Source organism: Lytechinus variegatus, chromosome 16 (assembly GCF_018143015.1).
Source record: "Lytechinus variegatus isolate NC3 chromosome 16, Lvar_3.0, whole genome shotgun sequence".
NCBI lineage: Eukaryota > Metazoa > Echinodermata > Echinoidea > Temnopleuroida > Toxopneustidae > Lytechinus > Lytechinus variegatus.
Window position 1 is genome coordinate 30,905,283 of NC_054755.1, and position 72,089 is coordinate 30,977,371.

Genomic DNA, 72,089 nt, shown 5'->3' on the forward strand with positions numbered 1-72,089 from the left:
AACAAACGATATTTTTTGCCATTTTTCATCCGGTCTAATTCTTAAGACAATGTGTTTTACCGGTCCACCAACTTTCGACAATGACCTCTAATCTTTCCATTTGGATTTTCATTTTCAATACACTCTCAACGTTCTAGAAAGTGTCTGCGAAGTGACTGCTAAAATGTGCTATTATGGTAAGTCGGGAGGACGGGGAGGATGCTTAGAAACCAAAGTATTAAACCAAGAACACGGAACTATTAAGACAAAGCTCTTACAATGAGCATGAATACTCCCCTCTCCAATGAAAAAGAAGAGGAGCAAACAATTAAACAACAAAAAAGAAACCCACATGACATTAAGAAAAATGAAGTTTTTCTGAAGGCAGAATAATCTTCATAAATATTTATGTCTTCAAAGATCCTTTTTTTATTCTCTATGCCTTGCCCTTTTAAATTCAGCCTCTCTCCTATAGGTACATCATGCCCATCATCTTCAAGTTCCTATCTTCAACGTTGTCATCGCATTTTTTAAGCCAGCGTCGGGGTTTAACTTGGACCTCTGTTTAACCTCTTAATCCCACTCATCTATTCCCCTGTCCTCGTTGCTCCGTACCGAGTATCAAGTTTCAGCAGTGTGTACTTGCCTCGATGCTCAGTTTGAGCAGCGTTTTCCCTGGCTCATCTAGAGTAACACACGTAAATCTTCCACAAAGTAGCCTTTAGCCCAGTTAAAAAGGAGACGGGAAATGGGGAAGAGTGCGAGCCCTCGCATATTGAATGGCAATTAAACACCTTTTAAAAGTAAGTACTTTATCCCGTCAGGTGTATGAAAAAAGGTATATAGGAAAACGTGCTAGCATCTGAATGCATCTCTTGGGTAACCATCGTTCTTTGTACAACGTAAAGCCATCGGCTTTTGTAGCTTTCCGGACCGTGATCATGGTTTGTTTTTGACTGAATGTGATGAATGACACAGTCTTAGCCAAGCATGTCATCAGTGTCGAATAGTTCACCCAACCGCACCCAAATATGAGCATATCATAGTTTTCAAAATAATAACCTAACATCATGAACAGAGTATGTAGATCAACATAAGAAAACCGTCTTCCGAAAACGGGCGGAGGAGCGAATTATCCGAAATCGGGTCCGAAAGTGGGAATATTCATTTATAAACGGTTGGTTTATTCTCCATAGTGTGTTTCTTGAACACGTTATACTTAATAGTTTTGTTGATTCTTTTTTTTTGTTCCCGGAGACCGTTCGTAAGTTTGCAGCTTGGTCGATGATCTTGTTCATTGTATTTTTTAGCGTCCTCCGAAAACGAACATCGAAAGAACATCATAGAAAGCCAACCTAGATTTTGTAAGGTCAAGAGACGATTCTACAGGCCTTAATTATTACGACGATCGTAACAAGGCCCTAAGTTAGTCTTTCGGTGTACGTACATGTATAGCCTTACGAACGGAAATTCGTACGCCGCTTTTACAAACGTCTCTTAGTTTTTGAAAGGCGTTCGTAATGAACTCATTAGATGTGGGTACTATAAGTAAGCATTCTTACGAATGACTTGAGGGTGTCGTGGGTTGCCCGTACGACCATATTACAACAATGAAAATCGTAAGATGGCCGTTAGTCTGACGAAAGAATAACGCAAGGCATTCTTACGAAAAAAACGTACAAATTCTCGGGCCATTTTATAACCTATAATGATTTCGTTTCTCGAGAGGGTATTAAGTATACAAATGATGCACAGATGTAAGTGCATTGGTTGGTTTTATGAGCATAATAAGGTAACTATGGAAGTGTTAGAGCCACGAAGCGCAGCCGAGTGGGTTAAGAATTGGTTCCATAGTCATCACATGCTCACTAGTTCTACCAATGCACGAACAAACCTGTGTATCTTTAATTTATAGAACGGTGGATTTTTGGGGGCTAAAAATCAATTTCTTCAAAACCATCCATAAGTATTTACCAATGCATGACAAATTTACCGGATGCATAGTTGGCCATGTGTCGGTAATTACTTATGCATGATACCCATTCCATAATTGTTTTAACAAGTCCGTAAGAATCATATGCCCCATCAACAAATCTCTACGACCTCTAGCGTTCGTAAGAATAGTGATATTTGTAGGAACGCATGCTTCGTAAGAACCTTTGTGATCGAAGGGCGGGACACTTTGCTTCCGTCAATTTCCTTCACTGTCACCTAGTTGCCCGTGGTTTGTTTAACTGACGTTATTCATAATGATGACAATCGGGCAATTCGATAATTATCAGGTGCTTCGAGAGGATGTTTACTTCAAAACCCTTAGGTATAGAATAAAACCGATTTTTTTTTTCGATATTTGCAAGATGTTTATCTGACAACCAATCGATGAAATATCAAACCCCTTGCTAGGCATGCTAGGGAACGGTTTCGACGCTTAAGCTGACGCATTCATTTTATTGGCGTAAATATATATGGAATAGAGCCAAGCTTATGCACAGTTGGATATTTTCACTCAAGTTAGCCTTTCGTCTTCATTAACTTTGGTGCTGAGTCAAATTAAGCTAAAAATTTTATTAGTTTTTTTTTTGCCAACTTCATGTTCGTAAAAGGTGACTCGCTTTTAGTTATTTTGGTCATGCCCACTCAAATCGTGTCCATTGTCAGTTTATGTCGCATTCTGAATAATAGTACATGATTCTCTGTTCTTCTGACTTTATTCCGAGTGGAGAAATTGAACTTCACGAATGGGTATTTTCATTCCTTTGTATATTAACATGATGAAGTAGCCTTGTGTTTCAATTTCTAGTTTCATTTGGATAGATTTTTTATTGCTTTTTGCAGAAGTATTATGAATGAAACTAGACTGAACGCATCCACATTGTATTGAGTAAATTTTGAATATGAAATTTTAAAAAGCTAAATTCCACCGTTCATTACTTAATTTTCTTTACCGAGTATTAAAGTCTCCATTATCTTTTTTTTAATCTGACATTAACGTCTTCAATTGTAAAAAATAGTGTTTTAGGGGAGAGAGAAAAAGAGAAGTATTTCCCCGTTCCTTATAATTCTGGACATTGTCTGGTTTACAAATGGATTCGAAATAGAATAAATGATGGTGTTAGTTTTTTTCAGTTGGAAAATGTCAAATCATAAGACGTTGGTGAGCAATTTTTCAGTTGGGAAATGTCAAATCATAATTATTTTCACTAGTTTATTTTCAAAATGTATAATCTCAGGTAAATTGCATTACCATTATTACAACGATTTTGAAAGCAGGGATTTCCCCCAGTTTCCAAACACATTTTGAAGTGTGTCATAGTTCTGAGGAGAAACCAACACTAAATGTTAAGTGACGTTACTGATTTTCCCCTAGGGATAACGACATGAATGTTTCAGAACACGTTTGGTGGTGTCAACCCTTAAACTAAAAGCCAACATCACCATTTAACATGTTTAAAGGGACGTTACATGTGCGCCTCCGGCGGTTCCTGTGATAGGCATGATAGTCCCTTATACTCAAGCATTAGTCTTAAAGTGATTGGTTAACATTGGTTTGACTTTTAAAAAATCTGAGCTAGAAGGTCACACTTGCCACCTGTGTCTGTGATATGTTCCAAAAATGAAGCCTAGAAAAAATTGCGTTCGAAAATGATTATTGAGTGCTTTAAAAATTGAAATATAAAGTGACCGGAAACACCATCTTAATTTCATCCCATACACTTATGTGTACTATTTAGGTGTCTATAAGACGCCTATTTACAAAATCGGGGTTTGCCTTGTAGTTTCAGCTTTTTATTCTCAATAATGGTTGTTTTCAGGGTTTATTAGTTCTAATACATGCACTTGTACACATGTTTCATCTTGGTTGGAGAATTTCTCATATCGGCTGCTCACAAAGTTAAACAATACCTTTAATGTATGAACAAGTTTAGAAAACTGTCTTTTGGGGATTTGGAAAAACAACACTGGCAGCCTGAGCTATTGTGAAACATGAATGCTTGATATGATGGTGTAATCCTTTTGTTCCTCGACAACATATTCATGTTTTTTTTTCTGGTATAAGTATTGTAAAGAGTATCGTTTGAGATTTAATTCTTCGAATGTGCATATATGACAAGATTACATGGTCGAAATATTGAATTAAGGATAAGGAAAATGGAAGAGTAATCTCAGTAGTGCGAAGAGGAGCTAATGCTGTGTAGTTTGAGTGTGTGCAAGTTTTGATGGGCATAGCTTTTAAAAGGCAAAAGAGGAGCGGCACATGTTGACATTTTAGATCATTAAAGCATATTTCTTTTCTGCCCTTTTAATGCCTATTGACATTTGACTTCAATCCTCCGTACATAGGGGCATGCTTAGTCACATTTACCAGCGTGGTGAAGTAAGCCATATTCTGGTGTATCACTCATGCAGCCTCTTGTACATCAATAAACAGTACAGCTGCATGATCATTACATGAAAAATCACATTAAATCAGTTGAAAATAAGAACAGAAATATCATGGATATAGTAATGAATGCAACTTTATTAATAGAATGAACAGTTTGGTAGTTGATGATAGTCAATGTTGGAAAATACCTTGCTTGTATTATAGGTAAAATCCTACCTAATTTTCAATAGTAATCATATTTAGGGTTTGGTTGAAATCATTACTAGGGATTTTGGCTTCACGATACACGTCAGATTCAAGAACATAGAAAATGTATTGTCAAATGCGCTTCAAGACAAAGCACAACCAAGAAGGCTTTGTCGAAAATTGGTGCATCAAAACAATAGCTTTGTCCTGGACTCTGGACAAAATAATGACATATTGGCAATTTTTTGTCAGCTCTGAAAGGACCAAACTGCTGTTCCGGCTCATCATTTTGTCGAGCGTTGTGGCCAAGTGGATTAGTCTCCGGACTTTGAAACAGGGGGTCATGGGTTCGAATCCCAGCTATGGCGTAATTTCCTTCAGCAAGAAACTGATCCAAAATGTGCTGCACCCAACCCAGGTGAGGTAAACGGGTACTGGTAGGAGGAAGTAATTCCTGAAGAATCTGTGTGCGCTGTGAACGCATAGCTTAGCCGGGTAATATAGAGCGCCTTGAGCACCTAACAAGATGGATATGTGCGCAATATAAATACCTTATATTATTATTATATTATCATTTTTGCCAAAGACCTCCCAATTGTTCTTTGTCATTTAATGAGCATTTTGCAGTACATTTATTGTGTCCTTGAATCCGCCCGGGTTGCAGTTGCTAAAACTCCCTATTGCTTCCATCATGTCCATATAGAAGGAAAGCCCTGATCAAAGTCCAATTCAGCTCTCATTTGGTGTAGAGTGACGTAGAATAACTAATATTCATGATTTTTCTCAGTCTATTGTCCTTTTCTCTTTCCCATATCGATTTCGGTGGGAAACACCTGCCTGAGGTGTGGGTGATCGATTAGAAATGAATCACAATTGACCGCGTTCACACACACCAACACTACCTATATAGGGGTTTATGCTTCACCCTCTTACACACACACACGTACATCGTCATTCGCGTACACACAGACAGACATAAATAATCCTTCACACACCAACACACCCAAACAAATCTCACACACTACCATCTTCACACAAAGTTTACATACACACACACACACTAGTTCACCCTCCCACCCACCCCCACGCATATACCATCAAGCACCCACATACACACAAAATCACCCACACTCACTCAAATACAAACACACACTCACATTGTTTCATTAAAATGATGATATGCTGACCTGAATGATATCAGAGGCGAAACGTGTTTTAGTTCGAAATACTAGTTGGAAATAATAAATTTACTTTTTATATGAAATTAGATCTGCGGTCTCTTGATGTGATTTTATTCGATGTCTTGATAAACAGATTAGTCATTATATGATACGGTCTGTACAGTTCATTATTTTTATTGTACCATGTTGCTATGTACTTAAATATCACATTATTTAATTTGTTCAAGCACTGAACTGAAATTGAATCCCATAAATCTCAATTTGATAAGTGATTTCAAAATTAGAAGGGACTGGTATTAATCAAACCTACTTTTTTAGCATTTCAAATCTCCCACAGAGCTCATTTTCCCTATATACATTAGTATCTCCACCGCACATATATCTATGTTAGATGTTAAGTTAGCGGTTTGCGGAAAATATGCAGAATGCGAGAACACGCACCCACAACCTTCCCGAGGTCACCCGTCAGAACACTGATGAGAAGTGATGTCGATTAATGGAAATGATGATGAGTATTTTTGTGAGTTCTGCGCTTTCCACTTTAAGTTCTAAAAGCCTACATTATTCTGAGCAGTGCTTTCAAATAAATTCATGCCAAAGGGATCTCGGAACGTTGCAACAAATGAGCTGTGTTGATATACGTGTTACAAAACATGTAACATCGCGCAAAGATTAACTCCCGGGAATTGTTGGTGAAAACCATATTCATTTCATTTCAATTTAAAGATGTGAAAATTCTCTGTTACCGGAATTTCCAGATTTTTAGTTTTCGTCAATGCAAATCCTACCCTGTAGACAGGTAGATGGATTTCTTTATAAATCACAGCATTGGAGTTTATATTTATCTTGAAAACACAACTGAGCAAGTGATTTGATTAAATTCATTCAAGAAGAAAATCTAGTACATGCTGGAACGAAGTTCGCAGAAGATATTGAAGGAACTGTATTGGATTAATGGGAAATAGGCCTATACAACAAAGCTCTTGGTGAACATGGTGAATGATTTAGGAAATGGCTCGTCTTATATATGGAAAGGTTAGAACAAAGCTACTTGAAAGGATTCGAAGTTGCGCGCACACCAAACCCTTTCAAGGTGACAGCTCCATAGATGGGGATTTCGATTTTAATATTAATTCAGTTAAAACTTCCCTAATTGTTTATCGTTTAATATGGATCTTATCAACCACAAATTGGTTTGAGATAGACGGAGGGATGGGGGGGGGGGGCTTTTAGAGCGAGGGAGCGAAAAGAGGAGGGGGAAATTAAAGAGATGATTGCAATGTGATTCCAGTTCACTTGGAAATTATTTCTATATAGATCTTAGGATAAGATTCTTTATTTGTATATGTTTTTGTTTGATTAAGACTGATAAAATAGTCTTGTAGGAGGCCATAGGGAATATGTAAGCAATTTCGATTATTCGCAGGTACCCCTATATCTTGTTTACATTCAATTAATATTTGAACTGGATTGCTCTGACAAATCATATTTATAATGAAATATCTTGCAATCACGAAGCTTTAATTCCAGTAGTCCATTGCATTGACAGTCTAATCAAAAGTCATCTACACGTATTAACTAATAAAGACACCCCCATCCTTCTATCTTTATTCCGATACACTTGGAAAGTGTGTTCGAAGGAGAATGACGTTTCTCTCGTTGGAGTATTGTGACGTATATCACCTGAACCATATGAAGTTAATCTGAAATAAAATCAATGGCATTGAGTGCTTGCATATCCCAACTAGAAGTATCTCCTTCTCAACTGCGCCACCTGCTCCTCAGCCATCGAGCTTTTCATTCGGTTAAAGGACAAATTCGGGTTTGGTGAGGATAATTCAAGTCTTAATGCCAATCTTTCATTGATTTGTTTCGTCTATTTTTATTGAGAGCTATGTATGAGGCTTCTTTATTATATTGATCGGAGAGTATTTTCTTAAATGAAAAATGACAAAGGAGGCTACAGTCATGACAGTCGGCCTATGCAAAAATCCTGCCACTTCTTCGTCTATGATATATTTTGAAAGAAGTGGCTTGTAATGCTTTGTAGAGGATAAGATTTTATCTATTCTTTTAATGAAAAGGACCTATTATAAAAAAAAGTTTTGAAATTATTTGTTGAAAAATAGGAATTAGTGAAAGAACCGAATTAATGACTTTGAATAATCAAAGTAAAAAAGTTCGAGGCTCTTGTATGAAAACTGATAGCACTTACGTACTACTCTCATCGCTTAGAGCTGCTGAAGTCGTGTCGTTTGGTCTTCCAGGATCAAATTTCGAGTTTTCATCCGGCGTTGAAAGAGAAGAGCGGCCTCATGAATGCTTATTTTAATCTTTTCCCTTTCGAATATGTTCATAATCTTCTCTTGAATGATTTGATCGCAATTTGATATTTATTTCCTTAAAAACCTATCGGCTTGTGAATGAATATCATTCCACTTTTTTCATCTTTAAAGCTCCAGGCAGACTCTTTATCCGATTCCAAATCGACAGTATCCGTATAGTTTTATAGACTTGGCTCTAAGTGTGTCTCTAATGAGTTTCGGTGACTGGGTAGTTGTCAGGTCGACAAACGTGGAGTGTTGAGACTTTGACAGGGACAGAGTTAGACCCTGGGCCAGTGTACGACCTTAAAAGGATTCTCTGTAATGATCCATCTCTCGTTAAATAATAATTCAAGAGTTCTCTGGAGACCAGGGACCATTTGATGACGAATTTACTATAATGGTGAAAATGGTGAATAATTATGTCGTCATGGTTACTACTATGGCAACGTTTCCAACATGGCATATAGTTGCAATAATGGCTACCACAATACTAATACGAAGCAATCTGCCTCTCATTCAAGGAATGATTTTTAATCTTTTTAAAATTTATTTGTTTAGTTATTTATTTCTACTTATTTTTTATTTATTTTTATTTATTTATTATTATTATTTTTTTTGGGGAGGTGTTATCGTTAGCTACCACAATAAATTCTTTTATGTGTTAGCATTTCAATCGAACAATGATGTAGATTTTGCAACCAGGCTTAGGCCTATATTAGGCCTACATCGGGATGTTATCTTTATAGGAACGTGTTTTCCTTCATGCATTTTGCTTAGAATGCTTGTACAATTTCAAAACCGCCAAATCATTGATTCTGCATAAATTGATTGTTCGCAGATGAATAGAAGATAATTATTTTTAGCGCACTGAGTTTATATAACCGTGATTTCTTCTTTTCTTTTTTTTTACAAAACAATACTCGTAAGATAAATTACAAAAATCAAATCGTCCCATAACTTAGCAGCAACATATTTTTGAAATGAATGAATAAAGAAAACCGTGCCGACAAGGAAATCTAAAAACCAAGCACAAATCATTTATTTATTTTAGATGTCTCGGCCAATTATATTTCATCGGATCAGTGCGTTATGAGTTTTATTTTGTAGATTTGTTTCATGAACAACACACTTGATTATTTTCCGTGATATCGTGGGAGATTCATATACCATCATTGCCTGAAGCAGCAATATTCGGTAACTGTTCGTGCTGAAGTAGATATCAACGATGTATCTGCATGGTTACTGAACTTGGGGAAAAAGAGAGGTACACATTGCAAAGCATTGGATAATGAGTAGGAGACAACATAGATGACGAAATTAGAAGGACAAGAAAGAGACATTTCATGTGAAATAAAAGGGAAGAGAAAGAAAGGAGGAAAAGAGAGAGAGAGAGCGAGCGAAATAAAAATATAAAGACATAAAGAGGGGAGAGAGGTGGAGAGACTGGATAGTGTGCGGGGGATGAGGATTAAAGTACGGATGTGGCTTTAAGGCATGCGAGAGAGCATTAGACATGTTAGAGATATAAGAAGGAGTGAAAAGATTTTCGGTACGTGTGAGATAGCGGGTGGATGCGCGCGTGTAAGTGGGTGTGTGTGTGTGTGTATGAATATGGTAATTGTATTAGTACTTAAATCTATCAAGATTTAAATTAAGCCTGTAATTGACATGATAAGAATAAATGTATTTCTGCGCGTGCTAACAGGAATCGATAAGAAAGAAAGAGGGGAATTAGGGCACGGTATAAGATAGGACAATGGAGATGCGACAAGAAGAAGGGGGAGGGGGTGTGGCTGACGGCAAAACTGAACCAAAGATTTTCAAACAGAATGAAAAGGTTAGCTTGTATGAAAAAAAACGAAGAATAAAATCAACGAAAGTTTCAAAATAATCGTACACTCCATTAGATACATGTAGTTATGAGCATTTGAATGTTTAGATTACTGTTGATGTGGACACCCTTCCATTAGCAGTGGGAACGACATGTGTGATGTAACATCTCCCCTGAATACTTGAATATATATATTTTACTTAAATTGTGATTTTTAGCTAGTTCAACACTTATAGATCAGCTACTGCTTTCATGGGAGAGTTGGTCAAGTCTATCTCAGAAAAATGTTGATTTTAATCAATTAAAAAGCAGACCAGCATAATGCTGAAAATTTAATCAAATTTTGATGCAAAGTAAGAAAGTCATGACATTTTAAAATTTTGCTTAATTTCACAAAACAGTTATATTCACATCGTGGTCGATTTGCAATGAGGGGACTGATGACATCACTCACTCACTATTTATTTTGTATTTTATTATATGAAATATAAAATAGTCCAATTTCCCCCCTGTTGTCCTAGATAACAAAGTTTTATCCCTCCCTGAACATGCGGTATTATCATTATTTATGGTTCAGCCAAGCTGGTCCTTATTGTCAAAGCTGTCAAAATTGAAATATTGCATAATTCAAACAATAACAAAATAATATATTGAGTGAGAGACATCATTGACACTCATTTCCATGTCACTGAGTTGTGCAATAAATGTTTTGTGAAAGCAGCAACATTTTTATTTTTGTCGTAAATTTCTTTAATATTTTACATCCGATTTTCATTAAATTTTCAGCTTGTTATGCTTGTTTGATTTTCTTTGTTGATTGAATCACATTTTTCTGTGGGCTTGACCTTTAATAGAGGTTTCATAAAACAGGAAAAAAACATATCATGATGGACAAAGACATAGTATCCATTGACACGCTATGACAGGGTTATTAATTATGTGATGATAAATATGTTCACTTAAATGAGATAGATTAGATGGTGTTTGTACTTTCTTCAAGTTTTGCTTTGATAGCTTAACTAGACTCGCGGCTGGCTTGCATGCAAGCGTGACATTACAAACTTCACATGATATTAAGCAAACGTCTGGGCATGTACCACCAGTAACTGTAGCAGCCGTGATAGATAAGTGACATACTCGGGCTAAAGATGATCGGCCTGGGATGTCACAGGGTGTTCAATTCCATTCGATATATAGGTCATCACATATTCAATATTATGTCTGAGCTGTATTTCATGCTGTGCCCAGCTCCTATTTCGCACACTTTATTGGTGGCACGCGTTTTGTGCATGCGGAAGTATAGCGGACATCTTTCATATGGTGATAATGAGTGGTGACAGCTAGTAGTCTTGGGGTAAACCCCGACCGCTGTCAGACTGCACAATGAAGTGGTAATCTACAGTAATATGAGAAACGGTATTGAAAGAAAGGTAAGCTAGTTTTGTTTAAAAATTACAAAAAAAAGAGTGTGACGTCTTCAAGTGACCAACTACCCAGACCAACAATAAGTCGCTTTAGGGAAAGGTATCTGCAAATAGCCAAAACAGTAATTTAGACTTTATAAAGTAACAATTCAAAAAAGAATTGTGAAAAAGTAATTATCCTTCTTCAAACTGCTAAATAAAAGACAAGATTGAATACTTCTTTGACACCTTTTTGTGTGGACAGCTTGGAAGTTTCACCGAGATTGCAAAGTGTACACATCTCATGTGAACCCCGAATTTCATAACTTGTGTATTCCTTTTTTTTTCTTATTTTCAGTTCTCACTAAATTTATTCTGCATTCAATCGAGTACGTGTAAGGGTTATTGTTGGTCAAGTTTGAAAATTTATACATCATTTAAAAGCTAAGGATGTGGTGTTCTCTAGTTCAATGGCAATCTCAAATTTCATTTTTAGTGACTATGTGTTTGTTTTGGTTTGGCAGGCACCTTTGATAGCGCAAGCCGACGCTCATCTCACCCACCCCTCTATTCTCCTTTCTTTTAATGATTACATTATCATATTATAAAAATTACCACCCTTCTGAATGTGAACTAGAGTCTATTGCCCATGAACTGTACATACCACATATGCGAAAAGTATCATGTTCGGGCGTATGATTGGATCCAAGCGGCTCTGGTTGTGACACCTCTTCGAATCAATATATCTTGTCTGACAGGAGACGAATTAGTTTGTAATAATGGTTTGATATCTGTGGTAAGTGAAGTCGTTACGAGTAATCTCACGAATCTGTCATTGGTGTGTGGGTGCTTGTGTGTGGTTTGGGGGTGACACGACAATTTCTCCTGCGACAATTGCTCCGGTCTTAATATAGGGCAGAAGACATAGGATTAGAGTTAGGATTGTAAAATATAGAGCTTTTGGTTCAGAATAATGTTAAGATAAGGATGAGGGTTTATTTAGTTATGCAGATTAGATTTACGCTTGGCTTCCATCGGAGTAGTTGTCGCCGGAGCAAATATCTTGGAACCGGTGTTGAGTCTTGAAAGACATTTACGTGTTGTCTAAGATTGCCCTTTCATGCCGCCAGCGTTGTGCTCCAGTGGAATAGTCTTTTGACTTTGAAACAGAAGGTCGTGGGATCGAATCCCAGCCATGGCGTAATTTCCTTCAGAAATAAATTTATCCACATTGAGCTGCACTCAATCCAGGTGGGGTAAATGGGTACCCGGCAGGATTAATTCCTTGAAGGCACTGAGCGCTGAAAGGCAGCTCGAGCTAAAGCCGGGGTAATAATGATGATAATAAATAATGCGTCTCCGAATAGACTATTTCTATATAGATGACGTTATATAAATGCCTATCATGATTATTATCCTAAAAGCATGACCCTGGGTTGGAACCGTTTTGTGACTTCCACATACATCATTGCATGGCATAATGCATGCAGTCACACCACTCAAACCGACTCCAAACCGACCGACGATTTGTCATCGGAAATAATGTTATAGCTTTGGTTGGTCAGGTATCAGTAAAGCCAGTGTGACTGTGGCCTATAATACAGAAGCTCGTTAAAATACCTTCGTGTTTTGATTCAATGTGAGGATAGTTCATGTTAAAATGTTTTGATAAATGCAATATGTGCATTGCACCGAGTTCATAGTAATTTACATTTCGGTAGGATGAATGCAATCTAGGTAATGTAGCACGACAGCTGCTTAACCATGTTAACAGTAGACCGTAGATTGTTCCAATATGTTTTTTTTTCGATCCTGTAGCATTTTGCCGCTCTTACAGTGGACATGATGGAGGCATGATGAATATCATAGGACATTCTGATAAAGTACATTTATCGGAAAAAAATGCAAAACTTAAAGTGTAACTCTTGCATGGATCGTTGTCAATCAGATGAAACTATTGTACTCAATAAGAGGCAAGTCGTATCAACTCTGCTACATTTTTATCTTAATAAATGATTCTACTTTGATTTAAAATCATATGCTATATTCAGAATGCATTATATTGCAACTTTGGTGTATGATATTACTCTGATTGAATTACGAACTTGTTTGGGGAAAGGTGAATTTCCTAATCAAACATGACTGGGCGATTTCAATTATGCATGCTTATTTGAACTAGATGGTGTTGATCGAGTTAGTATATTCGCTTGTTAAGGGATAACAAACATTATTGAACCTCCCAGCAGTCTTAACGATACTGCGAAAGGGAATGTCGTTATTATGTATTTGTAGCTGCAGCAGTTGTGACGTCATGAGATGTACAAATTATATTCGACGGTAGACCCGTCGGTCGGAGGATCAGAGAAGGAAAATGATTAATTTTGTCCGAGTTTTTTTTTCCAACAAAGTCTTATCAAAATCGCTCGAAATTAAATAAAAAAGAAGTCTTTTATTTCGACGTTATTATTAAAAGCAGTGATATGCATTGCATGATCGAAGAATCGTGAGACGATGATATCGCTTTTACTCAGCGGTTTATTTTCTTTATATTTTTTCTGTGTTTGTTTTACTCAAATGCATCATTACAGTGAGGTGGGTAGACTAGTCCTTAAAACATAAGTTGTTTCTTCCATGCAAATGAACCTGATGAAGAGAATGTGTCATTCTGGAGTAATTGGAAATTATTAGTCTGTAAAACGCCATCATGGTATTTATTCGGGCTCAGTCATCTCAGTCATTCAGTGACAGAGCTCGTGTTATTCATCAGATCACTTATCCGAAAATAAAACAAGGGTCATAATTTTTTCGTCATGGGCACAAGGCTGGAGGGGGAGAATTATTTTCAATGCAAACAAAATCCATTTCCAGCAACAACAAGAGAGAAATCCATAGTCCTCCCCCGGAGAACGCTCTGAACCCATCCAGTGCACTCCATCTACGAGTGGATGGTCGAGAGCAGACACGAGTAGGAGAAGTAGGGTGAGTGGTGAATTGGTCTAGGGGTCGAGCAGGGGTAATAGATGTGAAGAAGAAGAACAAGAAGAAGACGAAGAACAAGAACGAGAAGAAGAAGGAGGAGGAGGAGAAGAAGGAGTTGGAGGAGAAAACGAAGAAGAATATGGTGAAGAAGAAGAAGGAGTATAGGAGGATGGGTGAGGGGGTGAATGGTCTGAGAGTCGAACAGGGGTTATAGATGTGAAGAAGAAGAAGTAGGGGGAGGAGGAGGAGGAGACGGAGGAGGAGAAGAAGAAGAAGGAGGAGGAGGAAGAGGAGGAAAAGAAGAAGGAGGAGGAGAAGAAGGAGAAGAATGAGAAGGAGGAGGAGATTGAGGAAACAAACTTAAGAAGAAGAAGGGGAACGGTAAGGAGTAAGTCAATCTAAAACGTGTGGGGATATACATGAAGATTAAGATTAAAAGGGGTATGAAATAAGTGGACCAAGAAAGCAGTGGGTAAACAGAGATGAAGATGAGGAGGTAAGGGTTAGTTGGATCTAGGAATCAAGCAGGGGTAATAGAGGAAGGTAATCCAGTGAGGAGGCGAAGAGGAGGAGGGATAAGAAGTAAGTAGATCTAGTGAGCAAGGGGTAGTCGCGAAAAAGGGGGAAGAGGAGGAGGGGTAAGTGGTAAGGGGTAATTAGTGGATATAATGAGCATGGGTTATAGAGATGAGGGTGTGGCTATAGAGAGAGAAGAGGGGAGGTGAGGGAAGCAGAGTGGAGTTTTGGCAATGGCAAGACAGGGAGGAAATGCGAGGGAGAGAAGAGAGAGAGAGATAACGTGGCATAAATGGTAAATCAATTAGATGCAACTGGTTAAACGAGGATCAACAGATATTATTGAATGATATATGAACACTAGAATTATTCGAAAACATTGCGTTAACCACATTCAGTTTTGCGAAAGGGGCATGACGATGTTTAAAAAAATGTGCAATATAAAAATCAGGCAAAATGGAAAGGGCAACTTTTAAAATATAACATATTTATTGTTCATTACATCGGTTAGGGAGATTTTAATGTGTTATCATTATTATTAGAGTACAAATAGTGTGGGCGATCTCCCGGTGCGATACAGGGATCCTCCCCCGAAGCAGCAGAGAAGTACAAAGCCTCCTCGTAACTTTGCAGTGACATTTCAATCGGGTTAAAAAAAAAGAGCCTCTAAAAATACGTCATGATTTGCTATGCGCGGAGCACAAGTGAGGATGCTCGAGATGAGGTATCGCCGCGTTCAACTCTCCTCGGGCTAGTCTCGATGTGCAAGTTCGTTCGTTTGGTCAGAAGTTCTTGGGGGTTTTGAGGGCAACATATTTTTTCTTAACCTTGTATATGATTGTGTTTGGTGCTTGTTACGACCAGAGAAGCATGGCTTTGAGAGGTACGCCGAGTCCCTCATGGGAGACTGCCACTTCATGAATTAAACACAAGGGGAACATAAGACAGTGATGGGGTATTCATAGGGCGAGAAACCACGTGTGATATTATGCATTCGCATATCCAGAGAAATGGATCAGGCAAAAGGAAATCTAGGTCCTGAGTCCGAGTAATTCAAGGAGCTGAGTTAAAACCCTGAAAAAAGGGAGAAAAGGGACTTCTTGTCGATTCGATTAAACATAAAATCTTGATGATTTGAGTTGTGACTCGTCAGGGGACGTATCCCTGCCCCCCCCCCCCCGACGAGTCACAGCTGATCCAGGGGACGCCCCCCCCCTTGAGAAGCCAAAACAGACGTATTATGCCCCCTCTTTTGAACCTGATGACATTTTTCTTGCTTGTCAAATTTTTTCTGGCAAGAAATCCTTTTTTGGGGGGGGGGTTGGAGACCTCTTTTTTTTGGCTTGTCACATTTCTTCGCGGACGAAATATCCTCCAAAACATGTTCCCCCCCCTTTTGAAAAATCCTAGGTACGCCAGTGATTGGGATTAAATTATAATTGGTCTGTTATTGTGTATTTTCCGCAGTTGGTTTTGTCAGAGTAATACTTATTTAAACCGGAACTGCAGATGCAGATCCTGGTTGGAAATCATTTCATTTTTTCGTTAACAATAAACGCAACCCTATATCACCCTTTTAGACAGAGGTGTGGCCCCAGTGGTATGGACGACCAGTCCTGCGATGAATTTCCATTTACCATGTTTACCATGTTTACCAGCATCCACTGCTGTGAAACAGCCGATGTTTGCCATGTAATATCGCGAAGCTGACATGACGAGTCAAGTTTTGCTTATAATAATAATAATAACGTTTTATTTACCCAGGGTAGCCACTTCAGTTAGGAAACTGCTCTACCAGCGGACCCTGCATAATAATGTTATTATTCCCCTTCTCCATCTAAATGCTGAGCGTCTAGCAAGAAGGCAGAAGGTCACTTTTTTATATAAGTCTTTGGTATGACTCGGCCGAGGATCGAACCCACGACCTCCCGTTCACGAGACGGACGCTCTACCACTGAGCCACCATGATATAGCACAACAAGAGCGCGAAACTATGAGTTCAAAACTTATTATGAACAGATTGTGTCTTTAAAGGGTGTAAATAGAGCATTCCTCCAAAATATTGTTTATTCCTTCATTTTGTGTTTCTTGTTAAACATTTTAAGATGATATTTCAATCCAACACGGACATGGGCGGATGGGGGGGGAGGTCCGCCTTGGGGGCATATAAGTCCCCTCCCCTATTCTTGTTTATATAGAAGGGCCTATAATATACACGAAATAAAATTTCGCAAACTAATTTATAACGGAAATTTGACATTGATCACTTCCATGACTGATTGCACGGATTAGGAAGCATAATCCGAGAATTTTCAACTTTGCAAAGAATTTCTATTGGCAATACTCCTTGACATGTATAATTTTATGGAAATAAAATAAGACGTCGTGCCCTCCGTGGAATTCTGGGTCGTATTGCAGTTAGCTATCTCTAGGATTACCTCGAATCTAAGAATAACAAAACCTCAAAATGCTCAATTCAAGAAATGGAGGGACGATACAGAAGGGGATTTGCATTTACTTCAAACATTTGGCATAAATAAATATAAAAGAAATCTTTTATACCGAAAGTGAAAATGAGAGTGGTATGTTTTCCATTTTTTATTCTTGCTCCACATCCTCCTTATTTTTTCTCCTTGTTTGAATTTATTTTCATTTCCATGTACTAATACCTCTCCTACTTTTTCCTTCTTATGTCGCTTAAAAAGGTCATTCATCATGTTGATTTATATGCCTTGCTGATAATCTATTACTTACATATTGATTTATTTACATATTTGTTGTAATTATCATGATTACAGGCCTATATGTTTTACATATCCAACCATGTTATAATTTTTCATTTAATTTTCTTGCGCAAACCTTCGTCATCTTATTTTCTGGAACGTTTTTATTAGGTTCACTGTTCGCTGTTGGCATATTATCTTGTCTTTTTTTCTGATGATGTGATGATGGTGGAAAATAAATGAAGTGAAAATGAGAGACAAATACAGCCGGTTGCTTACATAGGTTCAGGGGCTTTCCCAGGATTTTCCAAAGGGGAGGATGGCACATTTTCTTGATGAAAATGTGACAACCCCCCCAAAAAAAAAATGGTCCTTGAGTTCAAAGGGGGGGGGGGCACACATGGGTAAAAATGGCACATTTACAAAATTTTGATTATGACTCTCAAAAGGGAGGGGGGCATGAGCCGTATGTGCCCCCTCCCCTTGATCCGCCAGTGCTTAGGTTACACTTTCTACTTCTCTTCTTCGCTTACATCTCTTATCCTTATGACATTTCCATCAATTACCTCTTGCTTTCATTTTCGTCATCGAACAGGAAGGTATGAACGGTCGATTTATGTACTACATTCCCTCCATTTTCCTCTTCCCTGTTTTTCCATTCCCTTCTATTCATCCTCAACTTCTCCTTCCTCCTCTTGTTTTTTCTTTGGCTTGTCATTTTGAAGACGGGAAGGTATGAACGATATAGGCTACGGCTCTACGTTTCCATATTTTCCTTTTTCTGTTTTCCCATCTCCTCCTCTTTCATCGTCACCTTCTCCTCCTTCCTCCTCGCGATTTTGTTTTGCTGGTCATTTTGAAGAACGGGGAAGAATAATGAGAGGAATGTTTGAGTGGCAATGAGAGGAACGAATTACAGTTCAAGAGCTAGATCTTGGGCATCGGCAGACAAAATATTCATGAAGTATAGATGATGCTTGGGGGCATGAGAGCAAGAAGGAGGAATAGATTGATCTAGCATTCACCCAAGACGGACGGCCACGGGTTCTACGAAAAGCGATATGTCAAAACTCGGACGATCACCACATTCATTTATGAATTTATAATCAAATGAACCTTTTGAATTAGTTAACAAATGGATTGCAATGGTCAAGATAGAGTCGAGATGTGATTTGTTTCCATTCGAGCGTAAGATGCATCGCTCATAAATGTTCATGTCCGATAATGTCTGTATTTAGAAAGTGCACTGTTCGATTGAATTTTCTTCACATTTTAACAACATTCTGTTTTGAATAAAACATTACATGTACAGCGTTTACACAATTATAACATTGGAGTGCATTTGTTATATGACTTTTTGCTTGTTACTAAGCGCTGCCCGAGGCAATGATGACAAGGCAGCTTATCATGTGACACATCAGTTTTATACTGAAACATTCTTGAGAATTCGTTAAAAGAATAATCTTTTGAATTAATCTCAATCTCATCTTATTAGGTAATGCATTTAGGCCCTCAACAAGATTCTCTTTCAATCATTGGCAGGTTGAAATAATCTTAATTCATCATTAGAAATGAATATTAATAGCTGTTTGTAGTGTTTGTGGAGACTTCCAAAAGCAGAAATGGAGAAACAGAATATCGGAGTAGTATGTGGTTGTGGAGGGGGGGGGGGACAACCGTATTCTCCCAGTTTCCTTTCCCTATTAAAGACGCCGGTGCACTCCGAAAGACCTATCCCAATCCATTTCCCGATATAGCGATTTCCCGATATAGCATCATTTCGGAATGATCCACAATGTTCATAATGAATAGTGTTTCTCTTACACATGATAGAACATATCAGGGGCCGGTTTCATAAAGGCCTTGCAACTGTTGTAACTTTGACATTATGGAAACTACCATGGTAACCTCGATTTTTGATTGGCTGCTGAGCGCTGTTTCCATGGTAGTTGCCAAAATGGCAAAGTTGTACAACAGTTGCAGGACCTTTATGAAACGGGGCCCCAGGTCTGTGTGTGTCATTTCTGTTCCTCCATGAGTGTGGGTACATAATCCAATCCATCTTTAAAATCTCATTTGAATCCCGGATATTCTCTCGTGCTATGAATAACCTTTCAAGTTTGAAGAATATATACGCCTTCGGCAATCAATTTTCTGGATACAGGGGTTCGTGTCTGCTCGTTCACTGTGCGGAAGGTATTAACTCCTAACATGTTGGATAGATTGCTTTGTATGTGTTGACGGCTTCGGCATGTTGTAATTTAAATAAAGAGAAAGGACATGGGGCGCCAACCCAATGGAATATCGTGCGAGATAGAGAAAAAGAGGGGGGGGGGGGGGGTAAGAGAGGGTATATAGGGGGAGAGGGTGTGGGGTCCCTATACCAACTTCATATTTACTCTCGTCCTTTAAACAACCTGAAGAATTCTTCTAGTCCATTTCCATGTTTACCCCAAGATAATAAATACCTTAAGAACTGAATGAACATTAGATAAATACAAACATACATAAACGAATAAATAAATATACATGCATCTATAAATAAATGTATACCAAAATAAATTTTAAAAAATGGATAAATAAATAAATATATACAAATAGTGAATAGATAAATAACTAGATGAATAAATATATAAATGAATAAGTAATCAATCAATAAATAAAGAAGTAAAGAAGTAACTAAATAAATAAATATACACAAATAGTAACCAAATAAATAAACAAATGCTCAAGAAATAAAAATACAAATGAAAATAAGTATGCGCACCAAACATTATAAGAACACATTCAGGGGATATGCCGAATATTGATAAAACGTCGCTCAAAAAGGAATTTCGTGCATAAATCAAAGAAGATTCAAGATCTCACCCACTTGTTACCAATTAGCTGGCACCGAGTGTATTATCAAACGTGCCAAAATACAAGTCTAACATTTTGACTAAAGTTGATTTGCTTCTTTTATTTTGCCAGTTAGTGATGTTAAACAGTGATGTTGCACAGGTTGACGTTTTCATTGCCTCATCCAAGAGAACCGAGTCATTATTGTACAAATTAAAGTCATCAATTGGTTTTGGAGAACCCCCCCCCCCTATCTCCCCAGAGTATTAGATGTAAGCAGTCCTATCTCTGCTCGTGGTGGAACAATCACGTAATACATTCTTATTGTCGATGCCTGTAAAGTTGGATGGCGCCCTCCTAAAATTATAGTTTTGCGAGCTTTTTGAATTTGAGATTTACGTTATTCATTCCATAAGTATTTAGGGGTTATGGGGTTACGAAACTATATCATAATACCTACGAGCGAGGGAGCGAAGCAGCCGAGCTGGTTAAAACAGAAATATTTATTTGAATTGAAATTGAAGGATATGATGCACATATTGTTTATGAGTTAATCCAAAGATTTCCATAGGCTTTAAATCGTGTGTTTTTTTTAAGGGGGGGGGGTGACCCTTGTCACGAACGCTTATAGTTTAAACATATATTTGCTAATCTTTTTTTATTTTAAAAGCAATCTTACCATTCCTAATGGGCGATGTTTTTCCCAAAACAATCACGAGTTCTGCTCGTTACTGCAGTCAAAATATCCAATAATAGCATCACACATATCATAGGTCAATCCTAAATAGCTGAAGAGTTCTCAAACAATCTAAAACATATTTAAGGTAGGAAGGAAAATTACCCCAGAACATCTTGATTGTTCTGTGATGCAAAATCATTTGTAGATCATGTAGATATAATGCTTTATACAATCATGTACAAAATTTAACCAGTTAATCATATAAACGACTCATAATATAATACAAGTGGTTGATTACAAGAGCAGGTGCCGTCCTTCCCGACTTGTTCCCTCAGATCGAATTATCAAAAATTAACCTAATTCCATTTTATTTTACCTTCAGGCATCCCCGACTATTCAGTTTAATTGAGTTAGATACGGAATATTGACGGAGCGGATGATATGTTGTCTACAACATGTAGATCCCCTTCACCTGCATTGAATAAAGGCGTGCGGTTGACTGAGCAACTGAAGATTTGACGAGAAAAAAGAATTAGGTGAAAATATGAAAGTGAGAACTTGAAGAAAAATTATTGAGCAACATATAATACCCCCCCCCACAAAAAAATCTCTGATTGTGATTAACAACCCGACTTGTTTAATTTTGTTCTTCTCACAAATCTAATCGATATTAAATACTCTATATATTAGATAACCCTGTTCTATTTATGCCCCAACTGGATTTATTTTCTCTTAATGGCATAAATAGGGGATTTCTCCAACATCCCCCCCCCAACAAAAAAAGGGCCGGTCAAACACGGGAAAAAAAAGAAAAAAACCTATATGAAGTATGACAAAATGGAATAGTATGTCAAACTCAATAGTTTTAAAAAATGCTTCTTACGTTTGGTTCGCTCGTTCGGTCAACAGCAACTTTTAAGGTAGCTTGTCACATATAGGCCATATTGTGGCACCAGTAATTTGGAGGCCATTGGATGTAATGATATTCAGTCATGTTTTTATTTTTATTGTCAGGATTTACGGAAGTTTTAGGTATTGTTGAATGTGTCGAAACTCAGAAGCAAGAGTTAAATCATCTCTTTAAGATTCGGAAAGACAAATGAATGTGATTCTCATAATTCGTTTCATGGATGGAAGCGTTCGTTCGACATCTAATATCCCAGAGGTATCGGAGGAACACGACATGGAAATTAGTTGACGGGACTGAAGGCGAGATGGGCAGACACTTGAAAGCGCTTGTCGTTCCTTTTGAGTGATGATAGATCTGTACGGAGAGATCGATCGAAATGATTAATGGGGAAACATTCGGGGGAACGATCGGGAGAGGAGAATGCATTTCGGAGGGCTCAAGCCCAAGTTTTTATTTCATCGCAATGCGCTTTCTCCCGTGATAGCAATTTGATTAATAATTGGCGGGAGCTGGGATTATCAAAAGTCGTCTGACAGACGGATGCTCCGGTGAAGGCTGGCCTTGATGTTGGAAGAAAAGAAGTAAATGCACGAGACAATTTAAGAGAGGATAAAGTAATTTGGTGCAGTCACACCAATGGATCCGATTCTACCGATCAAAGCTATTCGTATTGTTTCGAATATTAACAGTGTCGCCGGTCTGTTAGTTCCTTCCATGTGACAGAACATTACTGGGCGTGATGTGCGAAAAGTGGGGACAAAAAAGGGTGGAGTTAAGGAGGAGAAACGAGGAGAACGAAGGATGTAGGTTTCACGGGCCTAATTACAACTGGCAGGCAAAAGATATTCATTCGAGCCAACCCATTCTCAATTTTTAAATTTGATATTGCTGCGTTGACAAAAATGAATGAATATGACTGACGATCTAACACTGATTCTAGGGAGGGTACCTACTGAACTTTCTTTTCCCACATTGGAAAGATATATCACCACTATGGAACTTTTTTTTACTGGCGGAAGAATTAGGGCCATTTTACTCTCTGAAGTGACAAATTTGATCCCGTCAGGTGTAGTCCTCATTAATGCCGATTAATTTCTTATAATTAGCCGGTCGAGGTACCCTTTTCTGGTCATATATGGAATGTCAGACCTGTATCCTATCCACTAGTAGTTAACATTCAACCCTCGATCTCCTTATTTTTTATGAATTTGTTTAAAGTGCCACTTTAACACACAATATAGGAAATGAATCAGGCCTGTGAAACCTGTGGGAAAGAAAGTGGGAAGTAGACATGGTAGAGAAAGAGAGTAATATATCCAGGAAGGGTACGTCAATGGAAAGATCATATGCTGTAAAAACTGTGGTGTTAAAACTGACACCAATCGGTGTTAATAGAGGACCACACCCTGAGGTGGTAAAATCACACCCTAAAGATTGAACATAACACCAAAGAGTGTAAATGTAACAACCGAATGTGTTGTAATAACACCTATAGGTCTAAAACTAACACCACCAATTTAACACCGGTGTAAAATATCTGGTGTGGTCCTCTATGTACACCGATTAACACCACAGTTTTTGCTGTGTAATAAAAACAGAATATTTTTAGAATGCAGAACGAATTGCAGCATTGGCATCAAGAGCTAAAAATGATACTCTATTTTTGGGAAGTAAATCCCTTTAACATGCATTTTGAACATTGAAGGGCTCGGGTGTGGTTTCGGTTCTAGACTTTTCCCAATACTTGAATGCAACAGTCTTAATTTGCCTATATATCCTAAAGTACTTGTAACACTGATCCATCGATAACACAACGTATACGGCAATATCAGTCTTTGCCACAATGAGTCGAATTAGCCGATATACATTCACAAGAGGTCAAGTGCAAAAAAAAACTGCACAATTTTATAATAACAGGAACTCTTATAAGTGATACTTAGCCATTTTTTAGATATATGGAATAAAAGAAAATGAGTAAAAGGCGGCTTTCAATAAAAAGTAAATCTGCGTTATTGCAAGACACCGTAATATGTGACGTCAGAGTGTGGAAGCAACCTTGACCTGGGACGTCGTAAGGTTCGGTCTTTATCTGGAGCAAACATACTTGTTACAAAGGTCAAAAATACAGTCGGTGATCGCGTACACAGTCCAGACATATAACAGGTAGCTAGACACCATCGCTTTCGATCTACACAAACAATAATCATTCAGCAATAACGACCACTGGCGAACATTATGAGGGGGGGAGGGGGGGGGGGCGGTGCTTGGAACCCAGAGTCACCGGAACCCCCCCCCTCCCCCGCCCATGGGCGGCGGGGCAGAGGGTTATCTTTTGTATTTGGGGGAGGGTACAACAATAGATGACCCCACATGGATAAAGAATAATCCTCGGCTCTGCCACCAATGCCCCCCCCCCCCGAAGAAAAAAATATCCGTGACCCGATACATGGGGGGGGGGTAATTTTCGGATAGATGAAAAGACATGCTCACTGATGGTACTGGCTTTGAGGCCGACGATATCCACATTGCATTAACAGTTATTGTACGCATTTTACTTACGGTGGGGGGGGGTAGACTTGTACTTTGAGGAATAGGGAGGGGGGAGTTATCCTTTGACCTCCCCCCCTGTAGATCTGATACTTTTCTGCTTGCGAAACCCTATTCAGCGGCAGGAAAAGGGGTCTTGATACCCACTTCCTTTATAGGGAGATCGACCAGTGTGGTAGAAATCAAATCATTTCTCAAAGCGGAGAAAACATTCGATCAATGGAAAAGTAGGGCATGTTGTGAAATCCAGAACTAAAGAAAGGACTTTCATTGACAAATTCGGACTGCAAGTAGGGCATGTTGTGAAATCCAGAACTAAAGAAAGGACTTTCATTGACAAATTCGGACTGCAAGTAGGGCATGTTGCATGTTGTGAAATCTAGAACTAAAGAAAGGACTTTCATTGACAAATTCGGACTGCACATAATACAATTACGTAATACTCACGTGTAGGGGCTATTATGTTTCATTGATAAACACACCTTTCCGCACGCACATACCGTGCGCAAAATTCCCGCACATATTTCTCCGAGCAACAAAAAGGGGTTGCAAACAACTTCTGTGGAGAATTCCACTGCACTCCGCACGGATCGCAGACGGCAAAGGAAAGCATTTGCATGCATTTTAAATACGTCGGTGCTACTGCAGTTAACAAAAACTGATAGGCCAGGGGAATCGAAAATGCTAAATGTTATATGGACCCTAATTTGTGCTGGAAATCACTAAAGATTATGGTATAGTTTTACCTCGCGACAACTACCAAATGTATTTCAGCATAGGTAAGTTTGCAAAGCAAAGTAATGTTTTTTTAATTGATCACGATTTGACCTCGGATGTATTATTGATATGGGGGAGTTCAGCTGCTCTCCTTTTTTCACAATAGATTTATACAAACATCGGGTGATGTACATGTATTAACGTACAATTCAGGAAATGTGTGTACAATGAATGGTTAATGCTAACGACTTATTGCTTATAATGTTAGCGTAAATGCACCGGTGGGGGAAGGGATTTAAACTCCTTTGCATTTTGAAGCCAACCCCAAAATTGTATTCAATGTATAGTGCACTTTTTTGCTTGTCAAATTTCTCGGTACCAAATGACCTTATTTTTATTTTGTCGTTTGTAGTGAAGCCCTTTTTGGGGGAGCTTAATTGTCAAATCGACTGGAATAAACTCCCCGCAGACATAGTTAACTCTGAAAACTTAGTTTCACGGACGATATATATATATATATATATATACACAAAGATTTACTGTAGAGGAAATTAGTACGTATCATCAATTACTTTACGAAATATTATATATATTTGTCGTTAAGTTTTGGATTTGTCTCGTAAAGTAATTGATGATACTTATTTTATCTACAGTAAATCTTTGTATTTCTATTTTATATTCTATGATTCTTCGCGGATATTGTTTTTTTAAGCGAAAGCCATGTCGCAATCGCTTGTTTAATTTTTTCCCCCTGAAGCCGACCTGATTCATTGTCTTTATCGTTGTTCTTTCTCTTCTCTAAGTTTGACAACGAAATTGAAGAGCCATATTCATTGCTCATAAATATTTAATGGCCTATTTCATTTGATCTCGCGGCGAGTGACTTTATTTCCTTCGGTCAAGTCCATTCGGGATGTATGACTTGACGAGGTTAAATGTAGGATTCCCGATAAGTTTTGTCCAGTCATTTGAACAAGAAAAAGAAAGTAGGGCGGAAAGTCATCTCGCAAGTTCAGCCGACCATTTACAAACAAACGCATGCTGGTACAACATCTAATTCCCAAACACAATGCCATAGCCAATTATTTTTGACTTTCAAAGCTATAATTACGAGAATAACCTCCCACAACGGTCAATTAAATCTACTTCGATTTGAATTCTCTTGATTGAACATAAATAGGTGTGCAACCTACATTCTCTCGCCGAGGTTAAGTGATGTGTGGAAACACCTGGTGTTCTATGACATTTCGACTGAACATTAAACTATTTTAGAAAATTGAGTCCTTGAGAGCATTCATGGAAGGACTTGTCAGACGTTTTATCCAACAAGTCCTGTTTTATCGGACAGTCACCTTCGTAAAACTGCTTCTAACCCAATCTGAATCAAGGAAAGTTGTCAGATCTGAAAACTTGTCGGATGAAAATTTTGATGTAACACTTTCCTGGTATAAATATAAGACCATGCCATATTCGAGGTCGTGTGGACGGTTTATTTCCAATGGTCTAATGCCAATTCGTCCAATTATCAACTCGTCTGTTATTATTTGGTCTAACATCAAATCGTCTACTATTCACTTGATCTAAATGCCATATTGCCCAGTTGCCATTTCGTCTAATAACCAGTTGGTCCACTGAAAGCCATGTAGTTGGTAAATCATTATTGGACAAAGTGTTAATTAGGCGAAATGAATGAAAAGAAAATGGGTATTAGACCAACTGGTTATGAGACGAAATGGTCATAGACGAACTGGTGATTCGACGAATTGATTATTGGACCAAATGGTCGTTAGACGAACTGTTTATGGACGGAATGGCATTAGGATAAATGAAGGTAGGCCATGTGATGAGTGAACCGTACGAGTAGGCAATACTTATGATACATCGACAGTTTATCGTATGGACTCTTCACCTAACATGCCTAATTTGCGTCTGAAGTTTTAACGATAATTTATTAAAAACGTCGCAAACGGGCATAAAGTTCGTTACGTTTATAAGGTTCCCTACGTTCACATCACTCATTTCAACATTTCAAAAACATACAATAATTCTGTTAATATACAGGCACACTGTAGTGTATAACCTTTCACACACAAAACGCCCACGTACACACCCATACGCAACGTGCGTCTACTCCCACACACACACCCACACACACGGGCATTTTCTCATACCTAGCATTGCACAAACGACTCGAAACGGTTATGGCAGTGCAAAGTGCCCCTATATATTTTTTCAAGTCAATGAAAATAATGATCCTTTTTCTTTTCATGAGAATGCCCGAGTATTCGTCCGCTAATAATTCGTTCTTTTTTTCAACAGTCATGACAGTGCTCTTTCTCTTCTACCAATTCATTTCCCTCTTTGAAATATTTTCCCTTCAAAAAACACCCTGGCTTGAAGTTTTGCCGTACGATTTTGTCCATGATTGTAGTACTTATCCTCATGCCGTTCAATGATGCCCAGTTAACCTATATGCGTACTACCTCACTGTTACATCTTTTTATTGATGGTCCAAATCTATGATATAGAATATTTTCTCTTCTTTTTTTAGGAGGGGGTGCGTTTCAGTGTCAAAAACCTCAATTATAACGTATCAAAAGTATTTTAGGTGATAGAAAGGCATTCATGCACATATTTTATCTCTCCTTTGGTGTTTTTAATTGCATGTTTAAAATGTCAGCATATACCTTTAAGACATTTCAAAGTATATACAGAGGTCTTTTTTGTTTCTAAAGATTGTTTCAATGGAGCATGATTTCACCAATTTACCAAATTGTACCGTGGGCCTATAACATGTATAACGTTTTGTGAAACATGCTCTCTCCCATCTCTAAAATAGAATACAATTATGCCCGTGATGACCCTACTTAATTTTTTAGTTAGTGCTTAATAATATTTGCATTATTTCAAACACAATATGCCTTTATCACCGTATCATTTACCTGGGACATTAATCTGTTAGCTTTGCTTTCCAGGTGCCTACGTGTTCAAAGGTTAGGGTCGTTTTCCTTGTCATTCGATTCGAATGTCCAGAACTCATTTCAATCTAAATAACACAACGTAGACAATGAACTCATTATACTAACGCAGACCAAAGAAAGATAACTCTAAAGTTTAAACTTATCTGAGGGATGTTTAAATTTTAAAATTGGCAATAAATCTAATGAAAAAATCACAATTATTCATTAATCAATCACCTCAGCACACATGATCCAAAAACAAAGTTGCGAGCGAGCGAACACTTACTTTTAAGCATGAAAATCTTATTTTGTAATAGATTCTGACATTGTTTAAAAATGATATCATTGTCACCTTTTTTCCGTTTTGCTTTCTTTGTTCTATTTTTCTTAGTCGTAGAAGGGGGGGGGGGTCCAGTGCCCCAACCCCATTTGTATACGCCACTGAATTACATATCTGAACCATGGTCCGTTGTAGAACGATGCAGACCTTTGGACAATTGTCGTTTGACCATAATGCATTCGAACTTTTGGTTCGAAATTGTTTAGTTTTAAGGTAGCAGCCCTTCATGAGCTTAAATATGTTTTTTTCTTTAAATCAGGCCTATCAATTCCCCATACATTCAGATGCAGGAGGGGGGGGGGGCGAAAACTGATATTTTTAAATCAATTTTCATGTTGATACTCTCATGCCACTTGAGTACACATTTTGTTTTCTCTCCACATGAATTAGCGAAGTAATAATGTTCACGACTATAACATGACGATGGTTACGTCATATTTCTCCTTGATATGATTTTCCATTTCAACTTATGATATACAGTGCGCCTGCACAATTGTTTCCAGCTGCTTTTTATCGGATTTACAACTTGTATAATTTGGCATAAAAAGGGATAGGAAGGGCCACACGTACCCCGAACTTCCATTGTACGTTAGTGCCCCCCCCCCCCTTGGGCTCAAACCTTCTGATTTCACAACGCATAGAAAGTGTTAAGCTTATAGATGAAAATGGGTCAATACCATAGTAGCTTTGAAACGTAATGGACTAAATGGTTTAAATAAAGAAGACAATTAATCCTGTCTTGACTTTGGATATAAAGAACTTAACGAAAGTGACATATAAATCATGAAAAGAGTGCATTGACTTTCAATGACAGACTATGGGGCATTGATTGATCCGACGGTATGATCTTTAATATCGATCGATTGGTCACACAATCGCGCGCGGGATCGTATTGATTTTAGGCGCGAATGGCGATGCCACTATCTCGCCTGAAGATTGCGTGGAAATCGTATATGTGTTTTATTGATTGGCCTGATTTTAGCCTTGGCGGCGCAAATTCCTTGTGCACACGCTGATATACTGTAATTATTTACCGGTAACGTTTACGTGATACATATAATTAAGCATTATGGTCACGTCCTTGCTTGGAATTATGGAGAGAGATTTGGCGACACAGCCTGCGTAATGACACTTCATTACCATAATTGCGTCGTAAACTATCGCTTTTCTTGTGGAATAATGCCACTAAATGCTAAGCAATTTAAATATATATAACAGGGATGTTACAAATACTGTAATTTACCATCAATTGCAAATTACAGTTTTAATTTCACAAATGATTAACTAAAAAGGAAATTTATTTAGATTTGTTGATACCAGAAACGGACCAGCTGTCAATAGACTTATTGCAAATATGAATTGAGTTTCAAGAGTTGATTTGGGGACCTGAAATTTGCAGGCAATTGATTGCAACAAGATAAGTTGATTGAGTGATCATGAACGACAGTGCCCTGTGAAAGGAATGGCGAGACAGAGCACCAAAAAATTGAATCCTTTCAGAAACCTATTTTGATAATACATTGTTTCGAACCGACCTGATCACCACTCGTTCAGGCCTCAAGACACCAAAGTTGCATAATTATGAAACTACAAATCTAGTAACGATGCCAGAAAACTATTTTGGCCCATTCGACGATTATTTCGATTTCTAGTCGCAGCTCTTTAATTGAATTAATCATTAATATAATAATCATAACGGTAATCAAAATATTTTAACACGAACCTACCAAGTACATGATTTATCTTATGTCGCATATAGACAAATCTTTATATAACTACTTCAATGAATTGCTCACGTCCGGGAATGAATATTCTTTTATTTCGATACATTCTCTTGAAAATGTCATAAAATATTACAATGACATATATTCTTTGATTTCATAGCAATTACCATGATTACTTTTACTAATACAATGTAAAAAGAATCAACTATTATCTGGGATAGGCTTTAAGACAATACATGCTGCATTGGACAAATTGTTTTATTAGTTTGTTCTTGTGATTGACCTTATCATCAGGTCGGTGGATCGATAATATCGACGAGTGGTATCGGAAATATAGTTTGTCATCCGTGCAATGCACCTGGCGCCTTTTTACAAAGTAGCAGGAAACACACTGGCTTTTCCGTGACTTGTTAGTGACGATGTGAATACTTTGTTCGATGATCGATCGAACTATTATCAACGCAAACTAGATCATGATGAATATGATTTTTGATATATCAAATGAGCATGCATAAGGGTGGCCAAAGGTTTGTCTGAGAACGGCAAAACGTAACGTATGTAGGCCCAGACCACTAGATTCTAAGTGTTGTAGTTTGAGGTGTCAATGAAAGAAATGCCCGTAAATTTGAATTTCCTATTTATTAAGAAGGCAAATTAGTTTTTGCCATCCTACTGGTATATAAATAGTGTCTCCAATATTTTTTTATGTTGTTTTGCCTTTAAACACATTAATAATTAGAATTATGCAAAATATAGTTCGTTAATATTTAGACAACCTGCGATAGCTCAGTCGGTAGAGCTTGGACTTCGGATTCCGGTGACCCGGGTTCGATTTCCATTTGGTGTGCTAGTGCCCTTTGGTATGGCATCTATCCTCATTAGGTCCCTCGGATAAGAATTTAAACCGTCGGTCATGTGGTTGCTTGCTTACAAGGATTCATGCTTTCTTAGCAATCAGGTAAAAATAAACACAATTTCACAGAATTCCACAAAGTTCCTCATGGAAGAAACTAGTGTTTTACACAATTAAAATGTTAGGCAACATACTATCCACCATGTCCACTATGTTAGGTGAGGTATAATAATGTTCTTGGGAATTGTTTTTCCAATTGAGCAAATTCATTACCCAATTATTAGATTTTATTACCCAATTTTGACAGATGTTAAGCATTAGTTGTGTGGACAGTATGTTGCCCAGGGTTGGTTAAAAGTTTGGCATTTTTTGCCCGACTATTTCAAGAGTGCACCACGTTCTTACAAAAGAGGAATAAGGATGGGGGGAGGGGGAGGAGAGACAGGTAGACGAGCGGAAGAGGAAATGAAATGGAAAAGGTGGCCTCTGCACACGTGCAGTTTGTCCTTCTATTTTCTTCAGTTTTACAATAAAAGCTTTATATTATTTCCCCAAAGAGAGTATGCCAGACACAATTGGGACAGTGCAGTAAATATATTGCTTGATGATCCAATGCTGACTTATATGACTTACCACGTTCACGCAGGTGTTATGACCAGGTGTGTTTCATTTTTTAACCTTATGTTGTTTAAACGAATGATTATTTGCACCCAGATAACGACACAAGTGTGAAATTGTTCTACGTGCTTTTATTTCTCGTCTTCAAGTGGCGAACTCCGAGGCAATTATTGAGATAAGACATTTTGATTTTGGACCAGCAAACAATAAATGGGGTCGTTTGTAATTGATAATTGTGATAACCGTCGAGTTTTGTATGCGCTTCCCCTTATAGGTCTTGTTTGTGTAGTAATAATTCGAATTTATTCACGTACGGCAAATGATACAATGAATAAAATAATACAAATAAAACAGATGACATCTTATATATTTTGTATTATAGATGTTGTTCTTTGCATGTATAAACTTTTTTTCATTGTTTATCAAATTAATGCATGCGGCTTTTTATCACGAAATGTTTTATTGAAAAGCTAATTATTCGATTTGTTCTATTTAGTTCATCTGATCAAATAATAAAATCCAATTAAAATGAACATGATAACATTTGCATGCACCTGTTAAGAGAGTTATTCAATTTTAATATTCAAACTCTTTTGTTACAGTATAAGAACGCATATTTACATATATTTTTGAAATATGATATCAAATTACTATAAATCGGTACATCATTTGAATGAAGCACAAGCCCAGTGGATGCTGCTATTACTGAACCCTAACAAAACGTTATTATTCACAATCATTCTGTGAATGCATTCTTCGTTGCAATCATTTTATTGAGGGGAACTAACCAAAATAAAAGAAAATCTGATTAAATGTCTAGTGACGGGTAGTTATCAGCCTAAAGGCCGAACAAATATTAACAAGAATTTGTAAAGGTTTCTCTATGCGGCGTATGAACTGGGTGAAAAAGGTAAATTGACCAATTCGTCTGGAGGTATTCAAAACTTTGTTTGATTTGTTCTTTGTGATAAGAACGGCTCTGAGCAAAAGCTGTAGCCAGGAATCTAGCATTTAAAGGTTCACTGATGAGAACAACGTCAAATTTACCAAGATGATATTCTGCATGAAAATGGACTTTGGTATATCAAACAACAAGAATTAAAATAAAAACATTTAGCCCAATTCCATCCAGACCAAGTCGATTTTACAACAAATATTATTTTCGAGAATTTGTATCGGCCGAGTTCATGTTTCTAGCAAACGCCATTGACAGATGTTGTCTTGACATGGACAGCAATTATTACGCAAATAATATGGTTCGTTAATAACAAACATCAATATAAGACAACATAGGGAATAACACGTGATCCCATGAAAGACATCCTAGTCCAATTATGACCAAAGTCCTCCAGATAAGGATCATTGTCAGCTCAAACATGTCTGGATGACTGGACTTCATATTGGTATCGTTCATGTGATGAATCTACATTTATTGTGTTCTGAATTCTGTCATTCATATAGGTTTATGCATATCGGGACCATCAGGTTATAGAAGAGAATGGGTTAAGTTTACCATGTTATGTGAATGCTTCATGTAGTCCCCAGTGACAGATAAAACCAATTTCCAGGATACAACTGACTTTATTGTGACATCAGAAAGGACCAACACAATGTCATCAGCCATTGCTCAGCGAAATACTCCGCAATTAAATACTCAACCATGAGGATAGATCATCCCTTTAGGAATTAATGTTTGTGATGAGGGCGTCACTTTTTTTACACTTGCAAAGGTAATCTTTTCTCTCATTTGAAAGATAATCACTTTCCTACAACCTTAAATGAATTGATCCACTTGTATATTTGTGATTTAAGGCTTCCTTCAATGTTAATTCAGAAATATTTGTTCCACTTTACATCACGTCAACTTTGTTTACCCCTTGTTGAAAGGCAGTATTCTTGGACGCAAATAGGCATGGCTTCTGAAACATTGGACCTTCATATCTTAACCTTGTTTTTTAAACGGCCTTTTTTTTATTATGTGCATGTAAATTATGGCTTCTCATTTGAACAATAAACGGATTCCAGAAAGAAGCATCAATCCATTCATAAATATAATTATAGGTGGCCAAAATAATACCCTTCAATTGCATGCAAGCATGGTTTAAAAAGGAGCATTTGGCATTCCAAATTCTTTAATCATTTGGTAATTTTCCCTCTAAATTGGCGTGGATTTAGTATAAATCAAGATCGACTGTGGTTAAGGACCGATCGAATTCTGGATTTGATTGGAATCCTAAAGATTTACTTTTGAAATACATGTATCAAAAGGCTTGCATTGAAATCATTCGAGTATGAAAATAAGACATTTGAAAATGTATGTCGGTTTGGGAGCTGGTGATGTTTTTTTTGCAGACGCGTACCAATCATATATGATTATTACGTCTGGATCAACAGTAAACGTCATCATCCATTTCTGACAGGGGCAAAATAGAAATGAGGGAAAAGAAACTTTCCAAAAAGTTTCGAGAGGACGAAGAAAGCCCAAATGCAAAACAAAAGACACGACCGTTTCAACAACAGCAACAACAGAAATCTGATATGGTGATAGATTTTGACATACTGTATATTTCACGCTTCCCCCTTTTCTCCTTGTTTTCCTTGGTCGTGATTTTTTTTTTTTTTTGGGGGGGGGTGGCCCCAAGCCCCTCTCCTCCATCAGTGACACCCTCTGAAAGACGTGAATGAGCAACTACTTGTCGTGCCATATAGTCGGGTTCCGAACCCAGGACTTTCATGTGTAATGTCAGGTGCTGTAGTCCACTCGGCCAAGACCCTTTGAATCATTGAAGCTAATGCACCTCGTTCGTTTACCATGTAGATCAATTGTTCAGAATTCTCATTGTTATAGCGCCTTAAAGTGATTGTTTAACATTGGTGTGACTTTTAAAAAATCTGAGCAAGAAGGTCACACTTGTCACTTGTGTCTGTGATATGTTCCGAAAAATCAAGCCTAGAAAAAATTGCGTTCGAAAATGATTATTTAGTGCTTGAAAAATTGAAATTTAAAGTGACCGGAAATACCATCTTAATTTCATCCCATACACTTATGTGTACTATTTAGGCGTCTATAAGACGCCTATTACCAAAATAGGGGTTTGCCTTGTAGTTTTAGCTTTTCATTCTCAATAATGGTTGTTTTCAGGGTTTATTAGTTCTAATACATGCACTTGTACACATGTTTCATCTTGGTTTGAGAATTTTTTAAATCGGCTGCTCACAAAGTTAAACAATACCTTTAAATTCGTTGAATTCTTGGTTCCATGACGTATGCTCCGGTGACAATTGCTCCACTGCAAATTCCACACATGACCAACTTCAACTCTGGATTTATCACTATACCCTAGCCTAAACCTAACATAAACCCTTTTGCAACCATAACCTATATGAATAAGGTCAGGAGCAATGATCGCCGGAGCAAATGTCGTGTCGCCGAATCCTTAGATGTTCGTGAGGGTGTGCGCTAATATAGACATGATAATAATAATATAGGATATTTATATTGCGCACATATCCACCTTGTTAGGTGCTCAAGGCGCTCCTATATTACCCGGCTAAGCTCGGCGTTCATAGCGCACACAGCTTCTTAAGGAATCACTTCCTACCGGTACCCATTTACCTCACCTGGGTCGAGTGCAGCACATCGTGGATCAGTTTCTTGCTGAAGGAAATTACGCCATGGCTGGGATTCGAACCCACGACCCTCTGTTTCAAAGTCCGAAGACTATTCACTGGGCCACAACGCTCCACTTAGCACTTTGATAGGGGATTCACTACTCTATTGTAATGAAAGTCATCATTCGCATGAGCTCAGAAAAAAAAATCAGCCCATTGTCGTGATTGCTACCTGTATAATCTTATCTCATCACATGTTTGGCCTCATCCCGTCTTTGTGGATTTTTGACGCGTTCACACCTTTCCAATCGGATGCAATAAGATATAATTGTTACCTGTAGGAACATTTTACGTCTAGGTTAATCAGTCATAATGGCTGACCTTATAGACGACAGATATTACTCTGGGACCTTTTTTAATCAAAGTGGAGACAATGGCAGAGTGGGGATTCGAACTCACAACCTTACGATTATGAGTCCAATGCTCTAACCACAGGACCACACGACCCATGTTTTTCTATTAAAAGAACGACATGATACTTAACAAAAATATTGACTAGAACCACACATCCTCAGCCTGAAATTTAAAAACAGGATCATTGGTAGTTTAGCACTTTGATACAGTCGAGTGAATTTGTAATTATTATTTTCTATCCGAACACGTAAAGCGATATTTTTTTAAAAATTCAATTGTGAAATGTTTGGGTATGTTTAAATGGAAGAAATTAAGGTGATTCTTAAAATACGAGCAAAAAATAAGAAATGTCTGTTTTTTATAGCATGGACTGGGTAGAAGAGAAAGGCAACCAATAAAATAATTCAGATTATTTACAATTATAATTATTTCAGATATGTTATAATGTACTAATTAATAATGTTAGTATTAATCTTGAGTGGTTTGAGATATCTCCTTTCTATTCTTAGTCTATCCTAAGGAATATAATCCCGTTTTGTTGTCTCTTCACCTTGTAGCAGGATTGTAATGACGGTGTTTACCGATTGAATAATCAGTCGGATAAACGGAAGGTCGCTTCGCTCACTCATGGGAAACGTTAGCTTAAATTGATCGAAACTCAATTCGTTATTGATTGGTTTGAAATCCCCAGTGCATTATTCACGGCTTTGATAAAATGTTTTCAAGGATCCAGAGAGACTTCATACATTGTAGGTGCTTCAGCAAGTGAAATTAGTTCATTTGATTGCCAGTTAAAATATTGTTATTGAAGGCCTTTGATGAGACCATAATGATCCGGTGTTCAATCATAACAAGATTCCACGATGTTTGTAACATCAAGGAGCTTCCAACACTTTGTAACACCCACTATTCTAATATTCTCGGGGTTAAAGCGGAACTGCATCCTGACAATAAAGTTAATTGTAAAAAGAGCAGAAACATAACTATGGGTGAAAGTTTGAACAAATCCTTCACATTTGTTTAAGTTATAAAAATCGTATTTTCTTATTTATGACGTCGCATGGGAGCAGCTTTCCATATATCACGAGTTAAAATAATCAAGGAAATGTCACTATCTAACCCCCCCCCCAAAAAAAAAAGAAAATTGGTGATATTGTACCTTTAGCATATCAATAGAATAATTATTTCACACCCGTTCCTGGAGGAAGAATATTTGTGGAAATCATGAACCATTGAAACATTGAAATTAATGCAATCATGGGGTAGGTGATCGTACATAACGACACAAATGAAAAAAAAACTTCACATTTTTATTTGATAACTTCTTTAATTATTTATCGGATTTTCCTCAAAACTTTCATAATTAATTTTCTTTTCATTTTATTTTTTCACAACAAACTACTACCCGCCTTGGTTATTTTTCCCTTTAAGAGAGCACATTCGAATTTAATTTTCTTGCAGGGTATTAACTGAAAGTTTGGTTCAACAATGTGACAGTGAAATTTAATTAATTCTGATTCTCAGGACAACCTTAAAACCGCCAGACCAGATGATTTCCCATGGGACATTGCGAACCGGAAATAATGCGTGACATACCCAGATTCATCTTATAAAATAGAGTTTGGCCAATCTAGTTCGAGTATATGAGTATTGGATCCTGCCAAGGGATGTTTGTTGATACCGAACTAAATTGTGACACATGAGGAAAGATACGAATGTTTTTTTTATGACCACCCCCCCCCCCAAAAAAAAAAATAATGATTCCTGTTCTATGCATTTCGATTACGACATTGTGATTAAACAACACACGATACTTAAACGGAATACTGTTATTTTTGGCCTTTTCCTTCTTGACCTAGAAACGGGAAATGTATGTAAATTTGATCACACCTATTGGAACCCCGGGGGGGGGGCACTCGAACCAAAAAGTGGTAGGGGCGTCCCACGGGCGAGACGAAAAACTGGGGCCTTGAAGCGGGTTTATTGTAAAAAGGAGGGTCCTCGGAACGACCTCCGGAACTACAAATATTTGTGAAAACGGGGGTCCTTGGAACGGATCGCCAGCGTATACGTGTGAGTGCGTATGCATCCCTATGGAACGGGTATGCGTGCATGATGCAGCTAGCGCGGCCTCCGCCGGGTGCGCTCGCGCAGAGGCGATGGTCGGACAGCGCTCTGCGGCCGCTTTTCACCAAAATTGCAGCTCATTGTAGCAGATCAATGCGACCGGAACGGCGTAACGAAAAATATACGAAGCTTCGGAGCGGATTTCTTCTTTTTTTCTCGATAAGAAGAAAATGCTATGCTTTGGAGCGGCTTTCTTTGTTCCTTTCTCAATAAGACAAAAATGCTATGCCTTGGAACGAAAATTTGAGTGTGAAAATGGGGGTCCCTTCCGCGGCACATACCCAGTATGCATTATATTCTGAGTGCCCCCCCCCTCCCTCTAGAACTCCCTCCCTTCTTCACTCCGTGAAATTGAAAACATTTAACATGTTTAACTCTTCGAGTTGTCTCTCAAAACTCACTCTTATATCAGTAGATGGGTAGTAATTAGCTTAATAGGATGGGCTGCGCCTAAATGTTTTTTAACAGAAATATGGCGCAATATGAATGCTGTGGATCATCATCATAAACATTTCTTTATTACCACAAAAATTAACAAAATTGTCGGTTCACGTTGCCATCATTAATTCAAGAAAAAAGACTTGCATGGGTGGTCATCAGCTGACGGGGAAAATGAATCAAACTTGAAAACGTTTAATCGAGACGGCATGTGCATTACCAACAAAAATACATTTTTTTTCTTGTCTGTGGGTTTAAACTTGATATCAGTGAGCTGACAGCCTTTGGTGTGGCCGTCATCGTGGTTGGTCGTTGCTCGGTCTTGGTTCACTGATGTTGGCCCGAAAGATGCCAATGACCGCTATTCATCTATTTAGACAACACGCTACTAATTATTATTCCTTCATAGGCTTATTATATTCAATAGAAATTAAATTTGATGAATTATTCTTCATTTCAAGATGTTTTTCTTTTTTTCTCGGTAGGGGGTCTACGACCCGGAATATTTTGAACTTGGCTACCCCAACACTGACAAAGTCCCCATAAAACACCGAAAGGACCAATTAGTGTTAGTCCCACAAAGTTATCATTGATTTTATATGAATTTATTTCTATTTATTACGTCGATTAACGGGTCGGGGCCCGGCCTCTGGGATATCTCCCTGATATGACCGGAACTTAAAAGTAATGTTGATAATGCGCGGCCTGTGCCCTAGTTTCAAGTTTAGTGTAAAGATACTATAGTTGTACACACCATGTGCCTACTGTAGAAGGTCCATGGGCACACCAAGTTTTAAGGCATAATAACTGATAAAACGGACTAATAACCCCATCTACGAGCATTCACATCTATCAAAGGGATTATTATACTGTTCGGGGGAGGGGTGGATGGTAGCACGTGATCTGAAGTGCTTAATGCGCGTGACGTTATGATCTCATAGCGCCCTCCCTCAGAGGTTATACGAATACGCGTACACGGAGTTGTCAGAGATGCGCCAGCAACGCATGCAAGGCAGCATGTTCAGCCTCTGAGATGGCGGCGCGATGGCGTCAATGTACAAGTTCTATTCATTTTATGAGGAATGTTCCTGTATATTTTGTTCTTAAAATCACTTTACTACTTATGATTTGTGAAGAAAAAAAATATTTGGAGGAGTAAGCTGTCGATCGAGTGATTTCAAGAACATTTTTGTTTGTTTCTTATTTTTTCTCTTTAGAATTGAATTTTTTTAAGGTCAAAGAAGTGCCTATCAACATGCAACAGTTACTTTTGCTTTCAAGTTTTTTAGATAAAGGCTTTCCTCGTCAGGACATGTTTTATCATACATTCCATTATTTTTGTTTATCAGACATCTTTGTTTCTATTCATAAACATGTTTACCTTGTTGAAATGATTTTTTTTCTTAATTATTAAAATAACTGGACGGAAATTGAGAGAACAAACATCTCTCCTACAGTACTCCTTCAATTTCTAATATCGAGGAAGTGCATGTATGAAACCACTAGTTTTTGTTTTCATGCATATTATCGTTCCTTTTTCCTTTGTTAGTTTATGCATATCAGCGTGTGTTCTAGTGAGCGATGTTGAAACATGAAACTATTTACCTGTTGTATTCCTTGAGATAACTGGATTATTAACTATTTTTAACACGCTTAAGTGAAAACAATGGATCGCTTTTCTTGACCACTATTTGATAAATACATGTATAGACTATATATCTGAAATCTAATCTGCATGAGGCTATTTCAAGCTTTAGGTTCATTATCGAAATACCGAAATATCAGAGTTACCGTATGAAAAAAAAACATTTAAAATACTTTCCTTCTTCTATTTGTAAAGTAAAGATGTGATAGAGGTCACCCTCTAACATTGGCCAGTTCGTATTTCAGTCATTGGGTCTCCTTCACGCTATCCAACCACCTTCCCGATACAACTTGCATCACGAAACATGCTCAAAATCATGAACGAAGTATAGCCTCGAGAATGGGTATTTGTATTGATTCCTTCCGACAACACTTTCGATTTTAGTTGATTTCTCGCCCCACAGTCATGACCTCTGATATTTTCTGTATATATTTTCCGGGGGCCGCCCTAAAACGAAGAAGCCCCCGAATTACCTGAATAACGAGGGTCAGTGGTTCCCCCTCATTGACGATTTCAATAGAGAAAGGTAAACATGGTTACTGACTGGCCGATATACTGCCTTGGAAGATGTGTCACTTTGCCATGGCAGAAATGGCCTCATGTCACGTACGATGATGTCTACACCTAATAAGTTGAGGTCTTTTATATTTTCCTCAATGACATCACTTTCCGGAGGGGTAATACATACCAGGGGGGTGTTTCACAAAGATTTAAGTATGAATTTGATTAGAGTCGCACTTAAATGTCTAGTTGCGCGTAGTATAAAAGGCATGACAGCATTGGTCAGATCATGCCAAGAGGACGCGCACTACTGCGTATTGATCAATAAGATTGCGCGTTGCATATCATGTACGCGTCGAAATTTAAGTCATACTTAAATCTTTGTGAAACACCCCCCAGATTTCATTGAATGATCGAGAGGAAAAGGATATCGTGGGTTAAAAGTATTGTAATATGCTAATAAATCGCCCCCGACCTGTCAGATATTGCATCATTAAAAGGGAAGTTCACCCTGACAAAAAGTTTTTTGTAAAAATAACGGGGAAAAAAATAATAAAATATGTAAAAGGTTTGAGGAAAATTCATCAAATAATTAAAAAGTTACTAGAATTTCGATTTGTGACGTCATATGCGAGCAGCATTCATACATAGTGAATGGTAAGAAATCAAAGAAATGTCATTTTCACAGAAAACTTGAAAATGGTTTTCACTGTACCTTTTGTATATAAACAGACAAATCATTTCACACCCGATCACGGATAGAAAATAAAATTAAGTCATCAGGAACCATACACAATTTGAAATTTATATTACATAACACATGGGGCAGGGTCACAAATCCAAACTTTGAGCTCTAATAACTTTCTTACTTTTTAACGGATTTTCCTCTAACCTTCACCAATATTTTTTACTAACTTTTCTGCTATTTTTATAACAAAGTTTTCTTCAGGGTGAACGTCCCCTTTAATCATCACGACTAGACTCTATCGTAATAATCAGTTTCATCACCTTTACACCCACGACCGAAGCGCCAAAACCAACACCACGATACTGTCTTAATCGTCATCATAATCATCATCAGCATCATCATCATCATCATCATGATCATCACCATCATCTGCATCATCGTCAACACCATCATCATCACCATCATCATCATCGTTATCATCACCATGAACATCCTCATCGTCGTAATCATCCTCCTCCTTATCATAAATATCCTCATCATCCCCATCGTCGTCATCGTCATCATCATGATCATCACCACCATCATCATTATCCTCATCATCACCATAACCACCACCACCATCATCATTGTCACGACTGCCCTTATTATATTTCCTAAGCTGACCGAAACCTAATATACCCCTTAAACGAAAATAATCTGCTGTATATGATTCTATGTGCAATGTCAGATACACTTGTATGGTGAAGACTAAAGAGTATATTTCCTCTTCGGAATTTCCTGATGAATTCGGGTTCATTTACACGTGTACTCAACACGGTCGCATTGTATTTTCAAACCGTCTCAAAGACTGTATTTCCAGTTGGTCTAATGCCAATTCGTCTAATTGCCAACTCCTCTATTATTTGGTCTACCATAAGTTCGTCCACTATACACATAGCCTAATTGCCATTTGGTCCACTAATCATTTCGTCTAATAAATAGTTGGTCCAATAGCCGTTAAGTTCAACATTTGTTCTAATTGGACTTGGTGTTAATTGGGCAAAATCAATGAAAAGAAAATAGGTATTAGACCAAATGATTATTTAAAGAAAATCAAGCGCAAGTCCCAAATGCATGCTGTTGATTGGTTTAAAATCAAGTTGCGCATGATTTTTCGTGTTGCGATTGATTGCAACTCTTTCTGCAACGGGACCCTGGTGATTGGACGAAGTAATTTTAGATGAAATGTTGATGGACGGCCGACGGAATGGCATTGGAATAAATGAAAGAAAACTATGTGATGAGTGGACGAGTTGGCAGTAGAATAATTGACAGTTTGCCTCTCAATCCAAGCTGATACCGATGTGTTTTTTTTATATTCCCTTATCTAAAGTCACCAGTGTTTGGTCGCCGGAAGTACACGATCTCCGTTTTCACAAAAGCATTTGAAAAGTGCACTAAAAATAGCCAATAACATGCACGAACGCAGAATGCCAACATAAAATTATGTGAAAAGGTGTTTTTAAAATTCCCCAAATAGATAAATAAATGAATGAATAGATGAATCAATCAATCCATTCATCCGTACGTACATATATACACATACGTGTATACCCTAACATTATTGAATAGATAATAACATGACAAATAGAAATGAAATTAAATAAATTTATGATTTAATGAAATGGTGAAAATATAAAGGTGAATAAACCAAATGAAATGAGGTAGTAATAATATCAATAATAATCGTAATGATGATAATCAAATGAAATGAATTTGAACAAATTTTACAGAATGGCTGAAGAAGGCGTCTATATCGAAAAAATGTCATCATTTTTCTCTAATAATCCAAGTAATTATAGAAATGTGCCAATATTTCCTCACTACTAGAGAAAGCATGACTGATGTTGGGAAAACAGAGTACATGTAAGTGAGTGAGTGAGGCCTCAGTTTTACATTTATCTTGTCTTGTTGATCTAAACGTCAACGATAATACCAGAAACTTATGTCTTTTCGAAGTAAACAAATTGTTACCTTCACCCTTTTATAGCTTTGATTGTCGCTTTTTTGGCTTTTAATCTATTTTTATCTTTCACATGGATCCGCTGCTTATTGTTTTACCAAATGTCTCGTGACTTTGGTCATGCACTCTTTGAAAGAAAAAAGAAAATGACATTGAGCAATGATGAATGTATTGTTGAAATTGAGAGTTTTTCAATACGATGACGGATGGTCTTTATATATATATATATATATATATATATATATGTATATATTTCACAACACGATCGCGTTATCATTTTTGGTTTTGTGATTGTCTTTTATCCATTTCGTCCACCCCCCCCCCCCCCACTTCGTAGTATGATTCCAAGTAGTACGTGCATGCATGGGCCGTAAGCATGGTAACCGAAAGTTACATCGAAGTATGGACATTGAATGACAAGAAATTATCTATAATTGATTAATTATTTATAAATGCTGTTGCAACTTCAGCTGTTTTTTAAGAATAAAAATCCACGGTGACGAGAATCGCGCCTTCGTGGACGTTCACCCTTTCATATATTCAAAATAACAGTACATGTAATACAATCTTCCTGTATGTTAACATTGTAAACCAAAGTTGGCCTATTTTTTAAGCAAATACTCATGCATCACGAATGAGGACTCTAATACTTCACGTTCAATAATATATATAAACTTTTTCATATATTTTATGTATATGTATTTATAGCAAACTCACCCAGGCCTGCGTTAAAACCTGAATAATTTATGATGTTCCGTTCAAATACTATTGCTTTAATGTATTTTCCGCACTATTTGAAATATATAATCATGATGATTATCCTCTTAAAATATAGTAATAATCATAACTATTAACAACAATCTGTTCTTAGATAAACACCAAAGCAGTATTCAATAGAGTCTCCATGAGTTTGAAAGGAGCATAATTATCTAAAATGGACAGACAGAACACCAGGTTCATATTTGTTTACTGCTCATGGGCAGCAATAGTCAAAAATCGATTTTACTTGAAAAAAACACCTGTAGAAAACCCGAGTAGAAGATCATATTTCATCGATGGACTATAACTTATAATTACTCTCTGGGATTTCAGCATTCGATCAATAATAATTCATTTGTAAGAAGTACAAAGAAAAATGATGATACTGTATTTTTTCAGGCAATGTATATGATCCGCTTGGGTTCATAGAGATATCATTTTGTAAACCAACCGCCTGAGGGGGAAAAGAAAATTTTCGAAATTCCCTCACGTGGGGTATTGTTGAGAGCAACAAACCATTGATTTGTCTAGCTAACAAAACGTTAAGCGAAGGGTCTTTTTGGTATTCAATGCGGGCTCATGATATAAATGGTGGGGTTGAAAAAATATAAGGTTATTAAACTGGGATGATTATTCCCCTATACGCATTTAGCCTTGTGACGAAGTAGATCGATCGTCATTCAAATTTAACATTAAAAAAATATACGTAATAATGAACTCTACTTGGAGGTACCTAGCTTTCCCTCTTTGGTGCACCTGATCTAAACCAGGTGGGCAAATTGAGATTCGAGCCCTGTATGGTCACATCTTTCTAATGTTAAAGGTCTGTCCCATACCGAAATAATCAATGAAAGATGTCTGAAGAATCACAATTACACACGCACCCCGCCCCCACACACACCCGTCCACACACTCTTGATTTCTTTCGATGCAATGATTTTTAAGTTGTCACTTTCTACTTTTTTAAACAAATCAATATCTTTTTTATTGACAGTTATTAATCTACCCAATAAATTTTCATCTTTTATTCTTATAATACATGGAAGGTTATCTTCAGAGGAAGAGTTTTAAAGTCAATATACCGTGTTTATAAGACGAGACATAAATGAAAGAAAATGCAACAGTTGACCTTCGTTTCATTTTTTTAAATCTTTAACCTTTTCTACACCGTTGCACCAGTCATGACTGTGTATATTAATCTTCGGGGAATCAAATACAGGTGTACAGACTCAAATTTGAGCAATAATCATATTGCTTAGAAAACATAATGCACACCTTTTCTGTACTTAGGACAAGATTGTTTGTCTTCTATTTATCGGGACATTTTTGTTTGGAGGTCGTTGGTTATCTTCGAATAAGAAAAATACCCATTCGACTTTGTACTTCAGCCCGTCGATGAGAAGTGTATTGCTTTTTTTTCATGTAGCTGTGGTATTGTCTAAGAATTCACGACAGTCTAGGTCAGTCGCTAAATTTTGACACGGAATAGAGCCAGGTTTTTTTAATGAAAACATAAATTAATGATTTGTTTTGTTCAATTTTTAGTTAAATGTTAAGGTGTATTCACGATCTTGACTTTCTTTTGTTTTAATGAAGTCTCATCCAGGTCTGATTTAAATGTTAGGAGAACTTAGTGCCATTTAATGCAACCCAAACCATTTGTCAAATTGATGACGATGTATCGATTTATCATCTACACCATATTAAGTAAGTTTACATTACTTCAGATCTAAAATAATAGCAATAAAAATTGCAATTTTTTTTAAACAGTCAATATTATTTTGATAATTTTGTTACAAGTTGAATAGTTTGCGTTGCGTTTTATCTCTCAACTCAAACTAATTTCATCTGTGGAGTCCCTCAAGGAGCTATACTGTGACCAAAACTCTTTAGACACTTTGTCAGCTAAAATAAAGTATTGGTGGCTAAAAATCAAATTGGGAATTCGTGAGACGAGAAAGAATAGGAAGTTCAAACCAGAATCTACAAATAAGAGTCACATTGACCGGAGTGGTGTCCTGTTTGTTATTGTTGTATAATAGCAGATTTCATGATTCATAGTGAAATTTCAGATCTGAATACGTCAACCGTCATCATGGTCATAAAGCAGTTTGAAAACGGAAATACAGGCTTTTACAATAAGAAAGAAAACAATTTCTGTACATGGAAATCGATTGTAAAAAAAAAATGAATAACCAATATAAAAATAAATCAAACATTCAAATCTTTGTTGCTGCTCTAAGAATGGACCTATATGGTTTGATACACTAGATTATTGTGTCATAAAATACATTTTCTCTTATCAACAGGAATTATATAAGCCATATTGATACAGATACAACGTTATTTCCCTCTTTGATTCCTGTATAGAGATCATGTTTTGATTGTTATTGAGCCAGTTCAAATATCAAAACAGAACCAAATTCCTGTCTTTTGGTTGTGAACGCTCACACAAAATACTGCCAAGTTGCATATTTCTTTATGTTTGTTCACGGTTTTGTTCAGGAGTTCAGGGAACCGGAAAGACAGAAACATGGGGAAAGAAAGTATAATTTTGTTTTGAGCTACAGACTGTTAAGTTCTGGAATTAGCCTCGTATCAGGAAAAGCATGTTTTTTTAGGGAGTATATATATATGTATAGTACGTCCTATGTAGGCGTTAATATTATGTAGAACAATATCTCGTGAAATATAGCGGTAGCATGTAGCCTGAATAAACTACTCAGAGAAGTTTGTGATTGCCCTTTCTTCATATTCTACTGCCTACCATCAACTTTTTCCGGCGACCAAGTGACCGCATGTAGAATTAATATCAGTATTCTTCTATTCATAAATTTTTTTTTTTCATACCCCTCCCCCTGGAGGCCTTTGTTCTGTGAGTGTCTGACCCAACCAGCAAGCAGGTCAACCTGCCAACAAATGTCCCATTCGCGTCACAATGTAAATCCAGCGAAATCGCCAGCTAACAAGGTGGCAGAGTTCAAAGTTCTGAAGAGACACACTGTAATTATGAATTCCGGTTGGGAAAGGGGGACCACAATTGTATACAGGGGTTGAGTGGGGGTACAGGAGAGTGCAGGGCACAATCATGACAAAGAGGGGGAGGGGGGGGGGAGTATGAGAGATACTGAGGGAAAATGAGAGGCAGACAAAGTATGAAGAATAGCAATATCGTAGATAGAACTGGAGAGGGGTAAGGGAGAGAGAATGGAAAAAAGGAAGATTGGAGTGGATTAACAGCAATTGAGAAAGCATACATGCAGTACTGCGTACATGCATCATTTGCGTGTGCGTGCAGCACACGGAAAATTTGTCAGCCGTGTGCGTGTGCGTTTATGAGGGAGTGTGTTTTCAAGGGCGCCTCAGAGCGAAGTTTCCTCAATCCGCATTGTGTCAATTCAACTTTTGTTCTCACGCGGTGAAGTCATGCTGTGCTCGTTCTCTCTCAGACTTTTGTACAACTTGTCATTTTCACGCTGCACTTCATGTTCTTGCACCATGATGGCTTGAAATCCGAACTGACTCGATGTTTTATATTTTGTTTCTCCCATTTCCAGCTAGACCGTATCCTATATGAACAGTGAGGACGGGAGGCAGCCTGTGATAGTCAGAATGGGGGACACAGCGGCGGGAACTGTAGCCTCGAGTGTGAGCCTGACTTATGCCGCAGTGGGCGAGGCGGGGAACGGCAGCACGACTGGGTACACAAATCTCAGCGGATTTGACCTGAACTCCACAGCACCAGCCCCACTCGAACCCCCATATACCCTCAGTCTCGCCGCTACCATCGGACTTGGGATCGTCTTTGGAATCATAATTCTCACCACTCTTATTGGAAACATTTTAGTGTGTTTATCACCCCTTGTGTGTCACAGACTACGTACAGCGACCTATACTTTTCTTGTTTCTCTCGCCATAGCGGATTTATTGCTTGGAATAACCGTACTACCCTTTAGTGCTTATAATACTTTGAAACCCATGCAATGGATCTTTACGCCCATCTATTGTAACATTTATGTGTCCTGCGATGTTATGTTTTGTACGTCTTCCATACTCCATTTGCTTGTAATAAGTTTAGACCCCCAGGTAGCCATCACGCGCCCTTATGCCTATCAGCGCAATATGAACAGAAAGAAAGCATATGCAGCGTTGGCTGTTGTGTGGACCATCTCATTACTAATTTCCTTTCTGCCATTACATCTGGGATGGAACACCGAAGACGGTAAAGTCCAAAATTATGAGAACCCCAGAATATGTGGACTAGACAGCAACAGATACTACGCCTTATTTGATGGCATCGTCTTATTTTTTATTCCACTCATTGTGATGTCCCTGGTGTATATTCGCTTGGTCTACATCGCCAATAGACAGGCACGTGCAATCCAAAAACTCATGATCAGCAGCAAAAACGAGACCAGCGAGGAGCGCGCCAACCGCAGACGATCGGTCGATGAACACCGCGCGCTCAAGATTATCGCGATAGTGATGGGGGCGTTTGTCGTCTGCTGGGTACCGTACTTTACACAGTTTACGTTCAGAGACGTGGGACAGTGGAATATTGATCCAGTGCTATTTGAAGTGCTTCTCTGGTTGGGCTACCTTAATAGTCTCATAAACCCTGTGGTCTATGCCTGCATGAATCGGGAATTCCGACGCGCTTTCAAGCGGCTCCTGTCATGTATGCGCTGGAACCCGCCCGACGATACTATGGACTCGCGATACTACACCACGCAGTACTCAAGTCGTAGTGATCGCAGAAGCGTGGGATCGGGCTCCAAAAATGGAGTTGTCCGATATAGTGCCTCGAATCACCAGACGACAGGGAATGGTTCTAATAACTACACACTTCAGCTGCCCATTAAAAAGAACGGGATTTACATGAAGCTATTCAGGTCTTCCAGCCGGGACAGTGGTACACGACCCCAGCCCACATGACATAAGGAGACACGTGTGTAGTTTAGGTGGTAATTATTTAGTTTTTCAATAAACTCGCTTACAATTATTATGGCTGCTAGAGTTGGTAATTCTTACGAATTAAGCATGGTAGAAATCAATCCTATGGTGGTGTTTTACCAGAAGCAGCTTGTCCTATTATTTAAAGAGGGTAAACCCTGACGAACAATGATATTTTGTTTGATGCTGATGTGTTGTAATGCAATGTAATTTCCGGCCTGGTACGATAAGGGGATCAAATCTGTCATCGGAGGTATGCACATTTTTATAAGTTAATGGAAAGGCAAATATTCATCATGATCATGATATGATTATTGTTAATTGTTACCATTGCTGTATATTGGGAAACACCAACAAGTTGGGGGTCAATTGCTCTTGATAATTTTGCCATGACAATTTGCAATATTCCTGATAACAGCAGAAATAAAATAGAATGTGTGTTAAATTTGCGAAACAAGACAGCGAACTGGAGTTTAACTGCCACAATTCTTTTGAGCGGGAAAGCGTGAGATGACCGGGAAATTTCCGGAACGGAATTGAAGATCATTCATTTCCTTTCAGTTTTACTAATTGTGTAATGTTATAGAGCTCATGTGTGCCTATGAAGTGATTAGCTGAAAAGGATATCAGTGGAACCAGTTGGCTTTTCTCCTTTTTTTCTTCCATTGATTTAGAATTAAATGAATCTGAATAAATTTTTGCTAAAACTATCTTAATGTGAAATTCGTAGCATCTGTGTCGAAATGCTATAATTTCAAAACATGTTTCTTTAAAAATTGGCACCCATTTCGAATGCCGAACGCGAGCTTCCCTTTTAGATTTTGTCGACATGGCGGTAAGATCGTATTAGAAAATGCTTACCATGCTTATAGAGCGAATTGTATTCCTAACATGCCTAATGTAATTGGATAATTTTGTACCGCAAAGTTCTGATTGTGCTCCAAAACATATTTGTGTCGTTGATAAGAAAATATATTTGCCATTACTGTAAAGGAAGTTGACAAATATTTAAATATGGTATATACAGCTTCACATAAATTGTGTTAACTAAGCTTCCATTGAAAGATAAATACCTAAGCATTCATGTTATATGCACAAAAGATCTTGTACAAAGGGTATACTATGAAATTTCATTTCATTCTCACGTTTTCGGTTTAGCAAAATAGCAATTATCATTTAAACATGTTTGAACATGATGTTTTTTCTTCTCGTCATTTTCGCTTAAAATACTGTGCTTTGAGAAACAAATAATATATATGAATTATTTTATTATTTAAGATGAAAGATTAACAAGGTTTATTTAATGCGTTTCTCTGTGTCTCCTGTTGAGTAGGCCTATGCTTTTGCTATCCATGGAAAAGAATCATTGTACTACTGTTGAAATGAAGAAAAAACCCGGGTTTTTCTTGCCTATCCCTACAAATTTTGAGTGCAGTCAAGTACAACATGCATGCGTTCTGGAGGTTATTTGTGAAATAAGATTTAAGTAGGAGTTTACCCACACAGCCCCGCCCCTCAAGTTCAGATCTTATATTTACTGATATTGCGGTTATAATTCGTACTATCTCCGTCAACTGTCGACCGTCCGTTTGCTTTCTTTATTTTTGCTTTGCCATCACCAAGTTTAAATCATTTTTAATTTCATTCTCAAAACAACTTAACTTGTACTCAGAATTCTACCTCTATTTCAAATTGCTCATTTTCATAGTTATCTAGTAGTGTTTTCATAAACATAATGGAAGAAATTGCACGTATGCTTTCTTCTAAGAGCAAGAAGGAAACTATTCAGACATTGGAGATATTTGTCCGAATCATGTTTGTGACGATCAATTACTATTTAACGTAGCACAGGTCAAGGTAGAAGTCGATTTTTTTTCATCGTAAGGACATTTGTAACTTCCGTCAACCCTGTTTTCAACATTTATCGGTGATTGATTCTCTATCTGACAAATTCAAAGAGAGCAACAGTTGTGTTCTACCCCCAAAAAATGTGTTTCTCGCTAAAATGGCTGTGGTATAGCAAGGGAGTATTTGCGCTTGATTGGAGTGAGTGAGTGGGAGACTGTGTGGGTGTGTGTGTGTATCTAGGATGGTTCGCCATAATCCATCGGCATTTTTAGACACTATAGTGTTAGTGTGTGTAAGTCTTGAATCAAATATGACAGAATTTCTTTCATTCAACATCAATACAATAAGTACATTTTACCCACGATATTTTCGACGTCCCGCCGGTTTTTTTTAAGGTGGACGGCGTTCCCGTTTAAGCTCGTTTTCCACAATACTATTTGGGTAATGGTATTTTGTTTTTATATATTGATGTATCTGTCAGAGCGGTTGTATCAGGGAAGTGTGAGTACGCTGGTTGTACGAAGTATGCCATATTAAATGAAACAGTAACATTTACATGTCAACCAATTGTGTCTGCTAAATGATCATCTTTGTAATTCAATTTTTGCTAAATAATCAATGTTGGAAAGGTTGGGTTCGACGCACTTTATCTCTGGCCACGTTGCAACTCAGTTGTACATGGGGAGCAACGGTGTAAAAGGTGGCGGCACCAGGCATTTGTCACCTGAACTGCAACTTCAGATAAAGCTACAAAGTAAGAAATATGAATTAATGGCAATTAACCATTAGACGATGTGCGGTCCACGATCCTTAGGCGAAAAGTCGCATTTACTATACCGATATCAGGACAAAATGTGGAAGTAAAATTTGACGTTTCCTCGTGTGGCATGGTCCTATTGCTGATGGAAAGGTTGAGAAATTAATGGGGAAAGGGCAATCATGGAGAAAAGTAAATGATATTACGTTGATCATGTTAACCGTGTTAGGGTGGCATTTACGAAGGGACCGAGCTTTTCCGAACGTGTTCTGTGTGGAAGAAAAACTTTCGAACCAGCAGTGTGGGTACAAACCTGGCTATAACCTTCAAAGTGATGGGTTTATTCAATTCCATAGCATTGAGAAAACATAATTAGTATAGATTACCAACAAATATTTAAAAATCGCATCTTTTTGTGCAGATTTATAGACAGCAACAATGGTAGACTTTGCAATAAACCCACCTTCCTTGCGAGTACGGTTCGCAAAAGGACTCCAACAACATTGCCCTATCTGTAATAATCCCTTTTTCATGCAGCATCATAAACGAGTTGTGATTTGAGATGGATATTATTATCATTGCGGACTATGATCATTTATGCATCGATATGAAAATCCGTTTCAACGAATTATTATTGCATTTGCATTCCCCTTTGATGTTGGAGCTTCCCCCTTTCACGGCTTAAGCCCTAATTCATGATCGTGTCCTCCACAATATTCATGTTGCGATATTGTCCCATTCGACATGGCGTATCTGGTTTTCACGCATGCCCGGGTGTTCATGACGCTGGTGAAAAGAGAAATAAATGTGGGGAATTCTTTCTCTCGAAAATAACGGGCACATTTTCGCTGGTTGACTGCCTTCGAATGTTACGGATCGATTCGCCAATAAAGGACAAATTTAATGATCTGAAGAGGCTTTAGAGCGTGACAGAATGATGTGCAGGTGACGGGGTAAAGGGAGAAATATGATAAGGCCAAAACACGCCCTCTTCCCAAAGTGTCATGAATGGGAAACTTTGTTTTGCATGGAAAAAAATTATATGATTGTATTTTCCTCACCATCTCTCGGTAGCTGTCTAGACCTATTAAAGTATTGGTATAGCGTCACTGTCGATAACTCTTTGCACGCTGATTTAAGTTTGGGGGTTAATAATGACGATTGTTTCCATGGTATGTTTTTTTATAAATTCAAGATATCGACATTGATGCATTGATGCTTATTATTATTCTATAGATGTCATCCAAGAACTATTGCCTTTCATTTGCTTACCGAATTTGAAGCTAGGAAAGATTGTTGAATTGAATTGTTCGAATGTGCCAAATTGCAACATAAGCGCGCGAAGGGTTGAAGTGAGATAACACAAGATACACATCTCGTTTTGTGGTTTGAAAGGATGTACAAATTCTGAGTACATTGTCGACATTTTGAACAAATCCAGGCAATTCCATTGTAACAACGTGCATCTGGTAATTGAAAGGTGGCATTGATGGCAAATACAATAGGGGAGATGGGGCATGGAAAAGGGACCATTTCCTAAACAATGATGAATTTCCATGATTACCAAGGGTAAATTATCTGAGAACATAGTCTTCAACCACAAATGGCGAGCAATAATGGTTGAGGAAATGTGAGAAAGGGCCGGGAAGCGATTGACCACTTCCACCGTTTCATATTTAAGAGTACATCTTTCCCATTTCAAATGATGTAATAGATTATAAGAAAGGATTCTCCCCTAGATTATGCAGCACCCCCCCCCCCCCCGTATCGCCTGTTTATTGTACTTTGTGACTAAAGGCTGAATGTGAAGGTGAATCCTAGAGACAGTGCGTGCCATCCGCTTGGCTATTTTTCTAATGGTACCCTCAAATTATTGAAAATTAATGAACGGATTCAACCGCATATTTTACCCAAGTAAAACCCCAAACCAATAAGTTGATAAAAATAGAATAAATGGTGATGTGATATTATGGTGTGGAATTTGGTGTCTGCTTGAGGCGTGTGGTTTGTAGTATGAACTTGGATGAAATGTCTGTTCTATTCTTGATGATGACAATGGCTCGGAATGACCTGATTTGCTCTGAGATTGCTTTAGTTACTACCCTTTTCGAAAATATGTTTCCAAACAATATGTGATACATGAGAGAACGTCTGTTCAACTACCATGACTACGTAATAACTATAGTTAAAAACAAAATTTCTAACATTTCAAGAGAAGTCGGGACGGAATTTTGTAACCGTCTTTTTAACTATTCTTTTTAGGGTACATGGCGAGATATCAAGAGGTTTAAATTCAATTCTTATATCATCTTGTAACGCAGGGTTTTTATCATTTAAACGATAGGCCAATTTGATTTTGGACTCGGAACCTCCGCCCACCCCCCCCCCCCCACACACACACAAACCTCAAACTCTTGAAACAATCAGGAAAATGTTGTGGAAGAAGTGTGCACTGGATAGATTTCATAAAGCTGTTCATGACGTTATCTATAACATGTGTCGGGAGAGAGACCCAGGTGTTTGTTCAACCATGGACCTATTATGGTTCAACGTGGGTCTTAATTTCCAATACCCTAATTAATATCGTCGAAAATGAGCTGTGCAAAGAAATGTGTTTTTTTACGAAGATCACATGCCAATCTATCGTTGATGAGAACTTTAATAATTGTGAATCTTAATTAACACCTGAGAACATGCCCCAACAGCTTGTAAGGCCACGCGCAATATACGAAATGCAATATCATTGTTTGTGAAATTGTCTCCAGGTGTAGTACTGCAAAGGTATGTAAGACTGCTGATTATTGATGAATGTGTGGTTGTGAGTGAGAATGTGGGTGAGTGTGCATGGGTGTTTGTTCGCACTTACCCTGCTGGCAACCGAGGACCTACACACGACGTTCACGTTCAAAACCCGAACACACTCGGAACCGAGGACAGTTTTGAAATCCGAAGTTGGTCATGTAAATTGCAATTAGTCCGAAATCATAATGCTTCTGCAATTTGCATTACATGTTACAGATACCAAGTTCTGGATTAACAATGATGAGAGATATTATCGGTCCTCGGTTATGTATTAGAATGCTATTCTGAAGAGAAAAAACAAAACATCCTCGATTACTTTGTATGTGCGTTCGTGTGGGTGCGAGGGTGTGTTGGTTGTGAAGCATGAACTATACCAGTCCACAGGATATTATATTACAATCCAGTACAACAAACTTAGACCCTACTTCGTGGTAAAAGACTTCTAATCAAGTTCATGCTCCATAATCCATTATTTATATTTTCAAGATAGATGCCGGTTATGATGCTACTTCGAATGTCGATATGTTATCGGGGAATGTCAAAAGTGTGATATGTTGATTAGTGGAATGAGTAGTATTGTGAATGTAAAATGAGAAAGGCAGGTCTTTCAACTGAATGGAATTGTTTATAAGAGTGACATTGACACCTTTTGTGTAAAGCGTGTCTTGGTGTGTGTGCGTGTGAGAGGCTAAACGTTCATTATGATTTTTTACGCTGCCATATTAACCGAGAAACACGGAGTCAAAATTTCCAATCTTTATGGATGAATAATATAGGCCTAAACAAGAATAGACAGGCCAGAGGCTGTGTACTTGATAATTTTCCTGCTAGGAATGCATGTACACATACAAAGTAATTTGTCTTTACCTGTGACGGAACCTGTATGAACAGTGAACTAGTGTAACAACCCTCCCACTGGCACATAAATACAAACGAAACAAATTAACTCTTGATATAATCGAAGATGTTCCACAAGGAGGGAAGTGGTTTGCGCGAGAAATGTAGGCAAAGATTTAATTGAGCGACATTATTTCAGACCAGACGTGCACTTTATATAGGTGGAATGGATCATATTTGATTACCAGTAATGTTGTGTTCTTAATTTGTAAATGCATCGTATGATGAATGCCCATTTAAACGAATGGTAAACCAACCGTGGCCATTTAAATGATATTTCTTCTATATCCATGAAAACATGGCCGTAACGTTCGCAAGTACTTTCTACATGTTCTACAGTTGGATGTTGAAAACTCCATGATGAGGACAATTAGTTTGATCAAGACTGTTTTTATCCATATTGTCTCTACATTAAGCCATTTAGGGTTTCCTTTGAAGACCAGGAAAACATATTTGAACATGATATGGTAAAGGTTACAAGCTAGTACTGAAATATTTGTGATTTTTTAAATTAAAACCCCACTCTCCACCCGTCACACTCCCTCTTACAGTATTCATATGACGCAAAAGATATGTAAAGAGAACTTCCAAACGTTATTCGCTGGAATTGTATTAAATGCCTGCATATCTCTGATGCCAACCAAAACGTAATTGCATATCCTACTTTTATGATATATCGAAATAACACATTAACATTTTGTCTTTCTCTATAGTAATGAATAAATATGAAGAATTTTGAATAATATTCAACTATAGATATTATTTGTTGTATTATTATATGAAATACGAAATTAGCTTGGCTCCCATATGGCGTACCATAAGGCACAGCGCCATAAATCTGCCTTGGCGTTCGCTAATTGGCAACTCAAAATTCACTTTAATATGTGTAATCATTTCTGTCAGTTTTTAGTTGATATAAATGTGTGGGATTGTTTATCGTATAAAATCATATGCAGTTGATATATGTAATTTATGTGTAGCAATCGGGTGAAATGTGAAATAGAATATAATTTTATAACAATCCATGTCCAAGTTTGGTAACTTATTATATTTCCATTGGCATGAATTTTCGCATCCCCGTTAATCACTATAATACATACATGTATTTATTTAAATTGTGCTCGCTACAACATAAATTTAATTATTGTATATGTTATATTCACTGACCAGGTTAAGAATAATTCAGTTTGACGTCGGTATATAGGCCCTTTGGATCTTGTTCAAATGGCATGCCAATAATTTTTGATGTAACCACAAATAAATGTAAATATCACTAAGATACTGAAGATTTGAAAATAGAATACGAATTATTGTGATAAATATCCTTGTCTCGAATAGGACCTGTTTATATATTTAAATGTAGTCATTATGCTGCATCCAACCAATTTATGTTTCCTTTAATTGTGCCCCCCCCCCCATTCCTACACTACCAGGTCAATTCTAAGATGTAATAGGCTCGGTAATATCCGCCATTTTGAAATCCAAGATGGCGACGATTAACGGTATATGAATGTAAACTGTGTATCTACACGATATGTTATTGAAATGCTGGAATATGTTGTGTGTGTATTTTTTTCGCTCCGTGTCACTGTCTGCATAAAATGTTATATGTTGGTGTAAATATATAAAAGGAAGATAATTTTGTGTGTATATCTTTACAATAAAATTTATAAATAAACTCTATTAAAGTTGTATACAACCAGGAACAAATTATTAAATCTTGTTTGTCATGTTCTTATTTGATATGTGCCTGACCAATTATGTTCGGAATGTGTGGGAGTGGGTGGAAGGGCGTAAGTTGTGCGTGAGAGTGGGAGTGTGATCAGAATGTTCTGATGTGGGGGAGAGAGGCAGGGATTGACAAAAGGTTTACCCAAGTGCATAAGTGCGTATGCATGGTATGTGAAAGGGGAAGAAATGTAGAGAAAAGTTTCGCAACAAATTGGAAGAAAAGTACATAAAGTGCAAGAATTTTTAGAAATTAAAACTACGGAAATTAAAAACGTATTTTTTTTCCAAAAAAAATCGTGGAAGAAACGGTTTGATTGAGGAGAATATAACTCGATAACCATGGCAAAAGACCAAGAAAATAAGAATAAAGAGAAAAGAAATAGTATTTGAGATGCATATCTGCTGAGAAAGGGCGGAAGTAGGTCCGCTTTTAGATGGATTGGCCCCTAGACACACAGACTCTAAATCCTTTAAGTGATGAATCCTGGGGATTGAAATATCGAAAATTATGGAAATGTCTGGTCCCCTGGGAAGATCGAAGATGACGGACATGCGATCAGTGGCATGTCGAGACCCTGCCCTTCGGACCACGAACGTTCATATAAGATTTTAATTATCACGATGAGGATGATATCGCAATGATAGGCCTACTGGTGGTGGTGGTGATGGTAGTGATGACGATGATGATGATGACGATGGTGGTGGTGGTAGTGAGGACGATGATGATGATGATGATGGTGGTGGTGACGATGATGCTGATGATTGCGAGGATGATGATGATGCTGCTGAATATGATGATGATGGTGGTAGTGGTGGTGACGAACTGACGACGACGACGATGATGATCATGAAAATGGTGGTGGTGACGCTGATGCTGATGGATGATGATAATGGTTTTGATGATGTTGATGATGATGGTAATGATGCTGTTGCTGATGATAATGATGGTGGGGGTGGTGGTGACGAACTGACGACGACGATAATGATGTCGATGATGATGACGATGAGGAGGAAGATGATATCACACTTGATGCAACATTTAATCCCTTGGCAAAAGCTTTTCCAGGAAATTATATACATGTATAACCCTCATCACGCTCATGAAGGAAATATTTTTGCTTCTACAAAGGGACGACACGTACCGAAGAAATCCGTAATGAATTAACGATAATAAACAATGACCATGGGCATGATGGGCCTCTTTCACAAGGCTTTAAAACATAAATCAATTTCAACCGTTAAGATCGATGATACCAACCTTTCCGGATATACTCAACCATTCGGAAGCAGTCATTTAGGGGTTGGTTGGCATGTTTTACTTCCGTTGAAAATTGTAAACAAATTTGCATCACAGATAAGTGGTAGAATATAAAAAAAATGCAGGTAGTTGACCGGCTGTTTTAGTTCATACTACGCTGCAAATATTGTTTTTTGTTGCTCCTGCTCCATCGTCCACTGGTTTAAATAGATTTTTGTTAACAACATTCCCCTTATCACGTTTGTAGTATGGCAAGAAATTGTTATAATCAGAAGTTTAGCCAGATGGACTTAACCTGCGACATTATCCAGCTAACCGACTTGACTTCCAAATTCCAACTCTTCTTTTATTCTCTTCATTGGCATGGCCAATATCAATAGAAAAATGATGATTCTTATAAAAACAATAATTAGAATAAATGTAAAAACTCGTATTTGTTTTGTTTTGTCCATTTTACTACTACTACTACTACTAATAATAATATAGGGTATTTATATTGCGCACATATCCACCTTGTTAGGTGCTCAAGGCGCTCCTGTATTACCCGGCTAAGCTAGGCGTTCATAGCGCACACAGCTTTTTAAGGAATTACTTCCTACCGGTACCCATTTACCTCACCTGGGTTGAGTGCAGCACATTGTGGATAATATAGATATTTATATAATTATATGAATATGTAATTGTTCTATTGATGTAAAAATTTCTGATTCAGTTATATTTATCATAACACATTGAACACTCTAAAAACAGTGAGTAAAATTTTACCCAATATTGGGTGGAAGGGAATTTTACCCCGTATTGGGCTATTTCAACACAACATTGTGTAAAATTTACAACATATTGGGTATCTTTTTACCCAACCAACATGCATGTTCCCATTTTACCCTATATTGTGTCAATCTTTTTTAGAGTGTATGTAACGTGGACTGGGCCGTTGTGGAAAAAAATGTTCTGAAACTGACAATGTAACCCTGTTTGAACAAAACTACAAATAAACAAAATGAATGAATAAATTTGATGATATGGTGACCAATTCATATAAGTAATTGATAAAGGCATGAAAGTACTTGATAAAAAAAATGCAATCAAAATCACACGTATCGTGTGATAATGATGTGTGCATCGAACCATGAAAAAGTTTTGAAAGAGGAAGTTAAATATTCGAAATTCTACCAATCTATAATTTGTTGATGGTTTTAGCTAAGACATTAAAGGGGAATCCAGCCTTGGCCATAAAATGTTGTGTTGGGAAGGAGAAAAATGAATTAAACAGAATGGTGAAAGTTTGAAAGAAATTGGACAAGCAATAAGAAAGTTATAGCTGCTTTAAAATTGAGATCACTAATACTATGTAGATTTCAAATTGGCAACTGGGTAAGTAAATTATGACAAGGGGCAAGGACAACTTCCCCATAGGCCATGTACTTTATTATCAGGGATTTGTGGTTTTCTCCTAAGTACCCATTCCCCTGGGGCAGTAATCTAGATATAACCCATGTAGTATATTGTTTTATGTCCTCATGAAAGAAAAATATAATTTGAAATAAAACTTTTGGGAAAAATGACATTTTAGCCATAATATGTATTGGAGTACATGGAAGAGTAGTCCTTGCCTTACATCACTATGACATCCCATATGCGGCCAATTTGAAATCTCCATGGGTATAGTGATTACCAATATTTACAACTTTTAAAAATTCATATCTTTCTTTTTGTTTGTCCAATATTGTTCAAACTTTCACCTATCAACTTGTCTGATTTTTCTTTTCCTTATAAAAACAAGTTTTTATTTGGGTTGGATTCCCCTTTAAAACATGAACAGAAAATCTGGCTCAATTGAATGTTGATTAATTTTTCATTTGGGCAGGGATCAACCATGCATTGCCCAAAGGAATTTACAAAATGATAATTTAACCAATGATTTAAAAAACCTTTTTAACGAGTTAACTCCCCATATTATGCCTATCATTTTCCCAAAATAGTTTTTACTTACCAATGGAATTGTTAGGAGTAAACAGATTTACCAATGAAAGTTTTACCGATCACATTGAATCCCCGTATCCATTCAGGGGGGGGGGGGGGCGGAACGGTTTTCAAAGTTGGGGAGGCTGAGACCAAAAAGGGGGAGGGCTGACCATGCAAAATATCACAATCCTATGGTCGTTTTTACGTTTTTTTTTCAGGGATTTGGAAAAAAAGTGGGGGAGGGGCTGAAGCACCCCATCCCCCCGCTTCCGCGGCCGCTGCCGCGGAAGCGTGTTTTCAAATAGGGGGTTCGATCGGAGCACCCTACCCCCCCCCCTCCCCTGGTTAGGGGCTTTCACATGTACATAATAAGACAAATATTAATAAATAATGATAATAATAACATTAATATTAATAACAATAATAATAAGGATGATAACGATAATAATTATGAAGATAATGATGATAATCACAATGAAGATGATGATAACAATAAAAGTAATAATATAATAATATTTTTTTAATACCAGACATTACAATGTTACCCCGGCTACAACTGAGCCGCCATATAGATGCTAAAGCAGTCGGAATAAATCTTATTGGGTACCCATTCACCTCACCTGGGTCGAGTGCAACATACCTTGGACGAATTTCTTTTTGCTGAAGGACAATACACTATGGCTAATTTATAATTTAATTTTGATTTTATTTTCTAGAGTATTAAAATACAAAACAAAGTGGGGGAGGGGGGAGCTCCCATAAACCTCATTTACCCCTTACCCAACGCGGTGAGTGCATGTGAATAGTTTCCCCACAAGATTGATGGTTGATAACTGTCAGTGGAGAGAGAGGTCTCATCAGTGATGCATTAGCCGAAGATTTCTTGAGCCAGAGTCCCCCATCAATTAGCATATTTATCATATCATTCAACCTAAATGAAAACTTGACCCTCTGTGGACGTAAAGCCATATTTCTTTACCCCCCCCTCCTCCCCCCCTTCCCTTCTTTCAATGGGGGAAGACCTACATAAGAAGAAAGTGACTTATTTCAACAATTCTGATAAACAAAAGTTTGTTAGGCTTTATTTTGAAAAAGTCCTGAACTTTGAAGTGCGTTCTATTTCCGATTAAAAATTAAAATAAACACCCATGCAGGAGAGAAAAAAAAAATCAAATTCGCTTAGACACTTTCAATACATATGTGAATCTCTTGGGAAGATTGTATATGATATGGAATAACAGATTTTCAGCACTAAATAATAATTTGGGGATGTAGTTTGTAGTTTTGAGTGATGTAGATCTGATCTTGCAGCTCTGCTTAGATTCGTGTTAAAATTGGCGGAGATAGGCAAAGAAGATCGTTATAGAATGAATAAATTGACAGTAAACGTGTTTAATTAAATCCTAGCAAAACAGCTGACACGTCTTATATGGTCGACTGTTAATTAGTCCTTTTCAGAATTTCTTGAATAGAAAAGTGCGGGTAAAAGCAATCATTGCAATGGGAACTGTTAAAAATGTTCTCTATGTTTGACTGAGTTTAAACATTTGACTTTGGTTGGGCCCTACAGGGGAAAATCCATTCGTGAATGTTGAGGAAGTGAATTCGTTATTAAAACAAATATGTACATGAAACAAGATTCAATGTGAGAAAACATATTTTGATTAATGCCCCCCCCCCCCCTTTAGGTTAAGAACTTATAGCTCTTGAACAGTGTTTAAGGTTTTGAGTACATTTTTCATTTAGGTGGAGAAAATCGGGGAGAGGGGTGAGCAGTCATGAACCGATTATAAGCTTTATTTCGAGATGTTTTTCAGGTTATTTTCCATGTCTGTCTGTATTTGCAATGAATTGTCAGGGACCAGGTTTGAAGTTGATTAAGTAGAGACATTCTCTTTCGGGGTTTTTAATGAAAGAAAGGGAAAAGGGAGAAATATCACTTCAAACGGGCATGCTCTAAAATACGATGATTCAATGTAAAAGCAAATAAATAAAACGTGAAATCAGTGAATGTTTCAAAACATTATCACCAACATTAAAGTTTAAATTGACAATAAATTTTGTCCCTTGTGATAGCTTACAATGATAACTCTTGGGTCATTGGGCACATAAAAAGTAGCCTCTTGTCGGTAAAGACAAACAGGACCTCGACAAGAGAGATACATTGTAAAAACGTTGTTTAAAATTGTAGGTATATTAGTGTGTTGTTTAAGTCTATCACTCTAACAACTAATACTCAAACATTAAAAAAAAATTGTTTAAAAAGTCTAAGCTATTACAACACAAGTCTAAACAACTTGCTAGAGTTACAGACTTAATCAATGTGCTATTTTTTTTATACTAAAGTATCCGTATCTTTAACTCATATAGGTATTATTCAAAGTATATAAATATATAACTATAAAGATAAAGTTCAACAGTGCTCACTACATAGAACACTTAAAGGACATTTTTTTTTCAATCTTGCCCCCTTATTGAGAAAGGTGCATGCAAAAACTCATGTTTTTGTTCCTGTTTGCAACCCAGGGAATTTAAAGTTCAACTTTGCACCCTGTGCGTGCCGTAGGCTGTAGTAATTTTTCATCAACAATGTGATATCTTTGGGTCTTTTGAACATGGTTCCATTACTCTTGGTAAAGTAAAATGGTGCGAAATGAGACTAACTGCACCATTCAAATGTTAACGGGGCATAAATAGTGTTTACTGTGCAAAGTTGCACCCCCAAACAGGTTTCGCATTAATGGCATTTTGCATGATTAAGGGGTTAAAATTTCACCCCTTTATCTTAGTGTGTGTGAAAGAACTTATAAAACAATAGTCTGTTTTTTATCGCAACCCCCCCCCCCCTTCAATGAATTCATGGAATTCATGTATAAATATAATAGTTAATGGTTAAAATGAAATAACCAGAATCCCAAATCCTTTGTGGCACCAACGGTGTAAAGATGGTGCCTTTAGGCGCTAAACCTGACTCGTTTGGAAAGAAAACACGACATAAATCATAACTGCAGAACACGACATGAACGGCATTGAAATAGATTGTTACAAAGCACTTCTCTTTTCACCTTCTCTTTACTCAAATATCTGCATAACAATGGAAAAGTGGAATAAAAAACATTCCTGAAATGACGATTTATTTACTTTGACAAATGACTCCGTCCTTGCAGTCAATAGCCCGTGAAAGCGAACAAAAGTCCCAAAATAGCTGGGAAATCATGAAAACGAGATTTTTGATAATATTTTCGGAGAGTCATCAGTTTTATTGTTCCTTTTTCATGTTTGAAATACGCCTCCATTGTGAAGGGATATGATACAGTTTCAGGAAAGGCGGAGATTCTTCACGTGAAAGCAACGAACATAATCAGTATAAAACATCCTGGCAGGCATGCCTAGAAAAACAAAAAAACGAGGTAGAAGCAGTTCCTTCTAAATAATAATAAAGTCAGAATTATCAGCTGATGGTCGCATGATTCTGATAGGCTCATCTTTGTGTCATTTCTTCTGTAAAGTTAAACATGACTAAAACCAATGTGACCCTTTCCCGAAACTACTAGGGTATGTATCCCATATAGGGCTGAGTACATTAATCATTATTTTCATAATGACATCTGGCCATGTTGTCAATGATAATAATTGAAAAATTGTATTTATAAATCTTTTAGAACAAACGTGCAAAATGTAATGTTATGTCGTGAAATACAAACACTCGATTGATTTTCGTCGAGTTAATTAGCTAAAATAAACACAGATGTCACCGGCATTAAACGGAACAACAGTTAAGGAATGGCCTAGATTCGCTCTTCTCTGGAAAGTCTCGCCAACGAAACCGACTTCAGACAGATCAAAGCCACTACGTTATTTTGAGTGGTATATCGCCAGTCGGTTCAGATTCGGTTTCGTTGGTGTGACGACAGAAGTGCAACAGGCAAACCGACGAAACCGACTCCAGACCGATCAAAGCAACAACTTAATATTGAGTGGTATATCGCCAGTCGGTTAGGAGTCGGTTTCATTGATGTGACCGTAAACGTGTCACACATCGGGGAAACCGATTCTAAACCGTTCAAAGCTACTTCGTTGTTTTCAGTGGTATATCAACTGTCGGTTCGGATTCGGTTTCGATGGTATGACTCTAGCCTTCCAATGGCATACCATCAGTTCGGTTTGGAATCGGTTTCAGTGATCCGGCAATGCATTTAACCAGTCAAACTACAATGCATGATGGTTGAAATGGCCAACTTTAATCTTCTTTGCCAGAATAGCATAAATATACATCGACACGCCCTTACGGATGGGCCAAGATGAATTGAATAGGGCCTAATACGTCAATGTAATTCTTTAATCAGTCCACGAATGACGCCAATAACCTAAAATGTTTTATGTGCCAATAACAGCTGACGTGGTAGCCAAATTATCTTTAGATTCCAAGTATACGCTTTTTTCAAAATTGATTTTCATATCACAGTTTTCCTTTGAATGCACATATACCTAAAAATCCAGTCAATTTCAAAGCCAAAATTTCAATATGTAGATTTTGTTCTTTTAACATTTTGTAAATACTTCATATGACTAGGCGCATGCGTGCATCAATGCACTATTATCCAATTGCAATGCTTATCAAGTCTAAAATAAAATAGCAATCACTGTCACTGAACTGCCATTGTGATGTACAAACGTTTCGCCCAAAGAATGTTGTCTAAAAAGGGGGACATTACCGTTTTCATTGTGCGCGGGGGAGGGGATCGAGGGTGGTTGACTGACACCTTGCAAAAATCAGAGGGTTCGTCATGTTTTGGTTTACGTTTATGGAAACAAGAAGGGACCCCCTCCTCTCCGCCCCCTCCCTCCCCCTCCCCCCCCCCCCCATCACTGCCGGTTCTGCGCCCCTGTGAGTATACACTTTTCTGATTTTGGAGCAACAGGTGAAAATAATAAGTGTTATCTCTTCCTGTATCTAGGTGACTAGGTCTACCCATTTACCCTCAAGTAACATGACTTCTCTGAAAAAATACCCCTTAATACTACGCTCAGAGAGACCAATGTTTAAACTGAATGTCGGTTTAAATCATCCACGTGAAAATTAAACATGTGGCAAAAATTTCCTGTCAATATCTTTACTGTCATGATTGTTAAGATGTTAATTGTATGATTTGTTTTTGTTCGGTTATGTTCGAGGTCAACCACAAAGATTTAATGGAAATGCCAAGTTTGGACATAATTATGCATAATCTATGGCTTAAGCATGTTGCTATATTTCGAAGGGGTTTCTGACTATAAGGTTGTTCTACACCTCTCCAACCTGATATTGCAACAGGTTGGAAGACTGGTAGCCAGTCACAATCAAATGATGTGCTTCATCAAATACCTTTAGTTTCAATTCGCATATAATCATAAAGAAAGGGTGGCAGTCTACGCTCTTACAATGCAGATTTGTGGAGAAGCCCATGATGATTTATTCCCCTCCTCCCTTTCCCACTTGTATGTTGACATTGACTCATTATTATAAATCAAATTGTTACCCTTGGCCTGGGCAAAAGTGAGTCAGTTTTTATTCCACCTTTGATCGAGCAAAAAAAAATCGATTGAATTTGACATTTTTATCAGCGGGTTTGTTCCATCAAACAGGCGGAGTGTAAAATGGGACACCGCGTCCATCCCACTCAGCCACTCTCGATGATCTGTTCGAAACAACTCTGCTATATTGTCACAATCTTCTGATCTTTCTTTTCCTTTTATCCTCTTTCATTCTCTCTCTCGCCTCCCCTTATCCCATCCCACTCACACGTACACAAACACTCACACAACCCCCCCCCCCCCCTCTCATTCTTTAATATCATCTTGGAGGCGCCAATTATGTAGTTGCCTATTCAATGGCGCACTATATATTACCCCGGCTGCAGCTCCAGCTGCTAAAGGCGCTTGGTGCATTCAAGGAATTAATCCTGCCGTGTACCCATTCATCTAACCTGGGTCGGGTGCAGCGCAATGTGGATAAACTTCTTGCTGATGGAAAACACGCCGTGGCTGCGATTTGAACCCACGTCCCGCTGATTGAAAGACGAGAGTCGTAACCACGAGACCACGACAATCCCACGCTTCTTTGTTGTTTTTGTTTTCCTTGAGTCCCTCTGACACTCATTTCAATAATCTGCCCTTCTCTTCTTATTGCGCTCTCTGCATTTTCACAGACCTTATGGACATGTCAATCATTTCCATTACCTGTTACCATGGTTACTTGATACCATTATGGTGTATTCCTTAAACCCTTCAAAGAGTTTTCACCCTAAAAAAATAACAACATTAAATGAAAATAAAATTGAAAAATCCTTTAACCGCCCTTTCACGGCCTCTGAGCCACAATTGATAATATTGAACATAATATTCACATTATTTTGAATTTGCCACATCAAAGGACAATGATGATACAATTTAGGTAAATCTTGAAAGAAGACATTGATTTAAATTATATGATGTATAATATGTAAGCTGCATGTACTAAACATACTAAAGTACAGTGACCCATGGTAAATGTATGAACCTACACAAATACAAATGCACTAGTTCCGTGTAAAATCGTGTATAGAAAAATTAAACATAAACATCACGGTATGATGATTTTACTCCCTCGCTTCAGTGAATAACATTAATTGCTTTCCGTATTTCTGATCATGCTCAGTCATCGAAATTAAGTGAAATAATAGAAAATACAAACTACTAAAAATACATATGATAATCATAACGATAGTCATGGTATTACACGCAATTTCAGAAATAATGGTGACCTTGTTTTTTAAATAATGGTGAATTCGCAAGGCCATGGGACTACTAAGCACATTGATGTCATCTGCGTTTACCAGGACAATATTCAATCATATCCTCTCTTCTGCAGAGAAGGCTTTTTCATCTTCAAACACTTGAAATAACCGATCGCAAACAATCTAGCCTCGTCTTCAGTATAGCTATCTCTCAATGACCAAGTAGCACTGAGTTACATCCCAACCGATTCCGGCCTGACGATTAATCGATAGCACTAAATGCTATTGATGCAACAATTTTTTTTTGTTTTAAATCATATTTATTTCTTCCTCATATCACATGTAAAAAAAAAAAATATATATATATATAACATGACATTAAAACTTAATTGTTTCAAGTTAACACATTAACATTTTAACATGGTGAGAAAAGGAATATATATGAATTTCAAATGTAAACTTAAAATTAATCTGCTCAAATTTTTTTTAACAACTTATAATCACGAAGGGATAAATACAGAACAGAATCCGGGTACAACAGCAAAAATCTAAATTACGGAAATAAACTTATAATCTGTATATAAAACTCAAAATTCTCCATACTCTTCAATCAAACTGATTAATGAGGAAGTTATATTAATAAAAAAACATACACACAACTTAAAACCAGACCCTTAGCTACACTTAACCCCCCTACCCCCATAAACTACAAATAAAGAATAATAATAATGGTAATAAAAAAAAAAAAAAAAAAAAAAAAAAAAAAAAAAAAAAAAAAAAAAAAAAAAAAAAAACCAACCAACCTAAGTGGTGGAAGACTGTGAGGCTGATTCGTCAAAGTGCTCCCATTTTCTTAAATGAAATGCCAAGGTTCCCCTTTCCGTTGCAAGCCGTTTCTCTTCTTTTCTATTTTCAATTAATTTATCTCTAATTTCCTTTACATTTGGAGGTAACCCCTTTTCCCTACCATGGAAGATCATGAATTTTATCAAAATCATAATGTGGTTTAATAATTGTTCTGTTTTTACATTAGTCCCATTTATTCCAATATGAATTTGTTTCCAAGATATTCTCCTAAGAAACGGTAAGTTTAATTTATCAGCACATTTCTCCCACAGTCTTTTAATTATATTACATTCAAAAAATACATGTTGGTATGTTTCTTCTGAAGTATTACAATATGAACACAACCCATTTATCCGAAGTTTGAATCTGTGTAGATGATGGTTCGTATAGACTATTCTATACAATAATTTAAACTGAAACTCTCTCAATTTGCAAACTAATGTGCACAACCTTGGTCGAACAAAAATCTTTTCCACTTCCTTAACTGTTATATTATAAACTTCCATTAAGTTATAAAAAGCAGAGCTAATTTCTACATTATTGCTAATTTGACTTCTATAAACCATTTTTGCATTTATTTCTTCAAATTTATAGACTTTCTTTGTAAATACTATTTCTAGGCTGAGGCCACAGTGGATAGACTTCCTTTCCGGCTGAACGTTTCTTTTCCATTCATGAGGAATTATTGAATATATTTTTCCAATTTTTGTAATTTCTTCTTTACTTAAACCCTTTAAAATAAAATAAGCATCCTTTTTCAATAACCCTTTTTCATCACAAATATGGTGAAGTCGATATATATTTTTCAAAAACAAATTTTCATCAAATAATGTTTTGCCATCCAGCTGAATATATTTATTGTTGTACAAAATTTCATTTCCCTTGTAATTCTCTTCTGCTTTAACATAATTTTTCATATCCGTCCATGTTTCTATTAAACTTCGATAGAAGGTAGGTAGCTTAATATTCACACTCTTGTCCCAATAGTTACAATAAAAAATCAAATTACCTCCCATTGGTCTCATCAAATATTTGAAGTATTTTTTCCAATTAATACCTTGTTTTCCTGTAACAAGCCTTTTTATCCACATTATTCTCTGTGCTTTCACAAACAGTCTGAAATTCATCATTTTGAGCCCCCCTTGCGAATAGTCTAAAGTTATTATGGTATTTTTTATTTTGTTTCTACCTTTCCATAAAAAATCAAAACTTATTTCTTCAATCTCACTATGTACCCACTCTGGAACTGGCATCAATGATGATAAATATATCAATTTGGAATAGCCATATACTTTCATTAATTGAATTTTTCCCATCAATGTTAAATCGCGTTGCTTCCACCAATTAAATAATTTTTTAATTTTACTTAATATTTCTTTGTAGTTCATTTTTTCCTTGATATCTTCGTGTATTGAAAAATAAATTCCTAATATCTTAACGATATCGACTTGCTTCCCAAAAGGAAAGTTATGAGTGGAAAACTGTGGGCCTAAAAGTAATATAAACGTCTTGTCGTTGTTTATCTTTAATCCTGATATTTTATAGAATGCTTCAAAAATGCGTTCAGTCTCCTTAAATGAAGGTAAGTCTTTAATAAAAAGCGTTATATCATCTGCGTACAAAACTTGTTTTAATTCTGTATTTCCAAAACGGATCCCTTTTACCTGATGATTATTCCTAATCATGTGAGCTAAAATTTCAATACACAAAACAAACAGATATGGAGAAAGAGGATCTCCCTGCCTTACTCCTCTTCCAACCTTAAAGTAACCTGTCGATGCGCATCCATTTATAACACAACTTTCAGTATTAGTATAAAAAATATTTACCCATTTGCGAAACCTTGGTCCAAAATTAAATGATTTTAGTACCTTATGTAAAAATAAATGTGACACAGAATCAAACGCTTTTTCGAAGTCAATGGCTACCAAAAAAGCCCTTTCTCTATAGAAAGAAGTATGAAAGATCATATCATCTATTATTCGGATTGCTTCTCCAATATTTCTTTCCCCAACATAGCCCAGCTGATCAAAACCTACAATTTCCGGTAAAACTTCTTGTATTCTCTTTGAAAGTACCTTAGATAAAATTTTGTAATCTACGTTTAGTAACGAAATCGGTCTGTAGTTTTTAATAAATTCTGGATCTTTGCCGTCTTTATGTATCAAGGTAATAACTGCTTGTCTTTGAGAGGCTGATAATTCTCCCAATCGCAGAGCCTCATTAAAAGATGCAAGTACTAAATCTCCAATTACTGACCAAAATTTCTGATAAAATTCTACACTTAAACCATCATTTCCTGGAGATTTGTTGAGTGTCATACCTTTCAATATCTCTACACATTCTCTTTCAACGATTGTTCCTTCACATAAATTTTGTGATGTATCATTTAATTTTGGTAGGTTACCAGGAAAGAAATTTAAAGTGTTGTCTTCTATAATATCTGTTTCCTTATATAGTTGCCTGTAGAATGATTTTATTCCTTCAATAATTTCCTTTTCGTTAGTAGTGATATTTCCATCTATAATTAATTTTTGTATTATACTGTTTTTCCTATTTGATTGTATTAACTGTTTAAAAAATGCTGTATTCTTTTCTCCACTTTCATACCATGAGGACCTTGAACGGACTTTCAAACCTTCATTAACATAATCGTAAAGTGAACTTAGTTGTTGCTTCTTAGTTCTTATATTTTCAAAAATGTCTTTCTGATGTCCACTATCAATCGACAATAGACTCTCTAAGTTCTTTATCTCTTCCTCCAGTTTTTCAATTTTTTCTTTTCTTTCCTTCGCCCTTTCTCTTGATATTTTAATAGTAAATTTCCTTATTTCCATTTTCATAAAATCCCACAATACTCTTTTATCTTTAATTTCCACTGACAATTTCTTCTTTAAAGACTTAATTTTTTCTCTCATTTTCTGAACATAATCATTATCGTTTAAAAGACTATTATTGAATTTCCAATAAGATCTTTTGTTATTTTTTGACTGTGATCTTTTATGGAAAACTAGATTAACTGCAGCATGGTCTGGAGCTATAGAGGGAACGATATCACAGTTGGATGTTATCCGTTCCAAGTTCTCTGATATAATCCAATAATCTAAGCGACTCTGCATGAATGGATTTAGCTGTTTATACGTATATTGTTTTTTGTCTTTATTTTTATTTCTCCAGATATCAATTAATAAAAAAATGTCCATAAACTCTTGTAATTTTTTACTGAATTTTGAATCTTTTTTGATACATGTCCAAAATAATCTAAATTGGTGTCTCTAATAACATTAAAGTCACCACCAAGTACTACTGAACTTCCCTCTAAATTATTCCTTAATAATAATTGACCTAAATCACTTAAAAATTGTATTTGGTCATTTTCGTTATTTCCCGTGGGAAAATATACACTTCCAAATAGCAACTTCTGTCCTTGTATCTTGCATTTAATTAAAACATATCTACCATTTTCATCTACCCAGGTATTGCCAATTTCAATGTCTATCTTACTGTCTATTAACACAAGAACTCCTCTTCCATGGTGCGTACCATGACTAAAGATACATTTCCCACCCCACTCTGATTGCCATTTATCCTCAATATCTGGCGAACTATATGTTTCTTGTAAGCATGCTATGTCAACGGATTTCGTCTTACACCAACTAAAGATTTTTCCTCGTTTTGTTTTGTCTCGTATTCCTTTTACATTAAGTGTGAGGAAATGGCATGAAAATACATTTAATACATTATTCACCATCCTAAAATAAATCAACCTCACAGCCCTTCAACCGAGGGGGGAAAATAAAAGAAAAAAATAAATATATATAAAAATTAATAATAAAAAAAAAAAAAAACGAAAACTGTCTACTGCAGAAAGTGACTTCCTGAGTGACAGCTAACTGGACCTTGCAAGCAGAACCAAATCCCGCCCAAATTTCACCATGCTTAATAGGGTTTGAAATATTTCTAATCTATAGTTACACATACACACATATACATTAAAAAAAAGACAATGCTCAAGCTATATAGTCCCGCATTGTTACTCCTATTTGGTACAAGTCACCTTGCACAAACATTACACTGTAAACAAGGGTAACCATGAGTTCATACGTCAAACTACTTAAACTCATGAATATGTGCTATATATAAAAGAGTTTTGATTAAAAAAAAAAAAAAATCAGAATGAACTGTAGCTCATCATCATTAAGATATCTCTATTTCTAAATCAACAAGCTTGTTGTGATAATATCAATAAGATATAGAGCCAAGTATGTATACAATAGTTTCCAATCTACATTCAGTACATAAACATCTTCTTTCCTTGAAATCCTGAGTCTGAAATACAAAAATAACATCAAGGATTGAATATCAGCCGTGTTCGCAGAAAGCGACTGGTGAGGGA

General features: G+C 37.1%; 1 protein-coding gene across 3 annotated transcripts; it reads left to right on the plus strand.

The window, feature by feature from the left end:
• Positions 1-25,081: 25,081 nt before the first annotated feature.
• On the plus strand, positions 25,082-50,813 carry LOC121429470 (histamine H2 receptor-like). Of its 3 annotated transcripts, XM_041626489.1 has the most exons (3): positions 25,082-25,262; positions 33,157-33,425; positions 47,439-50,813. In XM_041626489.1, exon 3 carries the CDS (start codon positions 47,455-47,457, stop codon positions 48,814-48,816), a length of 1,362 nt encoding a protein of 453 aa, XP_041482423.1. In that variant the 5' UTR covers positions 25,082-25,262; positions 33,157-33,425; positions 47,439-47,454; the 3' UTR covers positions 48,817-50,813. The 3 variants fall into 3 exon arrangements, with proteins under 3 accessions (XP_041482423.1, XP_041482424.1, XP_041482422.1); XM_041626490.1 differs by lacking the exon at positions 33,157-33,425 and having other exon boundaries at positions 47,443-50,813; XM_041626488.1 differs by lacking the exon at positions 33,157-33,425 and having other exon boundaries at positions 25,084-25,262.
• Positions 50,814-72,089: the final 21,276 nt, after the last annotated feature.

What these genes read in the sequence shown, in the direction of transcription:
- LOC121429470 (XM_041626489.1), top strand. Translation starts at nt 47,455, where the DNA reads ATGAACAGTGAGGACGGGAGGCAGCCTGTGATAGTCAGAATGGGGGAC.